We start from the raw sequence: 56563 nt of genomic DNA, 5'->3' as shown, positions 1-56563 counted from the left end.
CTTGCTTGTGTCAGTCTTTCTCTAGAATTGCATCCTCAATAGGTGGGACGTGCTTGTTGGTTATAACTATATAGTATCTAAGTAATTGAGCCTAAACTATTTAAGTTTACATATAGAATTTTCCATGTACAGTGCCCATCTATGATGTTACATGTGTAGTTTATCTTTGAACTTACTTAATTACTTTTGGCCCATGTCAAAATATGATTACTATTGTGAAGCTGCGAATTGGCAATCATTTATATGAATGTCGAATTGGTTGGGTGGGAAGAGATCTGAAACTCTGCCTTAAGCGGTGTAATGTTCTGTTTTTGAAAAACATTCGCATCAATCCCTAATTCAAAACTAATCATTACTCCTAGGTTAAGATAAATTGAATCCTATCTCTCAAATGTAATCCAACCCAAAGAAACTATAAAACATGAAGCAACGTTGCCACAATAAGCAACAATCCAGTGAACACCACCCATCTTAGTAGTCAATAGGCAAAAACTAGTCCAAATTTTTATTATAATTGGAATAATTGTCAGTTTTTAAATAATTGAAAATTGAAAGTATAGGCTCATTTTTTGTCCCAGATAATTTTCCATGATTTGCTGCAAATAGAAGTTCAATTTCTTTTTCCAATATAATTCATAAAACAAAATTATCCCACTAGTTTAGAGGTTATATCATGGTTTTAAATTGAGGTTGCTGTCGCGGTTGCGGTCGCGGTTGTAGTTACTGCGGTTGCGGGTATTGCGGGTATTGCGATGCGGATTACGGCTGTTGCCGTGTGAGATTATTAATTATTTTCACTAAATATAAAAAATTTATAATTATCAATATATAATTTATTTTTAAGGATTTATACATTTTAATTCCTTTTTTTTAAAATATTCTATTATTTTAATGAATAATTTAATTTATTTTAAAATTATAGTATCAATTTATCGTATTGCGGATGTATTGCGGTACATTGCAGATGTGTTGCGGACGCAACACCGTTACGTTGCGAAAAAATGTGTGATTTCCAGTATCATCGCAATTGCGGTCCGATGCCGTTGCGGACAAAGCCGCAACAGCAATATTGCGGCCGCAACACGTGTTGCGGTCCGCAATTTAAAACCATGGGTTACAGTCTTGTTTGCTTTTACTAGTATTTGTTCATTTTTATTCTAATTCTAAAAAAAGAATTAGGTGCTTGACTCCTAGGTGTATTTATTAGTAAATTCTACATTCAGCTCATTGCCCATTTTCCTAATAGAGATAGGTTTCTTTTGAACACTATTTAAAAGTCCAATGATCCATTAAGAGTCAAATTTTTTATTTGAATTTTGAATAATTGTTCTTAATAGGATTACAAAAGATAGAGCCCTCTCACTTCTTTGTCTCTAAACACAACCATTATCTATGGTTCAAGTTTGAAAACCAAGGCATATCTCATGTGTTGATTCTCAAAATTGATCTCTAAGACAAGATATATAAAAATAGGGAACTACAGATTGTGTGTATTATTGACTATACTAATGTTCTCAAACTAAAACACTATTTCTATTTAGCGGTTGATATGGATGAGTTGTACCTTAACCTAATTTTGGAGTATGTACCTAAAACTATTTACAGAGTTTCAATGCACTATATCAGGATGCACCATGATATGCCTATCATTTATGTGCAAGTGTATATGTACAAGGTAATCTATAAAATTTTAATTTATTGCCCTTTTTCTTCAATTTTTGGTTTTAAATTTCCTTGATCATGCTTATATTATTTAGTTATTTGTTTTGAGTTGGTTACTTTTGTTCTATTATTGATTGATCTTGCTAAAACTCTCTTGTAGATATGCCAGGGTTTAAATTACTTGCATCATGTGATCGGAGTCTATCATCGAGACATCAAATCCCAAAATCTATTGGTAAGAAGGGCAACAGTCAGATTTAGGATGGATGGACAACAATCAGATTTTTCTTTACATAGTTTGAAAACTTTAAACCAAATGGTGGATAGGCAACAATTAGATTCAGGGAAAATAACCCAGGTAGTTGCTAGTCACTTTGTACGTGTATGTGTGTTTTTTTGAAAAGTTTTCTTATATAGTTTTGGACAAAGGTTAGATACGCTTACATAAATATTGTTTATGCACATTTTACTCTTGTATGCTAGATATAAAAGCTATGTATGCTACAGATATGAAAAGAATGCTAATATATTAGCATGTACCTAAGTTTATATATATGCACATGGGTTGTAATATATGCACACGGGTTATAGCATTAAATTATTAAGTCAGGGTATTATATATATGCACACGGGGTTGTAAGCTTTATGGTTTTGATAAGTTCAGATTATGGCACTAAGTGTGGGCATTAGAATCCCACCACTGAATAGGTTAAAGCAAAAATAGTGGCACTTGATATAAATAACTAGTTGTTGCACAAGTTCCTTGAGATCATCTATGAGGTCTTCTTCACTCCATAAAAGCATGAAAAAAACCAGCAATACACGTTATTTTTTTTTAATACATGTTGAGTCTAATACACATTCACTTTTTAAGTTTGTGTGAAAATTTCAGCATGTATCGTAGCCAAAATTACATAATAGCAATCCTTAAAATCATATAATGCAAACTCATGGAATCCAAATTATCACACTCTTGTGTTAGGGCTACATGTTCAGATGTTGCTCCTATTTTAGTTGCACATTTTTTTACTACATTTAATGATCAGGCTGGAGTATTTGGGAGTATGTTCAATTGAATGTGTTTTGCAACATTCATTTCTTTTTTATGTTTTCCAAGCCACATTGGTGATTGGAGGTCGGTTTTGCTAGTTGATCTGATATGGCTGGTGATAGATTAGTTTTTTTTATACAAGTGTATTTGATCTTTTTTCATTTGTTAGTGGTTTTGGTTTGATCCACACACTTGGTATTTTTGTTCACTTTTAATAATAGTTTTGTTGCTGTAGCACTTCCATGCATTTTCAAATATATGCCTGGGAATTATATATATGTTTATAGGTTAAATAAGAAAAAACCTAAAAATAAACAAATTTTTCAAAAAAAATTACAAATCTACATCGGTTTAACTATGAACAGATGTAGATGAAGATATAATTTTACATCAGTTCACCTAAAATTGATGTAGATTAGGACATAAATCTACATTGGTTTTCGGCAAAACCAATGTAGATTTATGTCCTAATCTACATCAGTTCTCATACAAAACTGATGTAAATGTAAATGTTCTACATCGGTTTAAAAATTGATGTAGAAATCTATATATTTTTTAAGTCGCTCTATTCTACATCGATTTCAAAATTGATGTAGATGGCTTAACAGAACCGATGTAGAAAACGTGTCTTGTAGTAGTGAACATCCTTATCACAAATTCATATTTTGAAGATGTTTGCATATAGAGACTAACCAAGGATAGTGACTACTCAATCAAATCAACATATTACCATCTTAAAAGAATCCATAACTAATAATAGAAGATTACACATCGTAGGAAAATGGAACTTAATATGGAAGCTGAAAGCCCCCCACGTGTGAAAAACTTCATATGATGTACATGTAGAAGCTGCATTCCAACTTGCACTAATCTACAAAATAGAGGTATACCATGCCAAGTATCTTTCTTGTTTTGTGAGAAAAACCTTGTTCTTCAATTTTCACCACATTAAAGACGTATGGATATTGGCCAACCTTTAGGACAGACTCCAATTTCATATGCTAAACGTTGAATCTTTTAATGAAGTGATCTTTGAATTCTATGACAAGGAAACTACTGAGAGGACATCCTTATTCTCCCACATTCTCTAGAGCATCAGGAAGGATAGGAATGCTCTAATATGGGATAACAAACCCATTATATCCTGGAGTAATTGTCGAAGCCAAAGAAGTACTATATAGCTAAAATTAGGCAAACCATAAAGTCAACATCCTAACCCACATGACATAATGCTAGTAGCCTCCTAAATGGACTCTCCTAGCAATAAGAACCCTAAAATGCAACATAGAGGCAACCTTTTGCGAGAACAACAACAACCTTTTACCATAATAGCACAAACATTGGCATCAATAATATGTGATGGAGGGGTCACCGTAAATTTAGTTCATGAAAGTTTTCATAAACCAAAAACTACAATTGCCAAGGGTAGTTGAAGGGGAAGAGTTAGCCTTACTCACAACCATAAAGTGGATATGAAGAATGGGTGCAGACTTACTAGTCTTTGAGCTTGATTGCAACCAAGTGGTAAATGAACTTCAAAACAACTATCTCAATAACTATAAACTTGGCCTTATTATTTCATAATATAATAATATTACTTAAACCAATGTCAGTTTGCAAAGTTGGCCATGTAAGGAGGCAAATTAACTTAATAGCTCATGATCTTGCAAGAGCCACTAGGAACTTCCTCTGCCCCTACTTTATTGACCATGTAATATTTTGTATTAAGGATCTTATCCTATCGGATACAATATAAGTTCATTTTTCTAAAGACAAAAATTCCTTCACTAATGTATGATAATCACCTTTGATAAATATTTGATCAACGATATGTCGTGTGAAGTTTTACTATGTGAGTGTTGTGATACACAATCATTTAAATGTAAAATTTGAAAGACGTACATATCAATTATGAATTATAATACTTAGTGTTTGATATTGTTTGTTAATATCTTATGTTGCTACTATTTTTACCTTGAATGTTGATTAAGATGGTTGCATTAATGTCTTATGCCTATTTGTCTCATTGTTAACATTTTAATTTTAAAATATAAAATTATAAGAGGTGTCTTTTTTATTAAGTTCAATATTTATTTTTAAATTTAAGTGAACCTACTCGTTTAATTCGCCAATTTGCAGTGGGCTAGACTAATTTTTTCATAAGTTGGCCAAGAAGTGAGTTAGATTCAATTGAATCCATTTTTTAACTACAAGTGTCACAGGTCCAACAGATCAACTATAATGAATTAATGACTTACTTAGGAGCTCTACTCCAACTCCAAAGTTCTTGTCACATCATGTGTACACTACAAAAATGTTTCACTTTAGAGTCGGCTTTTCGCTGACTCTAAATAATAAAAATTGGCGTAATATTATATTTATTGTCGATTATTTGTTGATTTTTAGCTGACTCTAAATAAGTTGACACAAATTTTTTTGTGTCAGCTAAGCGCCAACACTATGTTGGCACAAAATTCATTTTATTTTTTCTTCATCTTCTTTTTCCACCTTCACATTTATTCATTCGTATTTTTTAGCATTGCTAAGACTTGATCTTGGAACCTCGATGTGTTAAGTTAACTTGATAACCAACTGCACTATGACACAATATACGTATATAAGATTGGAAAAATTATCTTTATCTCTCTCAAAGCATGTATAGTGTCGAAAAAACCAACATTATTCTTTAGATATAGTGTCGGCTTTTTTGACACTAAATTTAAATTGGCTCTAACTTAATTTAAATTAGCGTTGAAAAAACTGACACTATATCTAAAGAAATAGTATCGACTTTTCCGACACTAAACTTAATTTAAGTTAATTTTAGAAAAGTCGACACTATTCTTTACATATAGCATCGACTTTTTCGACACTAATTTAAATTAAGTTAGTGTTAGAAAAGTTGACGCTATATTTAAAAAATAGTGTTAGCTTTTTCGACACTAAACTCAAATTAAATTTAGTGTAAAAAAGTCGATGCTGCATCATAAAATAGCGTCAACTTTTTTAACAGTATTTATGTCAGTAATTAGTCGACATTTATTTTCCGCAACTATTTTAGTGTTTTCTTGTAGTGGTATTGAAAACCTGAAATCAATATATCATTTTTATAAAATGAATTCTGAAAAATATATAATGTTTTTAGAGTGTAATTTATATATATCATGAGTGTAATTTTTTTTACTCACAATTAACTAATAAAAATTTATGATAAATATAATTTTTAAGATAATTATTAAATTTAATAATTTATTACAAGATATGATTTATTTTTGCTGAATATATTATGTGATTAAATGACAATGTAAAAATTCTTTACATTTTTAGTTAATAAATTATTTACTTGTGTTTGTAACATGTGTTACAACCTCATGAATAAAAGGTGTATATAGTAAAATTCAGAAATAAGTTAATTGAAAGTTGAAATATATATTAAAAAGTAAAAGTCTAAGAGTTAAAATTTAATAAATTAATTAATTGAGACAAAAGTTTTAATAATATAATATAATGAATACGATATCATATAATTAAACGTTATATGAACTGTATTTAGAAAAAACGTTTATGAATCAACATAATTAATGTCGTAAAACATAAATGACTATAGTGCCTAGTGCGTGAGAGCGTATTTAGGTGTTTTTGTTTGACATAAGAGCTTTTAGATATTTCTTTTAACTTTATATCATATCCGATTTTATTTTTTATAATTATTTATAAATTAAATTTAAATATTTTTAAAATAAATTATCAATAATAAAAATAATCTTATACTAAAATATAAATTATTTAAAATAAATTTAAAATATAATTTATATATTTAAAATATCTATTTATTCATAGTTTAAATATAATTTATATATTCAAACATAATATTTATTTATAAACATAATTTATTTTAAATTTTAATTATATATAATAAATATTTAAATAATGCATTATAATACTAAAATATTAGTTTAATAAATTTTTGATCAAATTAATTTTTAATTAAACTAGTCAAATAAATATTGATAAAAAAGAAATTAAAAGATATATAATTGCGTGGTCAAACACGATTAATGGTTTGAGCATATTCTTACGTAAGACAAAGTTTGGAACCAATGTAACTTGTATAAATCAAACCTTTTTTTGGTTGAATGGTATAAAAATTTAAAACACCCGTCTTCCTTAAGCAATATGATTCTTTAGTTCTTTTTCCTTCGACAGCTCTCAACAATCGTTATTTCTTTTCTTTTCTTTTTGGGTAGATTTTTCCTTAAACAAATATATATTAATATTTTTTCTTTTAATCATATTGTTAGTGTAAAGTATTCACTAATTTTATTGATTATTAATTTTCATTAGGAAATTTAACTAGCTACCTATCTTTAGTTGAGTCTCATTGTCTTATGTGTCCGAGACCTTACTTAAAAAGATTGAATCCATTATCACTTAATGATTTAGCTTTGAATTAACCCCCTTAATAAAAGTACTTTTATGAAGAATAAAAAGAAAGAAAAATCAAAATAAGTTTCTTTATAGATTAAAACTGACTTATACATAAGTAAAAAAAAAAAAAATTTTGAAAATGTTGATAGGAGCGAATCTCATGTGCACTAGCATGATGCGAAGGGGATCCTAACTAGGAATTTTATGTCTCCTGTCCCTTCAATCAATCATAAATTACCACGTCATTATATTATATTTAATTTATATTTTATTTTTAAAAAGTATAACCAATTTGTTACGACTTTTTCTTTACGGAGGAGAAGAAAAAAGCATATGTAGCCGGAGTACAGGAGAAGAAGAAAACATATGTAGTCAGAGGTAAATTTTGTAAGCTCTGTAAGCTGATGCAGTGGCCAAGATCTGTTAGCTGCAACTTAGGTGGCCATATAATTGTTGTTGTTTAAAGCTTCATTTACTAAATACAGCATTAACTAGATTAGTATCCTGGAACGCATTAATCACATTAAAAATGCTAATATTAAAAGAAAAGATAAATGGACAAAATAAGAAGACCAAACCAAAACCCACTAAAAAAAAAAAAGAATACAAAGCAAATCAAAGAAAAGTAAAAAAAAAAGAAAAAACAGCTACAGAAATACACGAACAGCAATGCCTATCAAAGACATAGACCAAAACTTATAGAATCAATCAATTATAATTCTCTATAACACCTAAAACAAAGCCTATGGAGAATTTAGATGATTTGGCAGCCCTTGATCTAGTTCTCGGTTTAGATGCGGAAGATTTCTTTTGGGTGGGGGCTTTAGCCTTATGAGAGGGCTTCCCCACATCATTCCAATCAAAACCACTCTCAGCTAGAATTTGAGAATCATGCTGGACAGAGGGGAGAAAGTTGGATGATTCTTGTTGAAGCTGATACGAATCAACCATAGCATCCAAACTGGAGTCCGTAATAAAATTACTAGCCTCCGGGATCATATGGTTGAAGTCCTTAGGCACATTAGGCAAAAATTCTTCTTGATCATCATCAGGTTCTGAAGCCGCATCTGCAATGGCAGCAAAGTCCCATTTCTTGTGAGCTACTGGAGGAGCTGCATTCGCCAAAGGCTGCTGTTGAGAGAAACCTTGATTGGCCCTGGAAGAAACTTCCTCACGTGAATCAGCTTCTGGACCAGGTTCAGCTTCACAGTTTTGATTATTCTCATTGGATATGTCCTCTAGTGATGGCATGCCATCTAAAGATGAATCATTTTTGTTGTTAATCTCCCCAGAAGGCTCACCCGAAATACTAGTAACATGTCTAGCTCCAGCTTCCATCACCTCATTCCCATTCACGTTATTGTAATCAGCTGCAACCGCCTCCTCATGTGGCCGATCAGCATGCGTCTGTTCCAAATTTATTACCTCTTCACTCGGTGCTGCCATTGCAGCTGCATCACCAGCCTTTGCAACATTATCCAAGTCACCGACTAGCAATTCTGGAGCTTTGACCGATTGATTATCCACCTCAATCAAACCACCGATCGACCAGGATATCACCATTCGGTGGGGGCTGTCCAGCTGGCTCACTTGCATGTTGACCAGCACCTATGCACACGTAAAGATAACCTGTCACCATTCATAGGAGGCTTTTCGGCTACCATGCACACGTAAAATTGGATCAGTATCTCCTGCATGGTTTTCAGCTGAAGGAACACGCTGGCCCGGTGTGGAACCAGATTTCTTGGTCGCCTCACCACCATATTTCTTCGTATTTAAAAATATAATTATTGACTTATTTAAAATAAAACTTATTAGCCTATTTAATGTTATTAATGTAAAATAAACTTTTAAATAAATTAATTACTGTACTTGCTTGAGGGTACACTCGTAGTCTTCTAGAGTGTAAGAGGGCCGAACATGAGCTTTAGGTGGATTCTTCGGAGAGGGGAGGTACCTGCAAAAGGCACTCCAACGCTCAAGTCAGGATATGCACGATTTTTTAGGGTAATCAAATGAACAGTGGCCTACCTCGTTACGTGTGACCTATTTATAATACCTGACATGGGCCTGAGCATGGTGGGCCTTCTCTGACATTTACCAAATTAGGTAATACGATGTTAATCAGCTGATTATGTCTTAATCATGTACTTATCCTTACTAATCATAATCGTCGTTCTAATAGTTCACCTAATGGCCGAGCCGAGACAACACGGCCGAAACGTCCTCTCTCGGCTTCTGGCCGAGCCGATAGGGGAAGAACACAGTTCTTAGTCCCCTGTCGGACCGAAGTGGTATTCGAACAGTATCATCTGATAGTATGTCATGCCAGTCCACGTGGCCGAGCCGAGATGTTACCTGAGCTGCATCAATATCTGATAGGACATGACGTGCCGGTCCACGTGGCCGATCCACGTGGCCGATAGGGTCCTTCCGGTACACAAGCCCCCCAGCCTTGAGGAGTGTAAGGACGTAAAGGGTAAAAGTGACTTTACATGTTATGACGGTTGAGGTGGAGTGGGGAATTGTAACCGTCGGGCATTAATCGTGGGGTGTTAACGTGGGTATGCGGAGGGTTATAACTGTTGGGTTGATAATGGTAACGTAATGATGAGAGGAATTTGAAAAGTTGAAGCCCATGGATCGTTGGATCATATTGATCTGACGGTCCCTAGGGGATTAGCGGTTACCATTTGTATTTTGTAAACACTATAAATAGGGGTGGTGGGGACCAAACCCTAATGTGTTTACTTGGTGATAGCGTGCAATTGCTTCGAGCTGACGTAAAGATCAACCTTGGTTGCGAGTTCTTGACCGAAGTCGACGTCCGATTTAAGGTACGTTTTGATGGCTGATTTGAATATAGATGTAGAGGATAGGGTTTCTGAGGCGGGTTCTACTGGAAGTAGTAGAGCTATTTTTGTCGAGGTGGGTTCACGTGAGCCTTCTCATCCGAGGGTTTCAGACTCGGCAACGCAGAGGTCGGTTAGCGTAGAAATTGTTGAGGGGTTCGAGCAGTCACGAAGTATGGAGGAGGCTTCTTCTCTCGAGGTGACCGAGGACCGACCGAGTACTCGCCGAGTCGGTTCGACTTCGCGTCGGTTCGACCCTATAGAAGTTCCTGGCTATAGGTGGGTTCATGGGGAGGTGGGGAGTGTATTTTCTCGGTACACTGACAAGAGCCCGATCGCTGTGCTGTTCGACACGAAAAATTTTGTTACGCTTCCAGAGCGTGAGGTACCATCCGGTTTCTTTTTTGATTCGTGCCGGAACGATGGGTCATGGGAATCGGATTTTGTTTTTCTTGGCCGAGGGAAGTGTAAATACCACTTCTTTTTTGTGTACGACTACTTGTTTCGTGATTTGGGGGTAACTCTTCCTTTTGACAAGTTTTTTATGGGTGTGCTCCGTTTGCTCAACGTTGCACCGACCCAGTTACATCCGAACAGCTGGGCCGCGATGCAAGGATTTCGGCAGTTGTGTCTGACACTTGGTATCGAGCCGACTCCCCATTTGTTCTTGTATTTTTACTCGTGTCGACCTACGAAGAAAGCGAAATGGCTGTCGCTGGTTCGGGCGGAGCATTGTTTACTTCAGCCGTTTACTACCTCCTATAAAGGATTCAAAGTGGGATTTTTTAAGGTGATGATTCGGCCAGAAAATGGCAACAAGTATTTTTTTGATGGTGCAGGGAATGCCTTGTTTCCTTTATATTGGACTCGGTCGCCGAGAAAATATGACGTGGTGTCGAAGTCCAAGATGTCTGCTGAGGAGAAGGCTGACTTGGAGGTGTTGGAGAAGCTGCCACGACCGTTGCCGTGCCGAGATCTTGTTCGTCTCGTGAAATCAGCCCAGCCTGTTGATGATTTAATTGGTATAGTGTTTGTCCTTTATTTAAATTCTTGCGTTGCCATTGATTTTGACTAGTGTTTGTGCAGGTATCATGGAGAACTACGACGACGAGTTAGATATTCGTGCCCTGATCCAGAGCCTCGTTGTAAAGCAATCGGCTCCACATGGGGAGGACCGGGCTCCGGTACGTGAGACGGCTCAGCCTCAACCGCAGCCAAGGGAGAAGAGCAACCAGGATGCCCAAAGGGCGAAGAACAAAAGGAGGGCTGAGGCCGAGGCCGAGGCGCGCCGGCAAAAACAACAAAGGCTGCCCGCTCTTGTGGCTCCTCAAGGGCTTGTGAGTCCCAGCTTCTTGGCTTCGAATGTCAGTGCCCAAGATTACTTGAGTCAAGACCTAACTTCAGAGATGGGGCAGTGCATACTGGGACAGATGACCGCGTCCCATAAGTGGACTTTTTTCTGCGAGTTGCAGGCTCGGGCCCTGGCTTTGGCTCAAAGCATTATGATGCAACCAAGCGCCGAGGCCGACGAACTGCGCCGACAACTGGCCGAGTCGGAGAAGTCCGTGCAGGAGACCTTGGCAGCTTTATCCGAGGCACAAGGGCATGGCAAGAAATGCGAGGCGGAGCTGGATGGTCGGAGTCGTCAGAACGATGACCTGACCTTGAAGGTTCAAAGGTTGGAGCATCTGCTGAAGACCGAGGCTGAGAAGTCGGCTTTGCTGCTGAAGGAGCTAGAAGCTGAGAAGAAGGAGTTCGACTCATACCGGGAGAGGGCCAGGAGCAAGGTTTTTTCTCAGCATGAAGCCGGCTTCGCCCAAGCGGCTCGGCAAGCTCGGCATTTTGGGAGTTTGCCTCAGGACTTTCAATTTGATATGGCCATGGACTTCTATCGGGGGAAATATGTCAATTTGACCCAAATCCCGCCGAATGAGCAGCCGGACACTGAAGTCCTTGTTCGTCCTGAGGCCGCACCGAGTGGAGGCGGTCACGTGCAGGAGGAAGTGGCCGAGCAGGAGCCTTCAGTACAAGGGGAGCCCGAGGCACAGGCTTAGGGTGATTTGCTTTTAATTTTGTATGTTGGGGCCGATAGTGCCCCGTTCAATCTCTTGTAGTTCCGGGCCGTTAGAGCCCTTTTGATTTGTTAATGCAATTTCCTGCTTTTATTAGTGTTTCCAAGCGAAGAGCAATATAATAAATTTGTCGAACGTAGTATAGTTTATAATAAATTGTAAAAGTCAAATCCTTAGCCGAGAGTCGTCTCGGAAAGGAAGACGAAATTTGAAGTCACATCCTTGGCCGAGAGACATCTCGGGAGGGAAGACTTGTAAATTTTAACGAAAGCCACATCCTTGGCCGAGAGACATCTCGGGAGGGAAGACTTGTAAATTGAAACGAAAGCCACATCCTTGGCCGAGAGACATCTCGGGAGGGAAGACTTGTAAATTTTGCATGAATATAGAGCAAGACATAAATAGCTGAATTGTATTGTTATTGATGATTGGATGCCTCGTTAAAAACCTTGCCGGCCAAAAACCTCTTTTCACATTTTTCTAAGAGGAAAAAAGACCGGTTCAAGGAAAAGAGTGCACCAGAAGACATTTACATATATACATGAAGTGGAATCCTAACTGTAATAGGTCTTCAAATGGGTAGAATTCCATGTCCGGGGGATGATCTTACCGGACAATTCTTCTAACTTGTAAGAACCATTATTAAGGGTGTGTCTGACTCTGAATGGGCCGTCCCAATTTGCCGCTAGTTTCCCCTCTGTCGAGCTTCGTCGTGCCGAGCCAGTTGATCGCCAAACCAGATCACCTTCTTGGAAACTCCTTGGTTTTATCTTGGAGTTAAATCGCCGGGTCATTCGTTGTTTACACGCTTCAGCGATGACTTGGGATTTTTCTCGGACCTCGTCCACGATGTCTAGTTCAGCTCGGATTGCACCATCGTTAGACTCCTCATGAAAGTGTGTTTGTCGGAACGAAGGTTCGCCAACCTCGACTGGAATCATAGCATTCGTGCCGTATGCAAGCCGGAACGGAGTTTCCTTTGTGCTTGATTGAGGTGTGCATCTGTATGCCCAAAGAACTTCAGGAAGCTCTTCAGCCCATAATCCCTTTGCCGTGCCAAGCCGTTTCTTTAATTCGGTGAGGAGAACCTTGTTAGCAGCTTCGGCTTGACCGTTAGACTGTGGGTGCTCGACAGAAGTGAACCGGTGTCGGATGCCAAGGTTTTCAAGAAAGAAGTTGAATTTCTTATCCGTGAATTGTAGTCCATTATCGGAGATGATTGCGTATGGGATGCCGAACCGGGTGATGATGTTTTTCCATACGAATTTTTGAACATTAGCTGCTGTAATGGTTGCTAGCGGCTCGGCTTCGATCCACTTAGTGAAATAATCAACGGCCACTACCAGAAACTTGCATTGACCTTTAGCGAGTGGAAACGGGCCGAGAATATCAATGCCCCATAAGGCAAACGGCCAAGGGGCGCTGACCGAGTGGAGCTGCTCGGCCGAGGCATGTATTAGGTTGCCATGCTGTTGGCATTGCTTGAACTTCTTCACATATTCAACGCAGTCGGTTTTCAAGGTCGGCCAATAGTAGCCGGCTCTCAGCACTTTAGCAACTAAGGTTCTTGCACCTGAGTGTGATCCGCAAATTCCTTCATGAGCTTCTCGTAGAACATAGTCGGCTTGTGGCTGGTCAAGGCATTTTAATAGGGGTGTAGAGAACCCTTGTCGGTATAGTTCACCGGAAATTAAAGAGTAACGTGCTGCTTGAGTTCGGACTTTCTTAGCTTCCAACGGGTCAGACGGTTCAGAACTGTTGATGATGTAATTAATGATGTTGGTCATCCATGAACTTGTCGGTCTTTCAATCGGCATGCACTCTTGTGGAATACTTGATGCAGGTAGTTCCAAATGAATGGTTGACCGAAGCTGTCCTGATTTTCGGCTACTAGCTAATCGGGCTAGTTGGTCAGCTCTCTCATTGTGGCACCGTGGTGTGTGTCGGACTTGTATTTCATGAAACTGATCCTTCATTGCCTTGAACATGTGGTAATACTTCAATAGATTCGCGTCTTTGACTTGAAAGTTGTCGTTGACCTGTTCGGCCACCACCTTCGAGTCAGTCCAACACACAATTTTTGTAGCACCCATCTCGGCAACCAACCTCATGCCGGCAAGCAAAGCTTCATATTCTGCTTGGTTATTAGAGGTCTTGAAGCCGAATCGCAATGATTGTTCAAGGGTAATTCCGGATGGGCTTTCCAAGATTATGCCGGCACCACTTCCTTGTTGATTGGACGACCCATCCACATGCATAGTCCAAGCGGTATCTTCAAACTGGCCGAGTGGTGACAATTCATTAACGAACTCGGCTAAGCTTTGTGCTTTGATGGCTCCTCGAGGCTCGAAACGGATATCAAACTCAGAGAGCTCAATTGACCATGCCATCATTCGGCCGGCTAATTCTGGTTTTCGCAGTACTTTGGAAATCGGACAATCTGTTTGGACTACGACGGTGTTACTCTGAAAGTACTGACGGAGACGCCTAGCCGTATACATGAGTGCCAACGCCACCTTCTCTAGCAATTGGTATCGCCGTTCGGCATCTTGCAACACTCGGCTAATGAAGTATATCGGTTGCTGTTGTCCGTCATGTTCCCGTATCAAGCCGACGCTTATGGCTTCGCCCGAAACTGCCAAGTACAAGATTAGTTCTTGGCCTGATGTTGGCTTGGTCAATACCGGGGGAGTGCCGAGGCATTTCTTGAAAAGTTGAAAAGATACTTCGCATTCTTCTGTCCATTGAAATCTGTTTGCCTTTTTCAAAAGGCCAAGGATCGGCTTGGAAGTCTCAACCATACATGGTAGGAAACGAGATAAAGCTGTTAGTCGACCAGCTAACTTTTGGACCTCTTTCAGGTTCGATGGACTCCTCATGTCGATGATAGCTTGGCATTTTTCCGGGTTAGCCTCGATGCCCCGACTTGACAGCATGAAACCTAAAAACTTGCCGCCTGAGACGCCGAATACACACTTATCGGGATTAAGTCTCATCTGATGTTTCCAAAGGGCCCGGAAAACTTTGACGAGATCGGTTACATGGGCAAATGTGTCAGCCGATTTGGCAACCATATCATCCACGTAAACTTCCATATTTCTCCCAATTTGATTGCCGAAGATCTTGTCCATGAGCCTTTGATATGTGGCCCCAACATTCTTCAGGCCGAATGACATTACTTGGTAGCAGTAATTGGCAGATTCTGTAACAAATGTCGTTTTATCTTCGTCTCGGGGGTACATTCGAATTTGATTGTAGCCCGAGTATGCATTGAGGAATGTTAGGAACTTATGACCAGCTGCACCATCCACCAATCGGTCTATGTTTGGCAACGGATAAGCATCTTTGGGGCAGGCTTTGTTCAAATCTGTGTAATCAGTACACATTCGCCATTTGCCATACGACTTCTTGACCATGACAACGTTGGCCAGCCATGTTGTGTATTGGATTTCTCGAATGAAACCTGCTTCAAGGAGCTTAGACGTTTCGACTTCAACCGCCTTTTTCCTTTCGTCCCCCATTTTTCTCTTACGTTGGGCGACCGGTTTGGCCTCCCGACACACTGAGAGTCGATGGCATAAGAAGTTAGGGTCAATCCCGGGCATGTCGGCCGGCCTCCATGCAAAGAGGTCTTTGTTTTTCTTTACCACATTTTCGATTTCATGCCTTTCGGTCTCGGACAGGTTGGAACCTAGGTAGGTGACATGCTAGTTGGTCGGCCCGATAATCAGTGGGTATCGATCTTCAATCGGCTCGACCCTCTCATCTTGCTCCATTCGAGGGTCGAAGTCTACAACCGTTTCGAGGTATTGGGCTACCGAATGCACGCGTTTCTCTCGACTCGGCTCGGTTGCTCCGAGGCAGGGCAACCGGAGACTAGCAAAATAACATTCCCTGGCCACTTTCTGATCTGCATGTACTGTGATGATTCGGCCTGATTCAGAAGGAAATTTCATGGCTAAGTGCGGGGTTGACACAATCGCACCTAACCTGTTGAGGGACGGTCTTCCAAGAAGAATGTTATATGACGTGTTAGCATGCACAACCACGTACTTAATCGGGATGTCTTTGACTTCGGGTCCATCGGAAGAAAAACGAGTGGATAACTTGATGTATCCTTTCGTTTGTACACGCTCACCAGAAAATCCAACCAGCGGCTCATTGTATGGGATCAGTTCGGCTTCCGGGATGCCGAGTTGCTTGAAGGTATTCAAGTAAAGGATATCGGCCGAACTTCCTTGATCGACCGATGTCTTCCAAACGATGCAGTTGTGGATTTCCACGCTGATGACCATGGGATCGTCCTGACCAGGATCGATGCCCTTGAAATCAGCCTCAGTGAATGTGATGGCCGGGAACCTCTGCCGGGTGCACTCAACCGCATGGACAGTTCGGACAGCTCGTAGATGTCTCTTCTGTGCTGAGGAGGTGGATCCTCCGCCCGCAAATCCACCGAAAATAGTATTGATGACCCTTCGGGGTTGAGTTATGGGCTCGGCTTCTCTTCGGTCTCTCGACCGGCTTCGTTCCCTGTGAGGGTGCCTATCGGATCTCTCTCGGCCATGCTGTTCCCCACGATGCCGGTGATCATCGCGTCTGGGAGAGCGGGGCCGATCGACAAAATGGTGAAGCTGCCCTTGCTTGATTAAGTCCTCGATTTTATCTTTAAGAGCCGCACAATCCTCAGTTGAGTGACCTCGGTTTCGGTGATATTTGCAGGACTTGGTTATGTCGGCGCGTGGAGGAGTTGACGCTTGTTTTGGTACTGCCAAAACCTCTGAAGCGAGTGCCTGATCTAGGACAGCAGATCGACTGGCGTTCAATGGGGTGTAATGAGAATACCTTGGTCCTCGTGTTGGTTTTTCGCGGGGAATTTCTTTAGGACGGCTCCGATAATTGCTCTCGGCTGGCTTATCGACTTTGGCGGCAATCTCTGCCCGTGCTTGATTACGGAACTCAGCTAATTCCTCCATTTGCATGTATTTGTCGGCGCGCCGACGCAAATCATCCATATCAGTTGGGGGTTTCTTACAGATGTTGTTGGCGAAAGGTCCCGGTTTCAAGGCGGTGGTAAGGTGGTGCAAAGCTACAGCAGGGTTAAGGTCTCAGATCTCCAAGGCCGCTTTATTAAATCGGCTCATGAAGGTCCGAAGGGATTCCTTCTTTTCTTGTCTTATGCTTACCAATGAGAGCGAGGTCAACTGATGAGGCCTGCTAGTGGCGAACTGAATGGTGAATTGAGATGCTAATGTATTGAAGGAGTCGACTGAGTTGGCCGGAAGTCGTGTGAACCAGCTCAATGCCCGACCCTTTAACGAAGTTGGGAAGATTCGACACAAGGCAGCATCATCGGTAGTACTGAGGGTGACCTGAGTCAAGAAGATGTCGACATGTTCGTCGGGGTCGGTGGAACCATCATACTTATCGAGTGGCAATGACTTCCAATGGTCAAGGAGTGCCGTCTGCATAACACTTGGAGTAAAGGGATGCCGATGTGCTCCGGCCGGCAATGGATGTATCGGTCGGCTGCCCGAAGCATGGGCAGCTGGGGCAGCAACAAAAGTGTGGGGGATGGAGGTGTGATGGCCGTGAGAGTGGAACGACCCCTGAGTGTGGGTCGTCTCAGATGGTTTCCATGTGGGGTCTCGGTACTGCTTTTTCATAGTAGCATTCTCTTCCCTCAATGCGGCCATCTTGGCGGCATCTCTCTCTCGCTGCTGTTTCATAGCGATCATTTCTTCCTTCATCTGGCGTACCATATCGGTCAAGTTTGTCTCCTCAACCGTCTCGGCCCCGGACTGGTGCTCCTCTTCGGACTGTTGCCCTTCGAAATTAGTATTCCTTGTCTTTACCATGATTCTTTTCCTCGTAAACTTTTGGTGTTTCTGCTATGCTTTCGGTTCGGCCCCACGGTGGGCGCCAAAATGTACCTGCTTGAGGGTACACTCGTAGTCTTCTGGGGTGTAAGAGGGCCGAATGTGAGCTTTAGGTGGATTCTTCGGAGAGGGGAGGTACCTGCAAAAGGTACTCCAACGCTCAAGTCAGGATATGCACGATTTTCTAGGGTAATCAAATGAACAGTGGCCTAGCTCGTTACGTGTGACCTATTTATAATACCTGACATGGGCCTGAGCATGGTGGGCCTTCTCTGACATTTACCAAATTAGGTAATACGATGTTAATCAGCTGATTATGTCTTAATCATGTACTTATCCTTACTAATCATAATCGTCGTTCTAATAGTTCACCTAATGGTCGAGCCGAGACAACACGGCCGAAAAGTCCTCTCTCGGCTTCTGGCCGAGCCGATAGGGGAAGAGCACAGTTCTTAGTCCCCTGTCGGACCGAAGTGGTATTCGAACAGTATCATCTGATAGTATGTCATGCCAGTCCACGTGGCCGATCCACGTGGCCGAGCCGAGATGTTAACTGAGCTGCGTCAATATCTGATAGGACATGACGTGCCGGTCCACGTGGCCGATCCACGTGGCCGATAGGGTCCTTCCAGTACAATTACAAAATGAACTTTTAAATAAGCTAAAAGATTATGTCAAGCTTTAAAAAAGTCAAGATGGATCTATAAAAAACCTATAATAGATTATAGGTTAGGTTTATGCTTTAACTTTATAGAATAATTAAGCATATCCTATATATTCAAAGCTTGACTTGATCTATTCTCACCCCTAAAGATATTGTGCCTTGTAATATGTAGCCATAATTACAAGAATCTCAATAATTTTCCATATCACCGAAGGAGTATATCTATGTCACATATCTAATCAATAGCATCATTCAACCATTATTTTCCTTTTCTCTCTTAGTATTAGAGCTATTAAGATCAAACACACTTCCTCACACTTGTAAATCCATTATGAAATTCACCATCACTAGTGCAAAAAGATGATTTATCAATACATTTTTTATGTCGGGTGTTATCCACAAAACATAAAAAGTGACAGGTGGCATACTTGTAAATATGTCAAAACATTCTATGATAGGTGTTGACTTACCCATCATAAAATGTTCTTTCTGTAACGAGTAAGTCAACACCTATCATAGAATGTGTTGGTCAATCTTGGACTCTAACCTTTCAATGACAAGTGTATACTTATCAGTCGAAGAACGTCATAGAAAAAAATATTTTATGACCAGTAAATCATTTTTTTATTAGCAAACAAATGTTTTTTTTATATAGTACATGGTACAAGGGGTATCATAAATCCATATGCAAAGCAAATCTATGATATACCATCCCTGGTTAAAACTAATTTGAATATATATAAAGAGAAACAAATTACAATCTAACTTGGATCACTTAAACATGTAGAAACAGAGAAGTTTGGGGCACCCAGACTACAAACCACATTCTATGACGGGTAAATCATAACTCGCCATAAAATGTCTTCTTATTACTCATGGAGAGAGCACAAACCCAGTTTGCACTCCACTATTTCATCTTCTTCTCCACAATCGTTGCCAAATTAAGGAGATTTTCAACGATACCTTTGTATACTTTACCCACTCATTTTTATGACCATCACAACCAAAATGTGTTGCCAACCAATTCTCTTTCAATTTGGTAGGCTTCTTCTTTAGTTCTCATTCATGTGCACTCCTACGTTCCAAATACTTCTCCTTTTTCCATGGTTTTTAGGGTTTGTGGTAGATAATAAGGATATTATTTTGAATATGGGTTTGCTCATACATAGTGCATATTTGATACATCTTTTAATACGTTACATTGGGCTTATTTGACATTTAGAAGTGTCTTAAATTGATGAATTAGTTGACATTTGTTTAGTGGACTATTTTGGTTTCAATTCTAAATTCTAGTTAATTTTCATAATTTTCTACACTTTGATATGTTGTCTTGCATAGGTCATATCTTGTGTTCCCAAACTTGGAATTGGACATTCTTGATTTTCTTAGAAAGCTAAGATAGAGCTCTACAACTTCTCTATTGGAAATTTCACCCAAATCGGATGTCATAGGGTCCAAAAATGAGCCATAATGTTACACCTCTACATTTTTATTTTGGCTTTACAATAGGAACTTATTATATAAGTTGTTTAACCTTGTTAATTGGTTGATTAATTGGTCAAAACTTGTAATTATTCTGACTAAACCCACCATATTGGTCTATTAATAGGTGTTGTGAGACTTGTTACTTACACTTTCTTTCATTTTCTAAATTTTAAAGTTGTTTCCTCTACAAGTTTCTCTAAAATTCTTTCTTCCTCCCTCTCTCTTCATTTTCTAAATGAATGAGTTGCGACAAATTGATGGAGTTGCATGACTAGTTTGTTCAATTGATTCAAGATTTTCATGAACTCTATTTTTTGTTTTTCATGATTATGAATTATGTTTCTATAAATCTGAATCATATTTGAAGATTATTTTTGAATCTAGATCTAGATCTAAAATAACCTAAATCAATTTTTTACATTTTTGAATTCCAAAAAAATTGTGAGATCATGATTGTATTTCATGTTTTTATGAAATTTTGTAGATCTAGATTTAGATATACATTTTAATTACATTCGTGTTAATTTAAAGTTGATTGAATTCGTATTATATTTTGAAACATGAAAATTTCACCTCAAGGATTGAAATTTCAAATCAATACAATTTTTTATTGAAATTTTTGGTTAATTTTCTATTTTGCATTCTTAGTATTCAATTATTGTTTTGTTATTGTTCAAAATCTACTTCCCAATTACGTGATAAATTTATATTTAATTGACTTGTTTTTTCGAGAATAATCACCTAGGTTGCTTGCTATAATACAAATCCAAGGGAAAATCTAGTAAATTTTACAGTAATTCAATAACGCTATATATCACTCATTACCTATTTGCTCATTTTGGATTTTCTAATTAATTACCTGTTTGCTCATTTTTGGTTTGCTCATTACCTGTTTTGATGAAATATGTGTATGAGTTATGTAAGCATATAGAGAACTAATTTGAACATTAGTTAGATATAGGGTGTGTGGTTTCTTTAGGGTGTGCATAATGATATAGTTGGCAACATTATTAGTCAATTTAGATAGTTGACAAAATTATCGACAATCTTAAGTTGGTTGAAATGTAAAATTTAGTAAGTACTACATTAGACAATTTATATAATATATTTTTAAATTAATTCTAAAATAAAATTAAAAAACATGTTAGGTACCTATACAATATTGGATATTAATTTAAATATTATTTAGGTACCCATGATTTTAGACCTTTATTATAATTAGTAAATTCATGTTAGTATAATTAAATACAAATTGTTAGTTATGCAATGTTAGGCAATAAGAATTTAAATTAAAAATATATTACATTAGTGATAATAGTCAATTTAGAAGATAAAGATGAAAAATTAAAATTTTTAATTAAAAAAATATTTTTATTACACTATAAGTTAGTAATAATTAAATGAATACTTTAATTATTATTAATTTAATTTTGTTGTGTTGACATGATCAATTACATGTGTATATTATATTGTTGATTTTATATATGGATTTTTTTAACTAAGCATAATTATATGTTTAGTTATCTCAAAGTGTTCTACTATATTTGTTAGAAATATTGATTGATTATTAGTAAATCTTAGTTTTCCATTTGAGATCGAATACAATGGTTACAATATTAATGTATAATCATTGTAATCTTCATCTGTCCATTTGTAGAATTTGGAAATATATCTATATTTTCATAATTGATTAATATATATATATATATATATATAGAGAGAGAGAGAGAGAGAGAGAGAGAGGTAGAGGTTAAGTCTCGTTGTAAATTTGATAAGATTTTGGTTGACTACATTTCTTATTGTTCTCTAGGTGCATACTTGACTGTGGTGAATTTGATGTCACCACTTTCATTTTGTGTACTTAGAGACCAATGTAAAATGCTACTAAAATTTTGTCAAATTTAATATATGAGACTTTACCTTTATATATTAATCAAGTATAAAGAATTAACTTTCTGAATGGGTAGTGTTACACCTTGTATTAAAAAGTGTGATTGACACAATTTATGTCAAACAAACACACTAATGGATCAAAGCTGGATGAATATTTTACGCACAATTGTTGAATATCACTACAAAAAAAAATCAATTTAGCCACCGAAATTAGCGACCAGTTTTTTTCCGTCGCTAATAGCGACAAAATTAGCAACCGAATCTGATTTGGTTGCAAATTTTATTTAGCGACTGAAATAAAGACCTAATTTTTAGTGGCCAATAATCGGTTGCTAAAATAATAATTGTTGGTTAAAATAGCGACGAAACGGTTTCAGTCGATAAAAAAATAAAAAGTATTATTATTTATAATAACTTTAGCGACCATATTAAAATCGGTCACTAAAAAAATAAAAATATTATTATTTATAATAATTTTAGCAATCAAATTAAAATCGATCGCTAAAAAAATAAAAAATATTATTATTTAAAATAAATTTAGCGATCAAATTAAAGTCGGTCACTAAAAAAATAAAATATTATTATTTATAATAATTTTAGCGACCAAATTAAAATTGGTCGCTAAAAAATAAAAAATATTATTATTTATAATAGTTTTAGTTACTAAATTAAAATCCGTCACTAAAAAAATAAAAAGTATTATTATTTGTAATAATTTTAGCGACCAAATTAAAATTAGCCGCTAAAAAGTAAAAAATATTATTATTTTATAATAATTTTAGTGACTAAATTAAAATCGGTCGCTAAAAATATAAAAAATATTATTATTTATAATAGTTTTAGCGACCAAATTAAAATCGGTCGCTAAAAAAATAAAAAATATTATTATTTATAATAATTTTGGCGACTAAATTAAAATCGGTCGCTAAATGTAATTTTTTTAAAAAATTTTAAAATATATTTCTTTTAAATGAAAGAAAATATAAAAATATATAATATTATTTTTATAATGATAACAATATTAACGATAAGGAATAAAAATCATAACCCTCTCAATAAAATTAATTTAATTTTAAAATAATACAAATTATATAATTTAAAATAGATAATTAATATATCATGATGTATTAAATAATGAGAAACATAATGCTATAAAATAAAATTAAATAATAATCTTTTTAATTGAATCTTTTAAAAAAAAATTAGACTAATTTAAATATTAATTTATCTAGAAAATTTATTTATTTTTTCTTGAGAAATTATTTTTCTTTTATCATGCTTAATATTTTATTTTATTATTAGATAATATGAAAATACATAATTTATTGTGTTTTCCAATTTTGTTAAGGTAAATAAACTTTTTTTCATAAATTTTATTTTATTTTAATTATTATTTTCAAAATTGACTTAAACATCTAGTTTAATTGATATAAACACATTAGTTCCATCAAATTAAAAATAATTGGCTTATATAAAGATTAATAAAAATTTATCAAAAAAATCTAAAAATGATAAAATATAATTAATGTTCCATTAGTTTAATAAATAAAAATTATAAAATAAATTATATATATAAATATATACACCAATAACACATGAGATCAATTACTTAACTAATTGGGCAAACCACCCGCTTGTTCTTTTTGATCAGTTTTTAATAAATCACAATGTGTTTCTTTGCTTTTTTCTTTATCAAATAGAATACGTGAACAAAGTTTTTTTTATTCGCACATTTATTTTTAAAGTTTTGTGTTGAAATAAAATTCTAACACAAATTAACATATTTTATAACTAATTAATATCTGGTTTTAAATTTGATATGAAAATATTATGATATAACTTCATAAGATTTTAAATTAGTATTTTATTAATGGTTGATAATTAGAAAATAAAACAATGATAAATTTTTTTGAATTTTATATCTTAGATTTAAGATAAATAAATATATTAAGTTAATTAATAATTTATTTAAATTGTTAAAATTTAATTTATAAAAATAATATTTTAAAATAGAAGGGTTATAATATATAACACCTGTGTAACTTTTACTAAGTATTACATCGCTCAATAATTTTATGTTAAATGTGAATTTTATAAATTCAATCGTTAGATTGAAAGTTTTTTACTCTTAGATCATATATACAAAATTTTATATGAATTCAAGATGATTTGATACTTCATTCTTGTAAAATAAAATTGACGTAATATATACATTTCAAAATATACTAAAATATGAGCACTTTAATTACCTTCAAGTAGTCGTTCAATTTTAACAAAACTTGATATAAACATATAAAGTGATATGAACTTTCAATCTAACGGTTGGATTTACAAAATTCACATTTAATATAAAGTTATTGAGCAGTGTAATACTTAGTAAAAGTTATACCAGTGTTATTATAACCCTTCAATATAAAAATTTATTATTTAAACTTTTAAAGTTATAATAAATGATTTAGATTGTATCATAATATTAATTTTAAATAGAAATAAGTAGATTGTTAATTATAAAAATAAGTATATATATAAATAAAGAATAATTAAATATAATATAATTATTATATATTATAACGGTCTGGACACATCAAAATGAGAAGGATCCAAAGATAGTATAAGTTGATATTGTATAGTTGAGGATGACTTAAATGAATTAATTTGTGTTACTTATACTAACAACATGCATATGCTTTTCGATAGCTTATCTCATCAGAACTCCATAGTTAAGCGTGCTTAACTTGGAGTAATATAGGGATGGGTGACCTTCTGGGAAGTTTCCCAAAAACTGTGTAATTAAAGACAAAACATGCTGAAAAATGAAGTATTGTGAAATAGAATCCTTAAAAGGCCAAATATGAGTGTTTCGTAGTGACCGAATTTGCGACGTCTATAAAATTTAATAAAATAAAAAATAAATCTTTAGCAACCGATTTAGCGATCAAATTAATAAAATAAAAATTAAATCTTTAGTGACCGATTTAGCGACCGATTTATTTGGTCACTAATTTGGTCCCCATACACATCAGCGACCAAAATCATTGCAACCATTTTGCGATCGAAATTTTCAGTCGCTAAATAGCGACCACAATTTTCGGTCACTAAAGAGCGACCAAAATTTTTTGGGTCGTTATATAGCTTTGTGACCAGGGTTTTTGCGACTACTTAAATTCGCCCGCTAAGGTAAATAGCGACCGATTTTAGCAATTTAGCGACCGATTTTGGTGGTCGCTAAATGCCATTTTTTTTTGTAGTGAGAATGAAGTGAAAGAGTTTCTTCAGTTTGCACAAAGGAATGTTATAGATAGTAATGAAAGGTTCTATTGTCCTTGTGTGAATTGTTTCAATTTGCGGAGATCATTCTAAGTTGATATGTATGACGACACATTAGTTATTTAAAGTTGTTTAAGTTGTGATTGAAGTTAATTATTTTGAGCATGTTGTAAGTTGTGGTTATGTTTTAAGTTGGAAACTAACTTCTTGTTTAATCTGTTTATATGGTTTAATTGTTCTAAGTTAATCAGTTGATTTATGTTAAGTTGAGAATATTTTCAAGGTTGTTGTTATGCTTTGAATTTGGAAGAGCTAACTTGTTATTAAAGTTGTATAAGTTTTTTACGTTGTCTATCAATTGTTTATTTGTTGCATTATTGATTTTTAGTTGATCAATAGTGACTGATGTTAAAGTCGTGGTTATGCTTTAAAGTTGAGTATATTGATAAAGGTGTTACTTTCTATTATATTATTATGATGTTTTCTTTCACAAGTTTATCCTTATTTTTTCATGTTGTTGGACTATGATGATCATATTTGTTGTGGGAGTAAAACAGGATTAGGTTAGAGGGCACACTTGGTGGATAGCCATGTTGGAGAAGGCAATTCTATATCTTATTGTTTTGTTATGCTACATGTGTTTTTAGGGACGCTTGATTGATGTTAGGATTATTTTGCATTTAGTACTTTGTATATTTGATGTATATTGTATATATGTATAAGATTTATATATGTAAACCCGTAAGAGATACTTTATGTTTTCAACTAAAATTGGAAAGGATCGTTTTATGTTTTTTTACATCCTATACATATATCTATCGCATGTATGACAAGGCGTTGTTACATGAAAGCCCTAAAGTAGTTGAATGATTTATATTTTTACTGATTACTCATCCATAACACTTAATGTTCTAAACAATAATTACACTAATGTTCTAAACAATAATATACACTAGGGCAGAAAGATGATTTAACATCGGCTTAAATGGACAATCTATATTCATTATAAGATCGATATAGATGTTGCTGATGTAAAAAAAAAACATTATCACTACAAGAATGTTTCAATTTAGAGTCAGTCAAAAACCGACTCTAAATCATAAAAGCCGACGCAATATTGTCGGTTATTCGTCGATTTTTGGCCGACGCTAAATAAGTCGACACAATTTTTTTTGTGTTGGCTAAGCCGTCACTGACAAATTTATTTATTTTATTTTTTTATTGTCGGTTAAGCCGACACTATGTTGACACAAATTTTATTTTATTTTTTTCTTTATTTTCTTTTTCTCGCTTATCATTTATTCGTTCGTATTTTTAACATTCCTGGGACTCGATCCGTGAACCTTGAGGTCTTAAGTGAACTTGATAACCAAGTGTACTAGAACACATTATGCGTATATAACATAGGAAAAAATATTTTTATCTCTCTGAAAGCACGTATATTATTTAAATATAGCGTCGGCTTTTCCGACGCTAAACTTAAAATAAATTTAATTTAAATTTATTTTAAGTTTAGTGTTGGAAAAGCCGACGCTATTCTTTAAATAAATTTAAATTAAATATTTTAAGTTTAGCGTCAGAAAAGTCGACGCTATATTTAAATAATAGCGTCGGCTTTTCCGGCGCTAAACTTAAGATATTTAATTTAAATGTATTTTAAGTTTAGCGTCGGAAAAGCCGATGCTAAATCTTAAAATAGCGTCGACTTTTCCGACACTATTTGCGTCAGCTATTAACCGACGCTTATTTTCTGCCGCTTATTCAACGTTTTCTTGTAATGTATATATATGTTAATCTTAACTAATGTAGAAATATATATAAAAAAATATATAAAATAAAATGAAATAAAATCATGGTGGTCACATACTGAACCACCCACCTCCTCTCCTCGCCCTTGTCAATCACTTCACCTACCTTTTTCACCCGCATCACTTTTCCTCTCGCTCTTCAACCCCAAACCTCCTCATACACATCCTCATCCAGATTTATACCTTCCTCTCAAATCCTCACACATGTCCTAGTTCATATATCTGAATCGTGACTTTAATACAATTGAGCACCTCTTCAACTCTGTCTTCCTCTACGAACCTTATATCCCTTGGCCTACCCCCAACTAACTCTTCCTTCCTAACAAAAATATAAAAATAAGAACACAATTAGATGTGATGGTTGGATTAAGGGGAAAATGGGGGCAAGAGGAAGAAAAGGTATCACTATACTATTTTGATTTGATATACTAAATTGATTAACCATTGTAGTATATCACTTTCTACCTCATTAAATAACAATTAATGTAGTATAGTTGACATTATTTTTAAAAATGTCACCACGTCATATATTACATCAATTAATGTAATATCCTGTCATAGTATACTGTTTTTCACTAGTTATATGTCAATTTTTTATATTAATATTATGTATCATATTATTAGTGTAAAGGTTTCTTGTAAACTTTTCTAAAAAGCACTTATAGAAGTGAAAAATAAAAAAAATAAAAAAATAAATCTTTTCATAGGGTAAAATTAATTTATGCATATGTTAATTTGTATATGAAGAAAATAGGGAGAAGAAAGAAGAGACAAATAAAAGATATAGAACTAACACAAGTGGAAAAGAAAAATAAGTATAAAGAATTGAAGAAGAAATAAGAGAAAGAAAATAGGGAGAAGAAAGAAGAGACACATAAAAGATATATAGAGATAACACAAGAGGAAAAGAAAAATAAATATAAAGAATTTTAATTTTTTTTAAGGAATTTGAAATTTTATACCATTTAAAGTTATCAAAACAATTTCATAAATTAGTATAATTTCAATTTCTTTCTAATTTTTTATTCTAACAAGATATTCATTCCGAAAACTTTTTAAATTCATTAAAAAAAGCATTTCCCTATAATTTATTTTTGTCACACACCTTTTTTTTTTTTTTTTAATATATTTTATTCGTTAGGCAACTTACATGTATAATACTTATAATAGTTTTACAAAATTGGTTATAGTTGTTAATTAAAAATTATAGATAAAATTATAAAAAAAAATTAAGATTACAACATTTTGATTATCACACACATGCTTTAAACTCTTTATTGCTTTAATAGATAGAGAGTAAAAACATAAATTATTAAATTAAAAAATAATAATTAGAATCATACTAAAATATTTAAATATATGCAATAAATTATAAAACATTAAAATATTAATAATTAATTTTTATCAATTATAAAATACTCACTATTCTCTTTACTTAAATAGTTCTCTTTTATTTTAAATTTAATTAATTTCATTTATTTACTGTGATTGAAATATGTAAAAAAATATTTGACTATTTTATATTAAAATAAGTTTATAATATGAGAAAATAATTATCTATACTAATCAAACCAAACGTAAATATTGGTTGTTTATTTGTACATTTATTTTGATATATCAACATAAGTATAAAATAAAAATATTTCAGCATAGTATGTGTTTGTTGAGAACAATATGTAGTTTATGAATTAGTCACTACTACAAAATGCATATTTTACATCGGTTCTTTAAAGTCATCTACATCGGTTCTAAAACTGATGTAGAATAGAGCGACGTAGAAAATGAGCACATTTTTACATCGGTTCTGAAAAACCGATGTAGATTTAAGCATAAATCTACATCGGTTCTCTGGAGAACTGATGTAGATTTATGCTTAAATCTACATCGGTTCTCTGGAGAACTGATGTAGATTTATGCTTAAATCTACATCGGTTCTCTTGAGAACCGATGTAGATTGTTTTTTTTTAATAAAAAAAAACATGCTTATTTTTGGATTATTTCCGATTACCTGTAATTAAATACAAATGTATGCACTAGACTAGAGCCTATGTTAATGTTTATAAGCAAAAGTATTTGATCATGAAGAGAAGCCACAGCCAAGTTACCTACATATGATGCCAAAGTTCATTTCAAAATTAGACTAGATATGACTTACATTAAATTATATAAAGCTACCATGCAAACTAATTCTTGCCAGTTATGGTTTGTATCAAATACCAAATGGAAGTTACAGAAAAGTATAGGAAATAAACTTTTTGCAATAGACAATGATAAGGTAGTATTTTAATTAAGGAATTGAAGCAATAAATTTGGAAGTAATGGCAGCGAAATTGCGTCAATTAAAATAGCAGCGCAATTCTAAGGCCAGTTTGGATAAACACCACAGTAGGCAATTATAGAAAAAGAAAATAAAGTAAACTAAGGAGACACAAAATTCATCAAACTTCTTGCAGAAGTTAAAATCAACCTATACACGTAAATTTTTTTAAAAGTTCCTTTGTCTAACTTGACTGTTAATTGACTTAAACCAAACAGATCCTTAGTTAACACAGATTCTTTTTTTACCTTCTCTGTTAATTGAGCTCCTAACACTTTAGTAATCCATGATCTCTTCTAAACCAATCCAAGCCCAAGTAAAGCAGGAGGGTTGTGTTTGGCCTTTGACAACCAATCAAAAACTTGACAAAATCCTATACACAGATCACTCATGACAGATTGGAATTTGTTAAAAGAGATCTCATAACTGACCTCACTAGTGAGATAAGGTAGTTGGTCTTTTGTTGAATGATAACAATGAAAATCTAAATATAGTCAGTCCTCACACTACAAGCTTTAAACTATCGATGCTAACAAGAGGAGTACAAGCAACACACTATTCTATTGGCTCAAAATTGCAAGAGAACAATTCAGGCAGAAAAAGAAAAATCCAGAATGAATTTTAAGCATATTCAGCAAATAATAACATCACCAAACAGAAAGGATGTTTCAAAGTAAAGTGAAAACAACTTAAGGAGGCAAAGATCTTCATCGTACCTTGAGCATAATCCCACACAGTGAACGAGGAGCTTTCTATATCGTATCCACATCAAGCAACACAAAACACAAATTCAAGACTTAATAACATAAAAGAGGAGGGTTACTATACTTTCATATTCACACAAATCCGAAAGCACATCAAAAGAATTTACAATCATACACCAACATCTCTTGCAAAAGAAAAACAGAAAAGCATTATTCAAATTAGGAAAACATAGAAAAACCCAAAAATAAGGACTTTTTGACATTTAAGAGGATATCTTCCATTCACTTGCTGCTCCACCTCAAAATGAAAAGCCAGGTTAATGTTCTGCAACCTCGTTAACAGGTTCTCATCCTTGTTCCCAAAAGACCACCTCGCCTGAACAAGCCCCAGTTCCTCATTATCCTGCATCATCACCAATCACAAGTCAAACAAACAAACAACCACTTTTACCATGGCATTGTTGTTCTAGCGACAGGACAATCACAGAAGAGAAAAACCTTAGCTTTTTAGTTTGTTATGATAACTCATAATAAATTACAAACGACACTGGACGGCGAATCATTAATGACACCCACCTTAAAATGAGGAACAATTTTCTTGAGGAAATCCGGCATAGGCTGGAAATCTGCATCAAAAATTGCAACGAACTCGTAGTCTCTGACGTAGCTACAATTCATGGCGGATTTCAAATTCCCAGCTTTGTAGCCATCTCTTATGATGCAATGACGGTACAAAATGTTGGCACCCTCTTGTTGCCATTTCTGAACCTCCTCCTTTATCAACAACTACGTGGTTGGGTCATCCGAGTCACACTACTAGAAAAATTAAAATTAGAGAGGGAACAAATCCGTCACTAAATTTGATAAAATCCGTCACAAATCAATTAGTGACGGAATTTGTGACGGAAATGATTCCGTCACAAAATTTGGCGTCACAAAATATTTAGTGACGGATTATTTTCTCCGTCACAATTAGTGACGGAATTAAGGCATCACAAACAGTATAATTTCCGTCACTAATTTCTAATAATAAATGTTTAGAAATTAATAAAAATCCCTCGCAATTTGTGAGGGATTAAATCCTTCACAAACTATGATGACTTTAATTAAGTAGAATCCGTCACAAACTGTGATGACTTTAATTAAGTAGAATCTGTCACAATTTGCGACGGATTTTATCCGTCACTAACTGGGATGAATCCCTCACTAACTGTTGATGACTAAATTTGAGGAAACCATTGTTTTTAAGAGTCTGGTAATCGATTACCTATACATGTAATCGATTACCAGACAATGAAAATCATATGTTCGAAATTTACTTATTAAAAGGTTCTCTGGTAATCGATTACCAAGTCTTGTAATCGATTACCAGAGCCTATTATTCTGGACTAAACAATAACATTTGTCTTCTGAAATTTAATAACAAGTAACTAAGTGTGCTATATAATCCTATCAGATGCAAACAATCATTGAAAAATGCGTTTATAGTATGTTAATGGAACAATTATTGATTCAAGATCTTGCGTATTTAATTTGTACAATTAATCAACTGTATATAATAACTCATTACTATTGTCCAACATATTATATTTTATTCTAAGACTATTCATGAACAATTGTTGACTAAAATATATTTTTTTTCCATTCGAATACAGTGCAGAATAAAGTTTTTAGTAATACATAATACAAAATTATAATAAACTAATTTTTAAATTTATGTACATTATCACATTAAAAAAACTGTATGCTAATCTAAGATAGAGTTTTTTACTCAATGAGACAAGGAAGTTAACACTCAGTTGTACATTTTGGAAGATTTGTTTTTCCTCCATGCTAACATTCCCCACAGCTACTCCCATGCAGAGCACCTTCTTAAGCTGGAATAGCCTTACTCTCATTAACCTTTGACTCGAGAGTTTCTTGGTGAGTCACAAGTGTTGGGAACTTCCCTGCAAAGTGGTGCAAAATATCAGAATTAGGTTCAGCTAAAGCAATATTGAAATCAGAAACCCAAAATATAACAATTCTAAAAAGCAGGGAATCAAATTAAAAGCAAGGGATAGTAGAACCTATTCAAAAGGATAACCAAAGCCACTTAAAAAAATTATGTAGTTAGTGTTTAAAAACATCCAAGTAAATAAAATATAGCGCAATGTGACCAGAAATTAACAAGAACACAGCAATGTATTATGTGAACTGATCAGAACAAGCAAATCTCCAAGTACACTCTAGAACATCCAAGAGGATCAAAATCGTAAACCCAAAACAATAAAACGTGCCTTCCTTGTTGAGACCAGGTCCCAAGAGACGAGGAATTTGCTTGATCCTGCCACCATCTTGTTAAACAGCTGCTAGCAGTGCTATAACATTCTAAATTCTTGCATAAATAATCATTTGAAATGACAATAGTACTTGAAAGCAAACCAGAGAATAACTTGGAGTTCAAATTAGGTTAATAGGTGAGCTTCCAACACAACAAAAGTACCAATCCAATTGCTAGATGTTAAAAAATTTGAACTTGACAGTTAACTATGTGTACGTTTCACTTTTAGAGATGTTGCAAATATAGTTACTCGATCGTTAGATAATTGATATGCATAAAGGCCAAGAATTAATCATCCAAGTACCTAAAGTTACCTTTGAAAAATAAGCAATTTTCTAAATTTATGCTATCACAAACAAGCACATAATGCAACTGCTAGTTGTAGAATAAACTACAATGATACTCAACTCGAAGCTATAGAAAAAAGGAAAACTGTGTGAGGATGTATCTAATGAAAAAGTTATTTTGACTAGTAAGGGAAACCAATTTTAACCATACAACTACAAATGGATGATTGAAATTAATAGGTCACATGATCATCCCAAAAAGTACATGATTTTTATAATTTAAACTTAATCACTCATGATAAAGATTTAATGGCCAATACCTGTTCCTGTCAATCACACACAAAAAAATATCATCGATGTCTCTCATAGCAGTATCATAAGCTTGGCGGTTCAATATCTTAGACAAGTCAATTTCAAAATATGAGGCACCACTAGGCCCTAAGGTAACTACAATAAAGCACGGTGACATAACAAGAAATTTTACCTCCATAATCCTTCTCCTTGACATTCAAATAAGAATCAGGAACCACCCACCAAACTCCCGGCAATTCTGCATTTCCAAAAAAACCACAAACCGAATAAACCCTCACTAGCACAAAACACATGCAAAACACATGCAAAACACTTAAAGCTAAAAAACAACATATACCTTTAATCTTGTAAGAAAGCTCTTCAGACACAAGCGCACCAAACGCAAAGTAGTGCCTAGTCGAAACAGAATATATCTTCATCCAGGCTTCCTCTTCACTGCAAAAACCAAACCAACCACACTAAATAATCAAAATCCAAAACCCACAAGATGCATATTTTACATCGGTTCTACATCAGTTCTCTCACTATTAGCCAAATAGAAGTCATTTTCAATTTTTAGTTTTCTATTTCTACCTAACCCATGATTTTTAAAGTTAAAATACGAAAAATTTTGAATGGATAATTGAATTATAATAATAGTACTAAAAATCAATTTCTATCTTAGTATTGATTAAAAGTTTCCTCTGAGTATTATTTACCTATAGTTCCACCCAATTCAATAACACAAACATCAGCTGACCCTTCTTTCCCATCAACTGGTATCTTTGCAACACGTTCTATCCACTCTTGGATAGCATCTGTAATGTGTGGAACAACCTACAAACAAAGGAAAAGCAAAATGAAATCAAGGCACCAACAACAATTACAAAAGCTTCAAAGAGGAGAAATCAGAATCAGAATGATTAAACATACCTGAACAGTCTTTCCAAGATAATCTCCTCTTCTCACCTTCTCAATAATAGACTACAAACATTCATAATAAAATAACCATTAAGAAACATCAGGAACAGCTAGTTAGAAATATTAAATACGAATCATTCATAGCCTTCTAAGTTCTACTAACAGTTTAAGCTTTTGCAAAGTTAGGCCTTTCAACCATACAGTTAAGTGTCCAATACTTTACACCCCTGTTCCGCAGATTAAATTAATTTTCATCTCAAGATAGAGAGTCAGTGCTTTGTGCAAATTTCAAGTTCAAACCCAAAAAATAGCTTGTGTTTCAGGGTGTGCTCGAGAAAATGAAACTTTCTTATAACCAAATTGGTATGGTGGGTGGGAACGGAGATGATAAACTTACGAGTCAACTTTCAATACAACTTCACTAAAAATTATCTATGAATTTTTTTTCTCCATTAAGATGTTAACCATTTTCTGAGAAAGCTATTAAAGGCATGGTAGATCTAATTAACAAGCACCTCGTTCTCCCCATTCCAATTTGAAAAATATCAACATAAAATTTACAAGTGAGTTCTTTCCAAGAAATTACCAATCAAGGAAATAAGATCGGTAGCTTCTATTTCTACTGCAGAATCAACAAGCAAATGTATGTCGTACATTCCATTTTACACTGATTCAAGAAAGAAGAACGAAAAAAGCAAACATATAAATGACATATGCTACCTCAAGAAAGCCAAGAACTTAGAGTGCAAGAACAAATTAGGGCAAATGTCAGCACCTGGTGAAATTATAAAAAAAAATCCCAAAATAATTTGCAAGTTAACTTACAAATCTTTTACTTTTCCCTTTGGCGAAGAACTCGTGCAAGACCAATACCACATTTCGAGACAGCTCCTCGGAGAGGTTTGTGGATTTGGTGCACCACTCGCGAGAGCTCCTTCGAGATTGGGCGTTTGTGGATTTGGATGACTAGAAGAGCCTACGAGAGTGTGTTGAATGTCGCGAGAGAGATGCTGTCTCGAGAGGTTGTGTGCGTTTGTAGGAATCGATGATTTCGTCGCGGGTGGGGTCGCCTTCGGGCTTCTCCATGACGACGAGCCAGTGTTCGAAGTCGCAGCCGTCGAGGAGGATGGTTTCCTTGGGGGGGCGGTTGGACCAGTTGGGGTTGGGGTCGTTGAGGGAGGAGGTGGTGGCGCGTGTGGAGAGGGCGCGGATGGAGGGGGGTGGCGGGGAGGAGGAGGCAGCGGAGGGAGGGGGAGGCCGCGAGGGAGATGCGGCGGAGGAAGGAGAGGGCGGAGAGGGAGGGAGGAGCGTTGGCGGAGAGGGAGAGGGAGCGGGAGAGGAAGGGGGTTAGGGTTAGGCTTTTCTTTCAGCTTTCACTTATAAAACACTCTTGCTTCTAGAAAAATACTTGCTTCCTTACCACAACCAAAACTAAAGTGTGTAAAATATCTTATCTTTTCTACATTTTATTTTTCATTTTTATTAACTCATCTCTTATACTTCATCCATGATTATTATTTTATTTTTCTTATAGTTTTATAAATTTTATTTTTAATTTTTAATTTTTATATTTGATAGCTAACTCTCTCCACAAGGATCTCTCAATGTTTAGGGATTCATTTATTAGTTCTAATTAAGTGGAATTGTTTATGCTTTAGGGAAATTTTATTAACTTTACCTTTGAAGAAGCAAATTTCACCTAGAGTGCCCAAATATTTTTCTCCACATTGCTAACTGCTAACTGCTAATGTCTTGTTCTACGAAAGTCGGCTGGGATGGAAAGATAGTGAATGAGTCGTACCAATGGGTAGAGAAGGTAGTGGCGTTCCAGCCAGAGGTGAAGCAGTGGCAATCCGCTGTCAGGGATGGGCTACAGGCACACCGCTGCTGATCTTCTCCAATTTCACCTATAGGGTTTTAGAGGGAAACTAAAAATTAATTAAATATTTTTATCAAAGATATTGATACAGATTTTAGATTTTATTTACTATGTTTTATAATCAAAATAAATCCAATATTAAATCAAAACATAATAAAAATTATAATAAAATCACAATAAATTTTCTAATATTAAATTTAGTCTATATTAAAATTAATTAAATATTAGTATTTAAGAAATTGTTACAGATTTTAAATATATATTTTAAAGTTTTTATTTTATTAAATTAATTGAAAATAAATTATATTTGATCACTTTTTAATAAAATAAGTGAATGATAATGAATTAACTAAAATTCTAAAATATATTTTAATTAAAAATAATTTTTTGGTAAATACGGTAACTAAAAAGTATTATAATAAATAATTAAATTAAAAAAGAATAAATTTTATAATGATTATTTTTTTAATGATGTTAAATTAAATATTCTAATTATTTTATAATAAATTAAAATGAAAATATAATAAAATATGTTAACTGATATTTTAAATAAAATATATTAAAATATTATAATCAAAAGAAATTTAATATTAAATCAAAATATTATATAAATCATAACTAAAATTATCATAAATATTATGATATTAAATTTATTATATATTAAAATTAATTACATATTTGTATCAAAGAAATTGCTCTAGATTTTAGATTTTATTTATTATGTTTTATAATAAATAAAATTCAATATTAAATCAAAAGATTATAACAATCATAACTCAAATCCAGGTAAATATCTTTCACCATCAAAAGAAATCCAATATTAAATCAAAAGATAATAAAAATTATAACTAAAATATTTATAAATTTTCTAATATTAAATTTAGTATATATTAAAATTAATTAATTAAATATTTGTATTTAAGAAATTGTTACAGATTTTAGATATATATTTTAAAGTTTTTATTTTATTAAATTAATTAAAACTTAATTATATTTTATCACTTTTTAATCAAGTGAGTGAATGATAATGAATTAACTAAAATTCTAAAATATATTTTAATTAAAAATAATTTTTTGGTAAATACGGTAACTAAAAAGTATTATAATCAATAACTTACAAATCTTAATTATATATTATCTTTAATATAAATTTTACTCAATTCATTAAATCTCTAAAAATTATTATATAAGATCTTAAAGAAGTTATTTCTTAAAACATATCATTATTCGAATTCATTGAATGTTTAATGTTAATTATAATTAAGATCTTATTATATAAAAACTTATTATATAATATATCTTAAATAAGTTATTTCTTAATCATATATATATATATATATATATATATATATATATATATATATATATAAGTGATTTGTAATGTACGAATTTTTATTATTTATATATACTTTATTTTAGTTATATCATTATTCAATATAAAATTTTTAATACATTTCCTCACATTTTGAGTGTAACATTTATAAAACTCTAAATATATAAATGCACTTAATACCAGAAAATTTTGATAAAGGGTAATACAATAAATTCAACAATAAAATATTAATATAAACTTTAATATAAATCTTAATTAAGAATACTTAAGTGTCACTCTCCTTCTTTGTATGATACTCTATATATAGTTAACTTGGCCGGTTCCCTCTAGCATTTAATATTGCATTTAAGTTTTATCTAAAAATAAATATATTATCCATTATCTTGTCAACACATTTCTAAAAAGTGAAGAAGACGAAAGGGAGGATTTATTTTATTATTTATTTTCAAAAATTTTTAAACAAATTTTACATTAAATTATTAATTATAGTCATTTTTTAACTAAGTTATTTAATTTTAGTTTTTATAATCATTTTATTATTATTTTTATACTGAATTTAAATTTATTCCGTAACAGTAGACGGAACGGGCCGTTTTAAAAGTGAAACGGGGCGTTCCGGAATAACAAAAATGCCCTATATTGGAGAAGCAGAACGGGCCGTTCTGCTGGTTATGAGAACGGGCCGTTCTGCTTCTCCAGTTTTGAGCATTTTTCTTATTCTGGAACGGCCCGTTTCACTTTTGAAACGGCCCGTTCCGGCTTCCAGCAATTTTGAGTTATTACATATTCAACTTATTAAAAATCTAAATTTAAGATATTTCTATTTATCAAATTCATTTTTTTATATATAAAATAACATAAATATAAATTATCGTTTCAATAATTTCTAAATTCATTTTTAAAAATTTAAATATATAATCATATTTTATTATAAATTCAATTTTAAAATTAGCCTAATTTTGAATTTTGAAATTTATATAATTCTTATGGTTTTTTAATTACAAAAATTCAAATAACTAAATTTATGTTATTTTGAATATTTTATTTAGAAATTTGATTTCATTTGAGTTTTTTCCAAAAAAAAAATTATAAATAAAATCTACAATAAATTATTACATTTAGTCATTTTTTATAATCTAAATCATGTTTACTCATTTTTAAAAAAAATCAATTTAAACTTATTTATAACTTAACTAAAGATAAAAGAAATACAAAGGTTTTGGTCTCCACTTTATTAAAAAATAACCTCCATGTAGTAGTTTTGTTGGTTATCCAATTTTACAGTTTTGTTGGTTTTTATAATAAAAATAAGACATAATTAAAACAGATAAATTATTGACGGTTGAAAGAGGATGAAGCAAAGCAATTCTTGCATTTCAAAATCAAAGTGTTTAGGGTTTATCGAATATGCATTCTAATTCATCACAGTAGTAGTACTTTCTATTTTCATTCGAATTAAATCTTCGATATAAGGTTCCCAACCTCTCCATGTTCTTGTTAATCGAATTCATAACGACCATGTGTTACTGTCAAACCCATGGTTGAGTCAAGTACTATGGTATTGATAAAAATTTATTCACTAGAGTGTGGGATTGTTTCTCATAATTTGTTAGATATGACTCAATGAAGGGTTTCAAGATATCTTGTTTTCTTACTTTTTTTCCTTCATTTAGAAGCAATTAAAGTTAAAAAAAATAATTAAAAACTTGTAAATTATCCTTGTCACTTTTAAATCTAAATTACATTAATTTATAGTTTGTTTTTAAACATAAAAATAAAAAAATTAAAAGATATTATTTTATTAACATAAAATAAGAAACTTTTAATTTTTTAACTAAAAATTTACACTTTAAAATTATAAAATTATGACATTAGAAAGACATTTTTCAATAAACAACTAAACTAAAAAATAAGAAATCAATAACTTAGAAAAATAAATGGACACTTCTGATTTCTTTACTTTAATTTATAAGTTTTTTTAAAATTTATTATATTATAATTAAATTATTAAATTAAAAAATAAATATTTTAAACTTTTCTAATTACACATTCATTTTTAACTTTTTTAGCTAAAAAGTTATATGCTTAATTCTATTTTTGATCTTTTAAGTATTGCAATTGTGCAATTTTGATCCCTAAGATTTTAATTGGGTAATTTTAGATTGCAATTGTGCAATTTTAGTTCTTCAATTTTTAATTGAACAATTTTAGTCTATTAAATATCATAATTGTGTGATTTTAGTCTCTCTCATTAAAAATTTCATAATTTTACTATATATACATATATATATATATATATATATACAATATTTTAAAATTATATTATTTGTCTATTCAAATCAACGTGTATTATAATTTTCATTAATATATCAAATTGTAACATCCCGAATTTTCTATTAGTTTAATTGTTTATTATTACTAAATAAATAAAATTTATATATTATTATTTTTATAATATCATTGATAAATTAATATCAATAATATTATTAGTGTATTTATAGATAAACTCATAATTTGATAAATATAACTTATTATATATTAATATACTTTTACAAAATTATAAGTATATTAATTATAAATATACATATCTTATCTAGTATATTTATATTTTTGTAAAATTATATTAACATATACTAAGTTATATTTATCAAAATATGAGTTTATCTATAAATATACTAAAAATATTATTGATATTAATTTATTAGCAATATTAAATTATTAATAATATATACATTTTTTTTATTTAGTAATATTAAATATATATCATTTGTTACATTAATAAAAATTATAGTATATGCCAACTTAAATAAGCAAATAATTATATAATTTTAAATTATTTTATATATATATATATATATTAAAATTTTAAAATTATTAAATTTTTAATGGGAGACATTCAAATTGTACAATTATGATATTTGAGGGACTAAAATTGTTCAATTAAAAATTAAAGAACTAAAATTGCACAATTACAATTCTTTAGGGACTAAAATTATCCAATTAAAATCTTAGGGATCAAAATTGCAAATTACAATACTTGAGGGATCAAAAATGTAATTAAGCCAAAATTAAATTAATATTTTTTTTTTATTTTCACAAGTTTTTTTTTTAAATATTTTTAATGAATGTCTTAGTTTCTTATGTTCAAAATTGACAATTTTTTATTTAATTAAATGAATTTCATAATTTTTTCAGTCCTTTAATGAAATAAAATATTTTTAATTTTATTATTTTTTTTAAAAAAATTAACATATTTTCTTTAATTATGCATAATTCTTAAATATAAAAGTTTCATAAATAAAATTTAATATTTTGAGAGGGAACAATTTGTCACAAAATATTTTAACCTATTTGTGACGGAATTTTGAGAGGGAAAAATCCGTCACTAAATTTTTTCATTTTAGTGACGAAATTTGTGACGGATTTTTTAGAGATGAAGTTCATTCCGTTACAAAATCCGTCACAAACATTTTTTTTTATTTAGTGATGAAATTTGTGACGGATTTTTAGAGACGAAAATTCTTTCGTCACAAAATCCGTCACAAATATTTTTTTTTTTATTCAGTGACGAAATTTGTGACGGATTTATAGAGACGGAATATATTCCGTCACAAAATCCGTCACAAAAGTCAATAAATTCTTGTCCGTCACAAAACTTAAAATTCCCTCACAAAATGCGTCACTATTAGCGATGCTATTTTTTCCGTCACAAAATTCGTCACAAATATTAATTTTTCTAGTAGTGTCATCCAAAACCTGAATCAACAACTTCCCTTTGGGCCAATCCAAATTGCATACCACAGTAATTGACTGCTGGTAAACCTAAAAAACCAAAAACGTAAATTAGATCGGAACAAATTAAACTAAAAAAAAAGAGTAGTTATCAGTTATAAGTTATTACCTCTTTCTCATTGCACATAGCGATCTGCACGAGCACCATTGGGAAAAAACCAAAACCCTTATCTACGGATTCGAGATCTACCACACCCTCACCCTTGGGGACAGGCTTGATCTTCTTAAACCGAATCCAGAAACAGCCCAAACACAGAACAAGCCTATCCATACTCTGGATAAGGAACAACACAATACACGCATTGGTTAGAAACTGCAGAGGGGGAGCGAGGTACTCCACGCGAACCAAAACCCAGCGCGAGTAAACCATAACTCCAAACCCGGGTGCCCAAAGCAAAGACTCCAACTGAAGAGTCGCGACGTCGAAATGCCAGCCTTTGAAGTACGCAGCGACCTCGAAGCACAAGAGGGAAACGAGAGGAAGAGGAAGAGCTTGATGCAGGAATAGAAGTGCGTCTTCACGGTGGCGCTCTCGTTCTCCCGGCCACCTTCGGTGTCGGCGTTGGTTTTCCCGGCAGCCACGCGACGCTTGACGGCGGAGACGAGCCCCCACAATGCCAGCGCGAGGGAGGTCAAGAAGCCGGCGGCACGGTGCGCTTTGAGGAGGAGAACCCATGTGAGCTGTTTGGCATTTTTGCCTCTTCCTTTTCGCTTATGATTAAGTCCTCTTCTTCGTGACCCTCCAGCGCGGCGAACCTCTTCCCCGGCGCGGACGAGAGCGATCGCGTGAAATTAAAAACCCTAAAGGCGAAGTGTAGAGGGGGAGTCTAGAGAAGCTTCCCAACCTCCTTCACCTTCATCTCGACGGCAGAAGCGGAGCGCGGAGACGAGCTGCGCAAAGTAGCGGCGCGCGAGGGACTCCGGGAGGCGGCCGCGACGGGAGAACTTGGAGAAGAGCACTTTAACTTTGAGAGCGTTTTAGGTTTGAGAGTGAGCGCGCATCTACTGAGTGGTCGAGGGAGAGGAAGAATTTAGTTACCTCTTCTACATCGATCAACTCATATAACCGATGTAGAATTGTTTATATTTACATTGTTTTTTACAATAACCGATGTAAATATTCTTATTTATTCAAGTTATTTACGAAATTGTCACCGCACATTTTTTTTACATCGTTTTATAAGGAACCGATGTAAATATGGTGACGTAGAATAGTATTTTTCTAGTAGTGAGTTATTTAAAAATGAAATAAGTCATACCAGACTTTTTCGTTTGTATGTACCAAAAGAAAAAAGTGTTTGGTTTGAAATATTTTTTTTTAATATCTATTTACTTAAATTCCGTTTTAAAAATTATACGCTATTATTGTCCTACAAAAACTTATTAACTTTAAAATTCAGTTTTCAATGATTAAGAAAGATTAGGATATCCTTTTATATATTTTTATACGCTACTTCTCAAGTAATTTGATACTTTAAAATATTAAATATGTTTTATACTTAAATAATTTATATTTCTATTTTATTTTATTCATACATAATATTAAGAAAGTATTGTAAAATGTTTAAGGTATTATAATAATTGTAAGACGTCGAATGAATAAAATAATACAATTTTCATAAGAAAAATACGACAAAGGGCATGTGAAAAAAGAAGATATAAAATATGTGTTTTAATTATCATATATGAGATGGCGTAAAAAGAATATAATGTATGAGATTTTAGTTTTAAATATATAAATAACATAAGAAAGGTGGATGCATATTAAATATGATAATAACTGCATTAATGACAGAATTAAAAATAAGTCAATTGAGTTAAACTTGTCATTCGATAAAGAGTTGTTTAAATGACATTTTTTCTTGAGATCATTTAACGAGTTAAACTTTAATTCACACTCCACCAACTTCTCTTCTATTCTCACCTTATTAGTTCTTGTTAAACTTGTGATGCACGAAGACATACAAAGATGCATAAGCTTGAGAAAGAAAACTCCAAAAGAAATTTTATTGAAAGAAAAAAAATGAATCTCACACAACTACAAGTGTGATATCATACTCATATATAAGAGAGCTAAAATCATTAATTCTAATAATGGTAATAATAAAAAAGGCCAACGAATAAATTATTTTTTTTATGAAAAATTATTTTCTCTCAACTGTAAAAAATTTTCCGGACATTATTCATCTTACTCACACTCGCCAACAACACAGGTAAATTATTAGCCTTTTGGATCTCAAGAACAAAATCTTAGTTCAAACCCTAATCAAATTCACAAACTTTTCCAATCCTAAAATGACGCATACAGTGGTTGAAACAGATGCAACTCATGTGCCATTGCATATTTCATTAAGTATATTCATGTCAGACAAGTCAAGGCACTACATGGTAAAAATTAAATTATATGATTGAACTACTTTTGTTCGATTAAGTGTCTTTCTGTAAATTAAAATTATGTACAATTTCTTAAAGCTTAGAAGTGTATTTCAATAAAAATTATGTACAACTCCTTAAACTTTTCAAGTTTGATAATAATCCTTTTCAAAGGTTTCAACGAGGAGAGAGTAGTTCGCTGTTGCCTTCCAAAACTGCAGCTCTACGTCGCGATTCAGATTGCGTTGCTATCCATTCTGCTTGCTTCTTCAGATCCCTGCAAATTGAACAAATACATTTATCAAATATTTATACACAATTTGCTTTTTAGTTCATACATAAGCTCATAAAGTAACATAATACCTGCAACGAGGGATGCAACATCCTGAGTCCCTACAACTCCTTGAGTGTACAGCTAGTGCCACCCAAACCTTCTTGCAGTATCTACATCCTCCAGAAATTCGGATGGTGCACCTACTTGCATGAGAGAACAGTTTTTTAATTTGAAGACAGTGTAGATATGTGCATGGTTGAGTTTTGGTTGAGCGACACTGCGATGCATGCTTTACAACATCTTGCAGTTCCTGTATCTGCATGCATGAGCAAAAGAAAGCGTGCATGAAAATTATTATTACTAGAAACTAAAAATAATACAAGTGTGAGAACTAGGTTCATACCAGTGCCGCTTTCGGATTTAACTCTTGATTCCCTGAAGGACTTAGAACTGTTGAATAAGTTTGAATCAACGTGTGTGCATGGCAATTAGCACCTCTCTTTTTATAGCATGCAGCGCAGACAGTGAACTCTGGGCAACTCTGACATTTCCAGTGGTACTGGTAAACGTTTTGTTTATTGCAAACACGACATATTGTTCCAACATTCAGCAAAGAAGGATTCTTTAGAAAATAGAGGATCATCATTGAGGAATACTTGGCTCGGCGCAGCGAGTCAAACTGAAAGCTATTCTTTTGGCAAAAGCTCAAAAAGTTATGCCTAGTATCAAAGAACTCATTATCAAGGGTCACATCATTCTCCTTAGTATCACAAAGGATATCATCATCCATGAGGTCCTGGAAAGGCACACAATAATTAAAACATATATGATTTCAAAAAATCATATGAACTTGACTTCAAGTTTAGGAAGGTACCTGACAAAGTCTATGCTTATCGCCATTGACAGAGGCGTGTGAATCAGAAGTATGGCATCTGAAATATTAATATGAAAAGCATGAGATAATATTGTTGAGAGAAAAATAAGAGATGGGGAAAGCAAAAAAAGAAGATACTAAAAGGTGCATAATCTTACAAGGAAAAAATTGGTAGAGGGAAAGAAAAAAAAACTGGTAAAAGGAAAGTAAAAATATCGTAGACACTGAATCTAATTAACACCTATAACAAAAAAGAGAAAGGAGTAAGTATAACAAATGATATCATGTGAGTAAAAGATCTAAAAATTTAAGTTGTGGGAGAACTATTCATAAATAAATTAGTATTTTGGTTTGTACATTATACTTGATAATTTTTTATTTTTAAATAATTAAAATTTAAATGATAAATAAATGAAGTTTAATTTATAAATTACAATATAATCAAAATTTATAATACATAAATATACTTAAATATATAAATTATATTTTAGATTGATAAGAACATTTTAAATTTTAATAAAAGATTAATTTTTAACTATCAATGGTTTTTTTAATAAAAATATTGAAATTCAATTTACAGATAGAAATAAAAGAGAGTAAATCGAAGTGATAAATATTGGAAAAAAAAAACAAGTATACAAATAAGTCTAAAATAGTTAAGAGACTTTTTTAATTAATTGCAGGGATTGTAATATGAACATCTAAAAGAATAATGAAAGATAATATTAAGAATGTCTGATCGAGAGAATGTATTATTGTGACTAAGAGTAGATGTATTGGATACGATTATTTTAAAATATATAGGATACGATACTTGTAAGATACGTGTCATTATATGTATCAATGTTCATATAATATAATAAATGTTACCTGTAATTTTGATCAAAATTCATAAAAACTAAATATATAATTGCTATTTTGCAAATCTTAATTAAAAACATACTTATTGTATATCACTAAAAATAAATAAATTATAAATCATTTCATCATAAATTACTTTTTATTATTTACAAATAGAAATAATATTACCAATTTCATTCCTTTCTTAAAATTGTCTATATAGAAGACAATTTTTATTTAGAGTTCATCAAGAATCAATATTTCTATGTTTCTATATTAAACATGTTCTTAAAATTGTCTATATAGAAGACAATTTTTATTTAGAGTTTATCAAGAATCAATATTTCTATGTTTCTATATTAAACATGTTTACATATCTTATTTAGCTGTAATGAATATTTTATAATTTTTTAAAAATTTGAATACTTTATTGATACGTATCACTAATAAGTATCGGTGAAATATCTGAGAGTATCAGAATTGAATAAAATTTTCATAATATTTTTAAAGATTAAGATACTTCATTGACACGTATCGGTGAAGTATCCAAGAGTATCGTATCGGATACATATCCGATACGGATACGTGAAGCAAATTGAAGTATCGGTACTTTATAGCATATATAGTATGAATTATAACGACGAATTGGAAGTGTTCATGAGAGAAAGGTATAACTTAACTAGCTTGGAAGGGATAAATGTGCATTGAAGTTTGAAGTGTTTAATTAAGGGAGAAAGGTATGACTCGAGTAACGTTGTTAATGATAGAAATGTCAGATGAATGAAACATGTGCACTTTAATATCTTTTTACAAGAACATAGGCGACATAAATTGTGCAAAGAGAAGAAAAGTGTTTTGCTATCAAAATTCTAATTAAAGTAGAAACGACACATGTATATAACAAGATACAATGCATGAGAAGACAGTTCAAATATTTGATTTTTAAGTTAACATCACCTTTCACACTCCTGAAATTTCTTGCATTCAATGGCAGTGCAAAACCATCGCTTTCCAGACACTATCACTTCATTGCAGTGCGTGCAAACATACCGTAATTGAACTATGATAAAATCTTCCTTGAATGGTAGTATGGCTTGTCCCAGCTAACATGATGAAAAAAAGAAAGGAAGAAAGATTAGATAACACGCCTAATAAGTGGTAAGGATCAACGTAACTTAAATTCGTGAATACAAGAATCATGGTTTTAAATTGTGATCACAACCGTAATTGTGACGATAATATTATTGTTGCAGTGCTCACTGAACCGTAATAACTCGCAATTATAGTATGATTTTAAATTACTAAAAATTCTATAATGTAAATGCAACGTAATCATAAAACAATTATAATAAGTTCGTAATATCATATTATCATTTAATTCCATTTTTTTTATCAATATATATATATATATATATATATATTTAAGTTTTAATTTTTTAATTTAATAAATTTGGTCACATGAGATGTTAAAAGAAAGAGAAAGACAACTAATAATAGTTGATTAAAGTATTAAAAACTGCATGATATATTTTAGAAAAGAAAGAAAAGAATTTAGAGTAAAAAAATAAAGAAAAAGATATTTAATTAATTTTTTTCATAATAAAATTATTTATTTATATTTGATTCAAATATATAATAATTTCACCTTACAACGATCGCAATTCACATAATCACAATAACCATTGCAATCGCATTTGTAATTTAGAATCATAATAAGGATATTGCAACATTTCATTCAAATATTTATATAAAAAAGGAATATACCCCACAGGTTGAGATCCATTTATGTAATAAAGAACACTAAAATAAGGGAAAAGACAGTCCATGTGCTGCAGGTAAATAACTTGTTATTCTGGGATTAGCTAATAAAAACTGTCTTATATAGAAGAAAATTTGACAGATTCAAAATTGTAGTGAAGATAGTAGAATAATGATGTATCGGTAATTAATTAAAATGCTATATTGCAGTAGCGAAGGTGGGTATCTTCGTTTTAGTAGCTAAAGTACAAAAGTTATAAACTGACATGATATCTATATATGGTTATGATATTCACGAAGAACAACATGCAGCATTATGAATCCAAAAATGTTAAGAATTTAATTCCCTCATTACTGCACTAATATTTCCTTTTAATTATTTGATCTTGATCTTAATGTCTCTTTACCTCTATAGTCCAAATATTTTATGGTATAAGGACCAAATAAGGTTGGTCCTGGTGATTGTTCAAATCCAAATTATAATAATAACTATATATAATCTCAAATGTTCCACTTCTTATTTAATAAGTAGTTCAAATATTCAACAGGAAGATTGGCAAACAAGTTGAACAATCTAAGACAATTCACCTATGAAGAGATAACATAACAAATGGATGAAGGAGAGAAACACATACTTTTTGCATCACTAGAATGTCTTTGGCGGTTCCTTTTGAAGGATCTACATGTCCCATAGCCTTTAAAGTTCTTTTTGGTACTAGTTTCAACATCTTTTCATAGTCTCCTCCACTCTCTTGCTCAATGATCCTGACTTTGTCCATAGCAGTACCAGACCAGAAGTCTCCATCAAAGTAAGGCAAACGAGCAGCTGTTACCTTGGAGTCCCAGTTTCCACTAGAAACAAAGAAATTATCGTATATGTTGGTTAAACCAACAACGATATTTTCTTGGGCAGCCTTTCTTAGCATTGAAAGATACCTGCATAAATTAAACAAACAATAAATACAAATACTCAATGGCATAAAAACTAAAACACACACATAAGGAGAGAAAGAAAGACAGACCAGTGTCGAAGTTTATCATTCTTCGGTGTTTTTTGAGTATCAGGATGACAATATAGTATGTAATCTTCCCCCTTTATAGGTGGACAGGCCCATATATAGCAAGTTGTGAAACCACGTTTCTTGCAAAAGTCTAGATATCCAATCTGACGATAGATAAGGAAAAACATGAATAAAAGAAACGGAAGGTTTGAAGTGTTTATTGTGTCGGTTAATTGATGTAATAAATGAACCCTAGTGGAAATATAAGCAACATACCAATATCTCATGGTAAACGAAGGTACGAAGAGCTTCTCCATTCATGGTCGCTCTTTGGGGCCGAAAATACTTGACAGAATCAAGATATGAAATATACACACTACGCTTATTTGGATTGCCACATTCGGATCCAAACTCCTGGACATACATTGCGAAAAGGCATACATCTACACCTTCAATCTGCTGAAACAGAAGAATAACCTGAAACAGGTGGAACCGCTGTCACTTCTGAATATAATGCCAGAGATTTACTCCTCAAGTAATTAAAAAAAAAAAATAAGTTATATCTTTTCATTGATTAACCTCTGGACTTACTTTTGATGTATAAGGAAACTCGGCTGGGTAATTCTCCTCCGCAAATATCTCTAGAAACTGTTTCTTCACTTTCAATTGTTTCTCGACAGATAACACTACTCTAACAGAAAGATTTTCTGCTAATAAAACCTAGCAATTTAGAGTCACACAAGTCAAATCAGAAAATATGAACTTTTTAATTAATATCTAAAAAATTTAAAATGAAATTGGAAGAAGCAACTGATAAAGATCAACAACATCAATAATATAAGAAGAAGAATATCTTGTAAATTGTTTAATACCTAACTGCAGCCTTTTTTGGGACTAAGTTCTTTAATGATAAATTAATATCTAAACATACTGATAGATTACTAATTTACATCTATTTCCAATTTACTTGTTTGCTTGCAAAGGAATAAGAATAGGTTTTAAGATAAAAAGTTGATGCATATTCATGCCAATGCAAAAATATGCAATAAACAGTATTGTATGCCTTACTTCATCAAGATTCTTATTCCCTTCGACTTTTGCCCAATCTTCACTCTCTTGCATGAGACGCTTAAAAAGTCGCCTCTCTATATGGTCACTTAGCATGGTGCTTGGCAAGTCCTTAGCACCAAACATAGCATTCTTTGGTAAGGGTACATGTATTCCATTTTCAATTTCCTTTAAGCGACATATAGGACACGTATACTCAGCACTGTTGTCCAAATCTCTTTTATCGTTATAGAGTGCACATATTTGATGCTGCCAACTTTTGCATTTACTGCATTCAACCCACTGAAGAACCAATAATCATAAAATGTGAGTTTTAAATTTTATATAAAGGTGAATTATAGTAGAAGATATTAAACTTACTGCTTCTTCAAATTCTCCATTGTTTGTCTTTTTATCAAGATCTGTCTTGGAAACAGATGTCCCATTGAATGTGATGTTACCCCCTCGAGAATTCCTATAACACACAGTGCAAAAGCAAGGTTGTGTATCATCTTCTTTTCTTCTATAGTAATAGTATGAGTTTCGCTTTATACGGATGCCGCAACAAAAGCAATAAAGTGGCAGGGGGGCAAAATGAAGAGTTCCCATTTCACATAACTGGCATTCAAAACCATCAACTGCCGGTTCTTCAACCGTTGTACTCTGTTAAAAAGAAACATCAATTGGTATATGTTAAAATATAAACTTATTTAAAGTTTTATTTGACTAAATAAAAGCCTAATTTCTAGAAATTATTTAGTTTAAATTCTATAAATATAATGTACAAGAATCTCCTTAGAAGATAATTCTAGAGTAATATATAGAATTGTCTAGAATATGTGAGTAGGTCTTAATTTTAAAATTATTCTAGAAAGTCATTTGTAACTTTTAGATTAAGGTTATTTGGTAAAATCCTATCTATTGATATAGGAGGAGTCACTAGTATAAATAAGAGCTGTCTTTGAATTTGTGTCAAGTCAAAATCAAAAAGTTATAATCAATTATATATATAAAATATCTCTATCCAAAATTTCTAATTTTTATTATTTTCAAAAAATATTTCTTCCACTAATAATGCAGCATATGTTGAAAAGAAATCCTAAACAATTTTGTAAAATATAAAAATTCATATGTTCAAAACAAGCTCATTCTCATGCAAGAGTCCTATGAAATCAAAGATTGAACAATGTAATGCATACTTCAACATATTTTAAAATTTAATTTCGTTTAAAGAGTGAGGGTTCCGAGTATAGAACTCTTGATCATTTGATCAAGAAGACAATAATAGTAACATGTTAAGGCCAGCTTTGTTAAAAATTAACATGACATGATAGCAATGGCTCTTAAGTCAAAGTTTTTAGGAGACATGGTCTTCCACCTAAATGTCTCCCGAAAGTTAGCCCTTCGACCTAATAGTTTAACTTGGGAGATAGTCCTTTAAAGCACCCACTAGATAATAAAATAAAAGGAAGACCTTGTTTAGTGATTGAAGCTTCTTGTTTGAATGTATAAAAAAAATATTAATATTAATATGATATCTTATATTATTCTTTAGGATTTAGTTTTTATGCATTACCTCTTCAGTTAGTTACCATATATTCTTATTTCATGATTCTTTTCCTATTTAATTAGGACTATAATTAGTAAAAATAAAGATTAGAACTCTTAAGTTTTATGAACTTACAAATACATTGTAATATATTTCATTACAAGATAGAATATTGTACAAATTTCTTCTCTCTCTCAATAACAAAAATATTCATTATTTCAACACTTAAACAATTAACACATAAGATAAGGCATACACTGATTCGGTGCAGTTGCTACCAAGTATACTTTTTAAAAATTAGCTTAATATTGCAAGAGTATTACATTAATTATTATTAACAAGAAACAGATCTGGTAATGGAAAAGAGTGGATAATGGTGTACTGACCTGATTAAATTGCTTTCTCAGACTTGCAATGTGTTCAGTTATTTGATTACATGTGAAAAAATCAGTTAAGGAAACAGTATTAACCGTTGCATTTGAGGATTCCGTTTCCTTCTCTTGATCAGCTTTTGACTCCATGGCTTTCTTTGTATCATTTATCCCATCCCGAGTCAACCCAGTTCCACCTTGTATGCTCTCTACATCTGCTGGCATAGGTTCTGTGCAGAGAATATGCACATTGGAATTAGATCCAACGATAGTTTCCTCTGAGATTCTGACGTTGTTTATATCAGAAGACATAAGTTCGTTGTAGAGAGTATGAATGTTGGAATTCGATCTAATAACAGCTTCTTCTGAGTTGCTGATGTCTTTCACATGATCGCTGTTGCGGACTGTTTCCTCTATATCAGCAGGCATAGGTTCACTGCAGAGATCATGCACAATGGAATTAGATCTGGTGACGGTTCCATCCAAGTTGTTGCTGACTTTCACGATTTTGGAATTTAGTTCTTCTGTATGAGTAGACATAAGTTCTCCGAAAGTGTGCACAATGGAACGAGGTATAGTAATGGAAGGTTTAACCACACTTTTCCCTATGTTGTCATTGACTTTGACATCATTGCTTTTGGGGTCTGATTCCTCTGGTATGTGATCAGCAGCATCTAAATCTTTTAAGAGATTTTCTTTATTCTTTAAAATATTCTCAAATGTATCACGATTGCTCTTTATCTCATTATTGATTATTGAATCAAGCATTGGATTTGTAAGTTGTTCGGAATTGCACCCTGAAACTTTAGAATAGATAGGTGGGAGCGAAGATTCTGGCTGTTGCTGCAATTGAACCATTTTGTGAGTCCACCAATCCAAACTTGCATTATTAATTAAAGGATCACCAAAGGCAGATTTCATTTTTCTTCTTTTGACAGCAGGTGATACCATGTGTTCAGAACTATCGTAAGAGGCATTATTTTTTCTTACAACAGAACTCTTATTAAGGCTATTCGATTTCAAATAACGCTCACGAGTATAAGTGCCTAGCAATTTCCAGGAGGAACATGTTTGACAATTACCATCTTGACAGGCATCAAAATGCAATAACAGCATGCTATACTTTCCACAATTACATATCCCTTCACCACAAGCTTTTGAATGCAGATGTTTCATAGCAAGATCCAGTGAAAAATCGCTTGCTTTTTTGTAGAAAAGATATTGAAGCACGATCCTTTGTATATCTGTTAGTTCAAAATTACTATCGATATTCATATTAGCAGATCCATCTAAACCAAAAAGATTTGCTGCTGAGCTTCCTGAAGTGAACTGTTTATCCGCATCGGGACTTAAATGCTCCGGCTGTTTCAATGTTTTCTGCCCCAATATTTGACGGAGATGTTCACCTTGACTGACAAAGCAAGAATTAGGCTGAACAATAGAAGTTTTATCATGAAGAACATGTGACTGCCTAAAATGTTTGAGATTCTGTTGAAAATCTGGCTTCTGGTGTTGATGTTGCCTTATATCTCCAAAGCTGCTTGAGCCAGGAAAAAGATTGGAAACTCTTGAAAATTCTCTTGAGACATGTGGAAGGCTCAGCGAATTTGAACATTCAGATTGGAGGGACTTTCCCTTTGTAGTAATCATAGCCATTGAACAATCTACATGCTTCATTGGATCAACCTCCCCTACAAAAAAAGTCAAACGAACTTGTAAACAACACATCATGTGTAATAATAACAATAGTTCTTGCAAAAGAAAACAGAAAAAGCAAAAACATGTGTGTAAAAACAAAATCAGAGAACATGTACTAATTGCAACTTAAGAAACTACAATAATGGTATAAACCTACAATTGTTTGGATGTTGCTGAGGAAAATGACTATCAATTGATTTGGACCTAGTTTCCAGATTAATATTCCCAGCAGAAACAGAAAAGTTAGAAAGCACATCCACATCGGTGCATGTAGTGATTGATGAACACTTATCAGATGATTGATTGTTGAACACTTTCTGAAAAGCAGGTTGTGATAAATCTGAAGAGGGCACTGTCTTAGATGTACAAGTAATAGAACTATCAGCATTTTGGCTGCACTTTGTTCCTGTCAACTTTTTCAGTACAGTATTCAATCGATGTATCAACGTATTCTGGTTCATGTACTCCTCCTACAAAATATGTAAGAAAAGAAAAATCATCAATAAATTTCAAGTTGCTTAATTAAGAAAATTTGGACTCAAGGTGTATTTGATACTCTCATTGTCTTGTTAACAAATGGAAATCTCACATGCTTAGACACAGTTTCAGAAACAAACCTGTGAAGAAGCATTAATAAATAACTCGTTTTCCAGAATATTTGTTATAACTGAAGCCCGTTCTTTGTCATATTGGAGTCGGCACCTGAAAAATGCAGAACTGAAGTAAAATTTAGTTAGTCCCGATTCAATAAAAATCTTATACCACCACTAATAATTTCAGTCTCTTTTGTACCTTATTTAGATAAAAATTATACAAGTTCAGGTTAATGTAAAAATTTATATTACTTACATTTTATTTCTAATCAAATTTCGGCCGTGACTGATTGCAGTATTCTTACGCCAGTCTGGAAAGATCCCTACTTGATTCCTTGCATTATATTGATTGCTTAAATCAAAACCTGCCTGCAGAGGAAGATTTGGACCAAATGATGCAGAATTTCCTGGTAACTCTATGCAGGTTTTTCCGATATTAGAACCTTTGGCGTGCATCTTGTTGCTTTATCACAAACTATTTATTCTGCAAGGATAAGCCACTAGAAATTATTAATGAGTGTTACAGAAAATGCATGCATACAATATATTTTTTCTTATTTAACTAGGAAGACATCCAACAAATGGCATGACAACCAAACAGATAAATATCGGACATGTGAACTGTGAATCTTCGGGACATGTGAACCGTGTATGTAAATAGAAATAGTCAATTGTAAAATTATTTAACTATAAGAAAAGAAGGAAAAGAAAGTGCTAGATAACCAAAATCTCCAGATCTTGTATTAAATACGAATGACAAACGTCAAGAGTGCACAGCTTGTATTGACAAACTAACCACATTCATTTAAGTATAATTATGAAGTATGAATAGTAGAACAAAATATGATACTGTAACATGTATGTAAATGATATGTTTAAACAATTTAGTGCCAATTAAACAATACTATCTAAATCAAATTAGAGTTTTAGGGCCTGTTATTTATAAATTTTTGTTTCAAAAATTCTCTGCTGAAAATCAACAATAAAAAATTCTTAAATTTTTTTCTCAACTTGAATCTTAACAATAATTGATAGTCAATTAAAACAATGAATTTCATGTAAATAAGCTAATTATTTCTTAAGGTCAAATATTCATTTTAGTTTTAGAGGCTCCTTTCTTGCTTTCACGCACAGTGAGTATAAAGTACATCTTGTATCCCCTCCTCAGTTACCAACACTACAGCGTTCCAGAATAGAAGAGTTCTTACTCAAATTTTCCCCACGAAAAACACACCAGCTTCAACCTCCAGCATCTAATACCACACGTTCCATCATCGCAAAACTTCAAAAAAAAATAATCTGTCAACAAAACGTGAATTTAAAACGCAATAAACTAAATAACACCCCCACACCGGGATATAAATTGTTCAATTAATAATAATTAGTTGCAGAACAATAAATAAAGATATCTGCGTCTAACTCCAGTCCTAATGAAATCAATAACTTCCCCTTTTTTTTTTTTTCCTTTTCCTTCCCTTTTCACCCAATTGAAAAAAGGAGAGAAAAAGAAAAACCCTAGATCCTGCATGCAACACAGAACAGATTCTCATTCCATCAACATTCACTGAATTCAACGCAGATAAAGAAATCTCCTAACTAGGCGCAATCAGCATTCAAAGATTTCATTCAAAACTACGATTTCAACGGTCGCCATTAAATTAACCAAATCATAAATTAATTGAAAAATTTTCTAGACTCGTCGTTGTTCCGTTCATTAATCGCGCAGCGGAAAGAAATAAAAATAAAATAAAATAAAAAAATCCACCACGGTCGAAAAGAATCGAGCCGGAATTAGGGTTTCTGGAAAACAGGAAAAGAGAAAATTGCAGCACAATAAACAGGAAATAAATAAATAAAAAATAGCAAACCCTAACCCTAACGGAAGAAGAAAGAGAGAAAAAAGGGTCAAATATAATTAGAAAGAGAAAGAGACGGCGATGAAACCTGAAAGTGAGGGTTTCTGTGAGTGAGTTTAGGGTGGTGGGACAGTGTGTTTCCTAACAAAGAGGCAATTAGGGTTTTTTTGTCTGATTGGGTTTTACGAGAAAATGCGCAGAGTGAGTCAGTAGAGAGAGAAAGTGAGACAGTGGAGTGAGCGAACGAGGCTGCACTTGCGTATTCTATTATTATATAGGATTTTGAGGAAGGGAAAACTTATGAATCTACCCCTAAAACATCATAAGATATTTTAATTTATGTTTTCAAAATAAAAGTTTTATTTATGATAATAACTAAAGAAACAAAAATTTTAGTTTCTTTTGAATGTTTTAAATTTTTTATTTCTATGATGTTATTTATTTTTACTTTCTTTTCTATTTACCTAAATAAATTTTGAGAATTTTCATTATTTATTTATTTGTTTATATATATGAATGATGTATTATTTATTTATTTATTTATTTTCTTATTCGTCGTCTAAATTTTATGTTGAAGATTCACTTTAGATAATTACCAACGTGGGAATGGGAAATTAATGAAGTGTGCGTTTGGGTCTTCTTTGATGATCTATGCTTTATTTATTTATATATAAATTTACCTTAATTTATCTGAGAGTGACGTAAAGGCAAATACTAATTATTGTTTGGAAACATGTTAAACACTTCTTATGTGTGGATCTCCAATAACTAATAGCAGTTTTGTGTTAATTTCAGTACATGTTTAATTTCACATGTAAATTCTTCATAAATCACATTAAAATATTTGATAACATTAAAATAAAGATGAGCCAGTAAGTGTATTGTTGAATGAAAAAAGTTGAGAAATAAAAAGTAAAAAAAGAAGGGACATGTATGAAAAGTGGTAAGAAAGAGACAGAGTAATAGGAGAAGAAAAAGAGTGGAGGAAGAGAAGGTGGATGAAGAAAACAATTTTAAAAATAATTTTTTTTTTAAAAACAAGTTTAAAAGGTACATTTAAGGAAACTTTTTAGAAAAATTAGAAAAGGGGAGGTATATCTAACATTTTCCTAAAAATATTAAGATGCTAAATATGTTAGAATTTTCCAATAAATTCTTGTAGATTGCTATTAATTGTGGTTGTTTTTTCTTTATCAAAATTAGGCTAATATTATCATCTATTTGATAATATTTAAACTCATTAATAGTGTAACCAAATATCCTTTGACATGTAATTATGAAAAATCAATGTAAATCTAACTTTAAAGCTCATAATTGAAGGTGCATATAAGATTAATAAATAGTGTGACTAAATTCCTTTTGTCATTCTTGTAACAAATAATATGGTCTCAAGCCTATGAAAATCTAAAATATTGGAGTGACAA

General features: G+C 32.7%; 3 protein-coding genes and 1 pseudogene across 3 annotated transcripts; all 4 read right to left on the bottom strand.

The window, feature by feature from the left end:
* Positions 1–15772: 15772 nt before the first annotated feature.
* LOC109807268 (uncharacterized) lies at positions 15773–17077 on the bottom strand. The gene has a single exon (XM_020369789.2). The coding sequence runs from the start codon at positions 17075–17077 to the stop codon at positions 15773–15775; it is 1305 nt and encodes a 434-aa protein (XP_020225378.2).
* A 12674-nt stretch (positions 17078–29751) lies between these two features.
* LOC145954743 (putative xyloglucan glycosyltransferase 12) lies at positions 29752–42067 on the bottom strand (annotated as a pseudogene).
* LOC145955254 (multiple organellar RNA editing factor 8, chloroplastic/mitochondrial-like) lies at positions 31336–34812 on the bottom strand. The gene is made up of 4 exons (XM_083069945.1): positions 33914–34812; positions 33339–33817; positions 33174–33239; positions 31336–32028 (listed from the first exon to the last, which is right to left on the bottom strand). Exons 2-4 carry the CDS (start codon positions 33418–33420, stop codon positions 31952–31954), a joined length of 225 nt encoding a protein of 74 aa, XP_082926071.1. The 5' UTR covers positions 33421–33817; positions 33914–34812; the 3' UTR covers positions 31336–31951.
* A 1148-nt stretch (positions 42068–43215) lies between the features above and the next one.
* On the bottom strand, positions 43216–55369 carry LOC109788656 (histone acetyltransferase HAC12). Its single transcript, XM_029269289.2, has 17 exons — positions 55228–55369; positions 54492–54565; positions 53540–53767; positions 53308–53407; positions 52848–53160; positions 51008–52683; positions 49454–49735; positions 49094–49375; positions 48617–48745; positions 48302–48502; positions 48047–48189; positions 47660–47960; positions 46224–46369; positions 44427–44484; positions 43956–44348; positions 43642–43868; positions 43216–43555 (listed from the first exon to the last, which is right to left on the bottom strand). Exons 3-17 carry the CDS (start codon positions 53737–53739, stop codon positions 43456–43458), a joined length of 4551 nt encoding a protein of 1516 aa, XP_029125122.2. The 5' UTR covers positions 53740–53767; positions 54492–54565; positions 55228–55369; the 3' UTR covers positions 43216–43455.
* Positions 55370–56563: the final 1194 nt, after the last annotated feature.

The sequence above is a fragment of the Cajanus cajan genome, chromosome 2 (genome assembly GCF_000230855.2).
Source record: "Cajanus cajan strain Asha chromosome 2, NIPB_CcT2T_4, whole genome shotgun sequence".
Lineage (NCBI taxonomy): Eukaryota > Viridiplantae > Streptophyta > Magnoliopsida > Fabales > Fabaceae > Cajanus > Cajanus cajan.
This window is presented reverse-complemented; position numbering and strand designations above follow the sequence as displayed.

Excerpts from the sequence above, each read along its gene's own strand:
- LOC109807268 (XM_020369789.2), bottom strand. The coding sequence starts at position 17,077 with ATGGATGATTTGCGTCGGCGCGCCGACAAATACATGCAAATGGAGGAA.
- LOC145955254 (XM_083069945.1), bottom strand. The coding sequence starts at position 33,420 with ATGAAGATATATTCTGTTTCGACTAGGCACTACTTTGCGTTTGGTGCG. Across the intron at positions 33,240-33,338 it reads GCTTTCTTACAAGATTAAAG|AATTGCCGGGAGTTTGGTGG; the intron begins GTATATGTTGTT and ends TTGGAAATGCAG. Across the intron at positions 32,029-33,173 it reads CAAGGAGAAGGATTATGGAG|GGAAGTTCCCAACACTTGTG; the intron begins GTAAAATTTCTT and ends ACCACTTTGCAG.
- LOC109788656 (XM_029269289.2), bottom strand. The coding sequence starts at position 53,739 with ATGCACGCCAAAGGTTCTAATATCGGAAAAACCTGCATAGAGTTACCA. Across the intron at positions 53,408-53,539 it reads AATTTGATTAGAAATAAAAT|TTCTGCATTTTTCAGGTGCC; the intron begins GTAAGTAATATA and ends ATTTTACTTCAG. Across the intron at positions 46,370-47,659 it reads ACATTCTAGTGATGCAAAAA|CTGGGACAAGCCATACTACC; the intron begins GTATGTGTTTCT and ends TCATCATGTTAG.